General features: G+C 35.6%; 14 protein-coding genes, 2 long non-coding RNA genes and 1 pseudogene across 16 annotated transcripts; 11 read left to right on the top strand and 6 right to left on the bottom strand.

The window, feature by feature from the left end:
* Positions 1–400: 400 nt before the first annotated feature.
* Positions 401–3055, bottom strand: LOC9311807 (protein NRT1/ PTR FAMILY 2.6). Its single transcript, XM_021026087.1, is given in 8 exon segments — positions 401–964; positions 1049–1569; positions 1648–1793; positions 1796–2103; positions 2106–2166; positions 2223–2354; positions 2357–2466; positions 2765–3055. Coding segments are annotated over 8 exon segments (1698 nt in total). The 5' UTR covers positions 2862–3055; the 3' UTR covers positions 401–641.
* Positions 3056–3684: 629 nt separating this feature from the next.
* LOC9311806 (protein NRT1/ PTR FAMILY 2.7) lies at positions 3685–6322 on the bottom strand. The gene is made up of 5 exons (XM_002875692.2): positions 5787–6322; positions 5468–5685; positions 4865–5382; positions 4268–4788; positions 3685–4181 (listed from the first exon to the last, which is right to left on the bottom strand). Exons 1-5 carry the CDS (start codon positions 5884–5886, stop codon positions 3862–3864), a joined length of 1677 nt encoding a protein of 558 aa, XP_002875738.1. The 5' UTR covers positions 5887–6322; the 3' UTR covers positions 3685–3861.
* An 89-nt stretch (positions 6323–6411) lies between these two features.
* Positions 6412–8496, bottom strand: LOC9313494 (mitogen-activated protein kinase 3). Its single transcript, XM_002875691.2, has 6 exons — positions 8028–8496; positions 7813–7942; positions 7586–7723; positions 7163–7495; positions 6890–7073; positions 6412–6799 (listed from the first exon to the last, which is right to left on the bottom strand). Exons 1-6 carry the CDS (start codon positions 8183–8185, stop codon positions 6630–6632), a joined length of 1113 nt encoding a protein of 370 aa, XP_002875737.1. The 5' UTR covers positions 8186–8496; the 3' UTR covers positions 6412–6629.
* LOC110228473 lies at positions 8322–8837 on the top strand. Its single transcript, XM_021026086.1, is given in 3 exon segments — positions 8322–8373; positions 8376–8455; positions 8457–8837. Coding segments are annotated over 3 exon segments (174 nt in total). The 3' UTR covers positions 8499–8837.
* A 3130-nt stretch (positions 8838–11967) lies between these two features.
* Positions 11968–12891, top strand: LOC110228477. Its single transcript, XR_002332033.1, has 2 exons — positions 11968–12165; positions 12517–12891. It is a non-coding gene; the product is annotated as an uncharacterized LOC110228477 (long non-coding RNA).
* Positions 12892–14656: 1765 nt separating this feature from the next.
* Positions 14657–20171, top strand: LOC9311805 (serine-rich adhesin for platelets). Its single transcript, XM_002877379.2, has 14 exons — positions 14657–14764; positions 15219–15318; positions 15511–15638; positions 15724–15874; positions 15958–16067; positions 16187–16270; positions 16364–16412; positions 16537–16628; positions 16776–16902; positions 17195–17274; positions 17353–18707; positions 18833–18943; positions 19022–19799; positions 19894–20171. The coding sequence occupies exons 2-13, from the start codon at positions 15226–15228 to the stop codon at positions 19609–19611; spliced, it is 2970 nt and encodes a 989-aa protein (XP_002877425.1). The 5' UTR covers positions 14657–14764; positions 15219–15225; the 3' UTR covers positions 19612–19799; positions 19894–20171.
* Positions 20172–20205: 34 nt separating this feature from the next.
* On the bottom strand, positions 20206–22453 carry LOC9313493 (DDB1- and CUL4-associated factor 8). Its single transcript, XM_002875690.2, has 5 exons — positions 22296–22453; positions 21679–21930; positions 21448–21591; positions 20650–21354; positions 20206–20555 (listed from the first exon to the last, which is right to left on the bottom strand). Exons 1-5 carry the CDS (start codon positions 22410–22412, stop codon positions 20328–20330), a joined length of 1446 nt encoding a protein of 481 aa, XP_002875736.1. The 5' UTR covers positions 22413–22453; the 3' UTR covers positions 20206–20327.
* Positions 22454–27118: 4665 nt separating this feature from the next.
* LOC9313492 (dof zinc finger protein DOF3.2) lies at positions 27119–28209 on the top strand. The gene is made up of 2 exons (XM_021026082.1): positions 27119–27238; positions 27322–28209. The coding sequence occupies exons 1-2, from the start codon at positions 27215–27217 to the stop codon at positions 28033–28035; spliced, it is 738 nt and encodes a 245-aa protein (XP_020881741.1). The 5' UTR covers positions 27119–27214; the 3' UTR covers positions 28036–28209.
* A 2687-nt stretch (positions 28210–30896) lies between these two features.
* LOC9313491 lies at positions 30897–32408 on the top strand. Its single transcript, XR_002332031.1, has 4 exons — positions 30897–31308; positions 31727–31803; positions 31916–31999; positions 32089–32408. It is a non-coding gene; the product is annotated as an uncharacterized LOC9313491 (long non-coding RNA).
* A 2274-nt stretch (positions 32409–34682) lies between these two features.
* On the top strand, positions 34683–36906 carry LOC9311804 (tetraspanin-3). Its single transcript, XM_002877376.2, has 2 exons — positions 34683–35356; positions 36405–36906. The coding sequence occupies exons 1-2, from the start codon at positions 34844–34846 to the stop codon at positions 36747–36749; spliced, it is 858 nt and encodes a 285-aa protein (XP_002877422.1). The 5' UTR covers positions 34683–34843; the 3' UTR covers positions 36750–36906.
* LOC9313490 (tRNA-splicing endonuclease subunit Sen2-1) lies at positions 36875–38107 on the bottom strand. The gene is made up of 2 exons (XM_021026083.1): positions 38002–38107; positions 36875–37701 (listed from the first exon to the last, which is right to left on the bottom strand). Exon 2 carries the CDS (start codon positions 37687–37689, stop codon positions 36976–36978), a length of 714 nt encoding a protein of 237 aa, XP_020881742.1. The 5' UTR covers positions 37690–37701; positions 38002–38107; the 3' UTR covers positions 36875–36975.
* Positions 38108–38139: 32 nt separating this feature from the next.
* LOC9313489 (probable E3 ubiquitin-protein ligase RNF144A) lies at positions 38140–40010 on the top strand. The gene is given in 4 exon segments (XM_021026089.1): positions 38140–38509; positions 38511–38639; positions 38722–39470; positions 39617–40010. Coding segments are annotated over 4 exon segments (1239 nt in total). The 5' UTR covers positions 38140–38326; the 3' UTR covers positions 39795–40010.
* A 3398-nt stretch (positions 40011–43408) lies between these two features.
* On the top strand, positions 43409–44556 carry LOC9313488 (annotated as a pseudogene).
* Positions 44557–44613: 57 nt separating this feature from the next.
* Positions 44614–47580, bottom strand: LOC110228522. Its single transcript, XM_021026176.1, has 5 exons — positions 47482–47580; positions 47243–47368; positions 47035–47157; positions 46874–46927; positions 44614–44640 (listed from the first exon to the last, which is right to left on the bottom strand). The coding sequence occupies exons 1-5, from the start codon at positions 47521–47523 to the stop codon at positions 44614–44616; spliced, it is 372 nt and encodes a 123-aa protein (XP_020881835.1). The 5' UTR covers positions 47524–47580.
* A 3751-nt stretch (positions 47581–51331) lies between these two features.
* Positions 51332–52381, top strand: LOC9313487 (E3 ubiquitin-protein ligase dbl4). The gene is made up of 2 exons (XM_021026078.1): positions 51332–52069; positions 52178–52381. Exons 1-2 carry the CDS (start codon positions 51477–51479, stop codon positions 52344–52346), a joined length of 762 nt encoding a protein of 253 aa, XP_020881737.1. The 5' UTR covers positions 51332–51476; the 3' UTR covers positions 52347–52381.
* Positions 52382–53448: 1067 nt separating this feature from the next.
* On the top strand, positions 53449–54370 carry LOC9313486 (probable E3 ubiquitin-protein ligase RNF144A). Its single transcript, XM_021026079.1, has 2 exons — positions 53449–54112; positions 54194–54370. Exons 1-2 carry the CDS (start codon positions 53517–53519, stop codon positions 54348–54350), a joined length of 753 nt encoding a protein of 250 aa, XP_020881738.1. The 5' UTR covers positions 53449–53516; the 3' UTR covers positions 54351–54370.
* Positions 54371–65234: 10864 nt separating this feature from the next.
* LOC9313484 (probable E3 ubiquitin-protein ligase RNF217) lies at positions 65235–66827 on the top strand. Its single transcript, XM_021026065.1, has 3 exons — positions 65235–65635; positions 65763–66532; positions 66623–66827. Exons 1-3 carry the CDS (start codon positions 65312–65314, stop codon positions 66825–66827), a joined length of 1299 nt encoding a protein of 432 aa, XP_020881724.1. The 5' UTR covers positions 65235–65311.
* Positions 66828–68125: the final 1298 nt, after the last annotated feature.

Raw genomic sequence — 68125 nt, 5'->3', positions numbered from 1 at the left:
TCTCTTTAACGGAAATTTAACGACATGCCCGAAATGGCCAAGTCAACGAAAACTTAACTATTTTATCAAAAGTCAAACTAAACTTTATGATTTAAATGACATTTCGAAAGTTCATGCTTTTTTGTTCCAAATTTGAAAGTTCGCGCATTTTCCGACATTTTTCTCTATAAACTACTGTCGATAAGTCAACTCATAAAAGAGCTTAATGTGGTGCGCCACCCAAACTTATCCAGGGAATGACTGATGAAAACGATAAGACATGAGTTTAGCTCTATATCTAGGTTTTCATTTGAAGAAATTTTGTTAATAATACATCACTTTTTTTCTTTCAAAGTGATGTATATGCAACCTGAAGCTATCTATTTTTCATTAATTGGCTAAATCCTCTGTGGAAAAGAAAGAGAGAACTATGTTCCTTTTATAAGATAACAGAGAATATACTTGTTGATACATGTTATAATAGAGTACACACAATAGAGTCATCATTGACCTGATTTGTAAAAGTCTCCTGAGACTCAATGATCAAAGTTGAGGATGCTGCAAATACGTGAGACCAAAGTTTTGGAAGAGCAGAGAAAAGTAGCATAGTTTCAGACAAAGCTAAAACATCAGATGATAATAATGGACCTTTTCTTTTAAGATCATGACAGAAAGACAGAAGCATCTTGCTCATGATCATCATTCTTGAGGTTTCTGTATTTGTAAAACCAAGAACACACAAGAAAATAGACAAGATTCAAGACTCCTCCTATAACTAAAACCCAGTAAACATTGTCAACTCTTCCATGGTTTATGTCATCTGGTAACCACGCGGTTGTCCTCTGAATCAGATCGATCAAAGCAGTGCTTGTGTAGAAGCATATCCCAATCACCACCGAGGTGATCGATGTTGCGGGGCTTCTCATAGACTCTGGAAATTCTTGATAGCATAGAGCTACATTCCCTGGGAAATGGAAGGCCTCTCCTGCAACCAAAAGACAAAACCAAGAACATAAATAGATTGAACTCACTTTTGAGTCGAATAAATTATCTGGATCCAATTCCTTACCGATTCCTACTATGACTAGAGGAGGGAATAACCACAAGACTGACATGTCAGCAACGGATGATGATTCAAGAAGATTAACGTTCTGTACTATCTTTAATCTTTTTGCTTCAACTATGGCAGTCATGGCCATGCTTATAATGTTGAAAACATGGCCTATTCCCACCCTTTGTATCGGTGTGGGGAACTTTCCGGTTAGTTTTTGGTAAAATGGGTAGAGAAACCGATCGTTGACTATGAGAAACAGGCAAGTGGAGAGAAGTGTTATGACTTGGAGAGAGCCTGCAGGGATTTTGAAGTGAGGGCCAAGTCTCCGGTCCATCACCAGACCTTGAAGTACTGTTAAGCCTAGCTGCATCGCTATTGGAGTGCTCAAGAATATTATGGCTAACACAAGAGGGATTATTCTTATGACTGCTTTGAAATCTTCCACTTGTTTAACGCTGCATAGTCTCCATTGATTGCGAATTGTGCTGTCTGCATTAACCTCATCATCCTGTTTCAATGCTGCACGGTTAAAGAACCTACGTACACGAGGATTTGTTAGATGGCCTCAATGCTACTCTTTCTTGAAAAAAATCAGACCGAAACAGCAGTTTTACCTGAAACTCTTTGTTGGCGGCTTCTTTGATTCACTGTGGTAGTCTTTCTCGTTGGTGGAAACCACAGCTTTTCTTTTAAGTAATGCAGAAAAGATGACGCGAAGTAAACTTGTGAAGGGACTTCCCAAAGGCTTGTCATGCACTCATGCTTGTAGAATCTTTTCCCCGAGATGAAAACCATCAAGCCTAACAGATTAGCAGCTACACATAAACCAAACCCAAAACTCCAGCTGATGTTTTCTTCGGTGTAGACAATGGCTGTTACACTTATAGAGGCAGCTAGATACCATGTGAAGAAAAAACAGTTGAAAAAGCTGCCTTGGTCTTCAGTTTTTTCATACTGGTTCGCACCAGCGGTGGCCAAGGTGAACCGCAGCCCACCTGCTCCCACAGAGCCTAAAGTTATTGCCGTGTAAAGGACACCGAGCTGGATGTTCGTAGGGGCTTGGCATATTTTGTTACGCAGGCTTGGGGTCTTAAAGAGTCAAACAAAGTGGTTAAAGCCAGCAGAACTACGCCCTGATCAAGGAGTAGAAGAATTGGTGAGTTCTGAGAGTGAGTCAAATCAACTTTACCACTAGAGAAATAAATGCTGAAACCGAGATAACAGGAATTGTCCCGAAGAAAGAATCAGCTGCAATGGCTCCAATGGCTGGGAACATAAAGGTAAAACCACTAAAAATGTCGAGAATCTTCGCGGCTGGCCGGCTGCGATGCTCTTCATGTTGAACTCTTCGATCAGGAAGACAATCAAGTTCAGTAACCATCCCAACGTAGCTAATGTCAGGCCAAACAGAGTGAATGCACCAAAGAAAGTAGCTTTTCAATATACATATAGTCTCTTCTTTTTCTGTTGCTATATGAAGTTACTCGATAATGAAAACATAATTGGTAAAATCATCGACAAAAATATTCGTAACCGCATCACTCTACTTCGGACTTCTGGAAACAACAAGTGTGAAGACTTGTTCATATTTTGGCTTTCCACTCGGATTTAATTATAGATTGTAGTACTTTCAAAGTTTCAAAAACGATACACTCGATGTAACAACGGTTTTTTGATGAATAAATTTTACATTCACTCAAAAAGATAATGAAAACATAGAAACTACATTACCTATCATAAACGGAAAGGTGATCCTGCCGCCAGAGCGTCTGGTACTAGAATCTGCTGAAATCGGTGCTTCTGCATCATGGGAAACAAAACCAGCCATTTATGAAAAGCAAGAAGTGATGTTCACTAAGTTTCCAACAATTGTCAGAAATATTGAAGCATATATATAAGCAAATGAAACAAGAAGAAGAATGATTCAAACCAATGATCACAATATTTTTATTCTCCATGTGCATCAGCCTCTCGTCTCATAAGAAAAACTAAAAAAATCAAAGCGGTTGTTGCTGCGAGTTAAACTATCTCTCAAAGCGGTTGTTGCTGCGAGTTAAACTATCTCTGTCAGCTTCGAACAGCCTGTGTGAAAGAAAAACCTAGTAATTAACATGTCATCTTCAAGCTAATAACATTTAAGAAGTCAACTTAACATGTCATGTATAGAAATTACTAAAGAAAGACCAAGTTGTCTTTTATTACTAAGATTTTCATCATACATTAATAATGCAAGTAGCCCACAAAACAATCTGCAAGTTATTGAATGATAATAGACTACTCACTGCGACAAGCTTCGTTGCTACCAATATATTATTGTTCATCCAAGATTCACCATATCTCCATTCATCTTCAGAGGAATATTTATTGTCATCTGCACTATTGTCATCAACATTACCAATACCATTACCGTCTTCATCGTCTGATTCATTACCTAACCCCTTTCCTCTTTAATAATGGTTATATTCCGCATATTCAGATTCACCAGCTTCCTTAATCATAACTCCTGCAAAATCTCTACTAATGTCTTGAGTGTCCCTGTCAAAAACAGAAAACATCAAGAAGCAGCCCGAGAATCACGAGATTTTTTTCTTAAGCACTACAGAAGTATCACATGATCAACATCAATTGTGTTACTGGTTTCTACTCAGGAATCACATAAACAATACGATTATATTACCACAAATTTCCAAATCAATTCTACATACGAAAAATTGTTTTCAATGGCCACAAATTGAAGATACTTTCAGACAAAGCCCTCTGCTATACAGTAATGCAAATGATAACAACAAAGGACATGTTCTTTCTCTCTTTCTCTCCAGCTTAAAATATCAGTGAGAGACATTTGCAGATTGCTCATGATCATCATCCTTGAGGTTTCTGTATCTGTAAACCAAAGAACACGCAAGAAAATAGCCAAGATTCAAGACTCCTCCAATTACTAAAACCCAGTAAACATTGTCAACTCTTCCGTGGTTTATGTCATCTGGTAACCACGCGGTGGTCCTCTGAATCAGATCAATCAAAGCAGTGCTTGTGTAGAAACATATCCCAATCACCACCGAGGTAATCGATGTTGCGGTGCTTCTCATAGACTCTGGAAACTCTTGATAGCACAGAGCTACATTCCCTGGGAAATGGAAGGCCTCTCCTGCAACCAAAAGACAAAACCAAAAACATGATTGGATTGATCTCAACTCGAGTAGAATGAATTATTATCGGGAATCAAATCCTTACCAATTCCTACTATGACTAGAGGTGGGAAGAGCCACAAGACTGACATGTCAGCAACGGATGATGATCCGAGAAAATGACCCTTCTGTACTATCTTCAATCGCTTTGCTTCAACTATGGCAGTCACGGCCATGCTTAGAATGTTGAAAGCATGGCCTATACCGACTCGTTGGAGCGGTGTAAGGAACTTTCCCGTTAACTTTTGGTAAAATGGATAGAGAAACCGATCATTGACTATGATAAATAGGCAAGTGGAGAGAAGTGTTATGACTTGGAGAGAGCCTGCAGGGATTTTGAAGCTAGGGCCAAGCCTCCGGTCCATCACCAGACCTTGAAGAACTGTTAAGCTTAGCTGCATTGCGATTGGAGTGCTTAAGAATATTGTAGCTAACGCAAGAGGGATGATTCTTATGACTGCTTTGAAATCTTCTACTTGTTGAACGCTGCATAGTCTCCAGGGATTGCGAATTGAGCCGTCTGGTTTAACCTCGTCTTCTTGTTTCAACGCTGCACGGTTAAAGAACCTGCATATTTGAGAACTCATTAAAATGGCCTCTCAGTGCAACATTATTACTGTGGTTTTCGAGCGGGTTTTTCTACCTGAAACTCTTTGTGGGCATTGTGATAGATTCATTGTGGTAGTCTTTTTCGTTGGTGGAAACCACAGCTTTTCTTTTGCGTACCGCGGCGAAAATGACGCATAGTAGACTTGTGAAGGGACTTCCCAAAGGCTTGTCGTGCTTGTAGAATCTTTTCCCCGAGATGAAAACCAAAAAACTGAAGAGATTAGCGGCTACGGACAGACCAAACCCCAAGGTCCAGCTGATGTTGTCTTCAGTGTAGACAATGGCGGTTGCACTTATAGCTCCGGCAAGATACGTAGTGAAGAAAAACCAGTTGAAAAAGCTTCCTTGGTCTTTAGTTTTTTCATACTGGTTCGCACCAGCAGTTGCTAATGTGAACCGTGTCCCACCCGTTCCTATAGAGGCTAGAGTTATGGCCGTGTAAAGAACTCCGAGCTGGGTTTTCGAAGGAGACTGGCATAGGCTTGAAGCTGTTTCACAGGCTCTAGGTCTTAAAGAGTCAAGCGAAGCGGTTAGAGTCAGCAGAGCTACGCCCTGATCAATGAGTAAAATCAGTGAATTTCTGTTCCAGAGAGGAATTGATAAAAACAGATGTTGAGTGAGTCTTTATTAACGTTACCATAAGAGAAATGAAAGCTGAAACTGAGATAACAGGAATGGTTCCAAAGAAAGAGTCAGAAGCAATGGCTGCCATAGCTGGAACCATACAGATACAACCACTAACAATGTTAGCAATCTGAGCCGCTGCGATGCTCTTCACATTGAATTCCTCAATCAAGTAGACGATCAAGTTAAGTAACCAACCCCACGCAGCTATTGTCAAGCCTAACAACGTAACTGCGCCATAGAAAGATAAGATAGCTTAAATTTCTTCTTCTAAGTTTCTAATGGTTACCAAGTTATGAGAAAGATAAAAACATAGAAACAGAATCTCTCACCTATCATAAACGGAAAAGTGATCCAACCTCCACCGCTGCGTTTGGTGCTTGAATCTGCTGATATCACTGTTTCCGCATCGCCTGTAACTGAACTAGCCATGTCTCAAAATCAAGCAGAAAAATCTTTCACTATTTTTGTCAACAATGGCCTGAAGTTCTGAAACATATATACAGTGTAAGTAATAATACAGCAATGACGGGTCCACGATATTTTATTCTCCATGCGCAGCAGCTTCAAACAAGAAACATTAAGAAAGTAAACAAAACTCAAAGCTTTACGTTGATGCAAGTTGAGCCATCACTGTCAGCTTAGAACAGCCTGTGTAAAGACAACATTATTTCCAACCCAACGTTTAAGAAGTCAACTCTAAATTGTCAGGTAAAGGATATTACTAAAGAAAGACACATTTGTGCCTAATTATTGCTAAGGAATTGACCATTTATAGTTCAATAATGCAAGCTACCTAGAGCCAAGCCCACCAAAATATCTTTAACGTCATTAAAGGAGAAAGAGACTACTCACGGCAACAGTGTTGACTCTGGTTCTAGCTCTCTACAATAGCTCCCACTAAATTTGAGAGATCGGTACATTACAAAACTATATTTACTAGGGAAGACTCAAGTATGTGAGGTAAAAAAAGTCTATAGATATGGTTTCATATATGGAGTACTTTACATTGGAGCTACACTCAATCACTAGTAGTAAATAACATTAACAAACAAATAGAATTACAAGATTACATATGTGGAAGAAGTACATGAATAAAAGAACGGGCAAAGATACTAAGCAGCCATTCGGATGGTTATTGGGTAATACCGGGCAATCACGGGGCTGCTGCTCTTCTAGGCGTATGTTGGATTGAGTGCTATGGCTTCTTGGTAAATCATCTCTTTTATCTGTTCCTCGTCCAGTGGCTGTTGTTCGAACTCGAAAGAGAAGGGCTTTTGACAGATTGGCTCATCATTCGGGTCGTGTAATTTAGCAAGGTACTGGTGATTCAGAGCTTGTTCAACTGCACAAAGATGGTATTTTCAGTTTTGAATCAAACGATAGTGATGGTAAGAAACCAACAGAGAACATTTACTGCATATATGTAACTTACCAGTGATTCTTCTGTTGGGGTCAAACGTCAACATTCTGTCAACTAGATCAATGGCCAATGGGTTAACATGAGAGAAAAGTTTTGCTAACGGCTGGCGTGGGAAGTTGGGAAGTTGCCGGATGTATCTTTTCGCATCCTCATTGTGTGTAAACCCGAGATCAGCTTCTGTCGGTGTGCCAAGCAACTGCAAAATCCACACAAATTCATCACATATTCCGTGAAAAGCAGAATCTTTAAACCATACAAAAAGTAGATAACTTTCTAATCTTTTACCTCTGTCAATAATCGCATTTGATGAACATGGTCTTTACCAGGAAACAAAGGCTTTCTATTCATAAGCTCCATAAAGATACAACCAACAGACCAAACATCTATAGCAGCTGTGTAATCTGAAGAGTTCAACAGAAGCTCAGGTGCTCTATACCATCTCGTAACAACATACTCAGTCATGAAGTCATTCTCTGAAGTCGGTCTAGCAAGACCGAAATCACAAATCTTTAAATCGCAATTCGCGTTCAACAGAAGATTGCTCGGCTTTAAATCCCTATGTATAATGTTAGCTGAGTGGATATACTTAAGCCCTCGAAGTAGCTGGTACAAGAAGTACTGTTTCATATCAAGAAGATTCATATCAGTTTCATCATTCATGTTTCATCTACCTTGGAAACCAAATAAACCAAGAACAGTTTTAGTTACCTGACAGTGTTCTTCTGATAAACTCTGGTTAGATCTGATGATTTGATGAAGATCAGTATCCATTAATTCAGTAGAAATATAAACATCACTGAACTGTCTTCGTAGTGGTGGTGGAACAACATCTCTTATAGCTATAATCTGTTGACAAACCAAAACCCTAATCATGATTTCATTCACTAATTTTCTACAGATAATTTCACAAAAATCAAAGGAAAAAAAACACTAACGTTTTCATGATCTAGATGACGAAGAAGCTTAATCTCACGAAGCGTACGCTTAGCATCCATATGATTATCAAAAGCATTCGCTATCTTCTTCATAGCTACAAGTTCGTTGGTCTCCGTATCCAACACAGAGCTTCACAAAATTCAAAATCCAAAATATCAAAAACTCCGATCTCAAAGAAGAAACTTAAAGAAAAAGCTCAGAGAACGAAACATACCAAACGATTCCATAAGCTCCACGACCGATTGGTATAATCGGAGGACGATACTTAGATGTGATCTCGAATAAACTACCGAAGATATCGTAACTTATGAACTGTCCTCCGTGAGTTTCCACCGCCGGAAAATCCGTGTATTGGCCGCCACCGGTGTTCATTTCTCTCTCTCAATCGATCAAAGTCAAGCTTCAGTGGTTGGTTTGAGGTTTGAAGTAGTGAATCTGAAGGTATTGTATGGTTTTTATATAACAGTCAAGAGTCAATACAGAGACTGAAACTGAGGATTGAGCAGAGATGAGTTTTCGCGGTAATTGCGAGGAAGAAGAAGATGAAGAAGAAGAGAAAGATGGGAAGATCGTGTGGTTGAGATTAGAGCCGCCTCAAATCGACGATTGGTGTTTGTTGTTGACTTTGTCAACGGTCTTCCGTCTTCTCAACGTCCTTTACAGTTTTTTTATCTATCTGCCATAGTTATTTTCTAATACTATTTCGTGTTGCTTTAAAGTTTTTTTTGTTAAACATAAATAACGTGGGGATTTTAATAATTAAAATCTTGATTGGATCAAAATCGTTTCTATACGATTAATAAATAAATAATATACTCGTTTTATTCGTTCAGGAATTAATTTAGTATTTTTACGTTACATATTTGAAATTGTATTTATGCGGTTAAATTTAATATTAGTATTATATACCACATGTGGTTTATGAGTGTTAATGATATTATTATTATATGATTAAATTAGTGGAAAACTATAGATATGGTCATTTTTAGGATCTTAATGGTAACAGTGTCATTGGATATATGGAGAAAACAGTTTGAAAGTACAGTACACTTCAGTACATTCGAAAAAAATATATTTACGGAATAAATGCAGTTTTTATAGAATAAGCGGTATGAAATAATGTTTGATTGCTGAAAAATAATTTGCGGGATACATATATAAAAAGATATTTAATATTTACTCTTACAATCATAAATACATTACAAATATAATAATTCAAATTTTAATTAATATTTGAGTAACCAAAATAATTTATATTTATTACATAAAATAAAATTATTCAATAAAATTAATGCAAGCAAAAATTATTATATGAAATACCTATTTAAAGGCAAAGAAAAAAAAATAACATTAGCCATATATTTGAGAGGGTGTGAGATAATAATGTTAGTGAGAGAGAACTATTTTTCTTTGTATGTGTATAAGTCTAGGAATACATATTAGGTGTATATATAATCAGTTTTAATAGTACAAATTTGAAAAAGAAAAAAAAATGTATTATCCAATGTGTTTTGGTTAGACAGCTAGGTAAATACTGCTTTGATTTAAAAGGCGGTACATAACTAAATACTTTTGGTAATTCCTCAAAAAAAAAAAAAATTTTAGAAAAACGCCAATTTAGAAATATTTATATTGATTGGTAAAAATAATGCTGTGATCGAGCAACTGATGATCCAAAAGGTCCGAAACAAACACTCTGATTTTTTTAAAGATTTGAAAACATCATATAAAATTGGAAAATAGAAACTGGCAGAAGGCCATAATATAAACAGAAAAACTAAAAAACATAAGTCTCTGACTTTAATCGGAGAAAGCAAATGGAGATTTCACTCTCTGAATGATGCGAGAGAGATAAGAGGGAGAAAGGTCTCTCTTTATTTTTATTTTTTTATAGAATCTATTCGTTGCAACATACGATTAAGCTTCAATTCCCAAGACGATCTCTTATAATTATTACCAAACTTTATTATTTCATTAAAGATACCATTTATGTCGGCTCATGACTAGATTTCTTGACTTCCTGGTCCAAGAATGCCTTCAAAGCCTGATTCGGAAACTGATTGAGAGGAGATGAATAGGTTTTCATGTGTAAAACTGATCCAATATTGTACTTGAGCATAAGCATTCCTCACCACGGATACATCCTTCTGCACCTCACGAAGATTGCTTCATAAGACTTCGGCCACACCCACAAATCTATGGTTAACTCTTGATAGGAGAACTTGCCACTTCGTATCCCTCTTCTTCTCTTCATGCTCATTTATCTTGGTCCCAACATGACTTTGCAAATACGTCATAAGGAGAAACACAATAAACGCTCCCACTTACCTAGCCAAATCACTTACCTAACCGAATCACTTACCTAGCCGAATCACTTACACATTCAAAGAGAGGCGACTAAACCAAGTTATTTTTTAAGCATCAAATCAGAAATCAAATTTCATCGAGAAGACGAAACCCATAAATATCAAATCGTAACACGGCCAATTTCGTCCCCAAAACACAGATCAATGAAAATTTCTAAGAAAAAGTCAAACGAAGTCCAAAACAAAGATCTCTAGAAAAAACATACCTTCAGAGATCGGAGAAGTCTCTTCTTGTTCAAAGTCAAAAGTCAAACTGTTCTCTCTTTCTCGGGTCTCTCCCTCCAGAAAAGACTTCAAAAAAAAAAAACCTAACGGTCAGAATTCGCTTATTCCTCAACCATTGTCAATTCAGAAACGATGACAGACTCTGGTTCGTGGTCTGATCAAGTTCCGTCCTTTTTGTTGTTGTTGTTGTGTTCTCCATTTTAACTGGTTTTGGGAAATGGTTGTTGGGTTAAATTTAGGTTTTTTTCTCCAACACTCATATTCTCAATATTAGTTATAATTTGATCATTCCATACAAACTAAATCATTTCATCAATATTAGTTATAATATTGTAACCCTTGTACGCTACCATCAACTTCGTTCAAGTTTGACAAATAATATGTCAAATCGAAGCCCTCGCGATGAAGAGTTCATTTCTATTTTTAAAATTTTAAAAAACTAATTTATGTGACCGGAAAAAACATTTACAAGATACATATAAGGGTTACATCATGACTTCAAAGTTTTCAATTTAGAAAAATATTGTAAACTAGAATTTTAGAATAAAAACTCCTAAATCAAATTATTTATAGTTATTTATGTTTTGGTATAATGATTTGTTTGCATTTAAGTTAAGTTTATTTATAGGGGTTTGTGCAAAAAAAAAGCCCTCCAACTCGCCCATTTTTGTAATTTTACCCTCCATCTCCGAAAAATATAGATTAATCCTACGAAATCTTAAATAATACGCAATATAACCCTTGTACGTATATTGTAAACATTTTTCCGGTCACATACACTGGTTTTTAAAAATTCTAATAGTAGAGTTGAACTCTTCATTGCGAAGGCTTCGACATAATATTTGTCAAAATTTTACGAACTTGACGGTAGCGAATAAGGGATATACAACATTGTCAAAATTTTCGTATGATTACTCTATATTTTTCGGAGATTAAGGGTAAAGTTGAAAAAATAGACGAGCTAGATAAAAACCATTATTAATAGGGTTTATTTGACCATTTATGATAAGGTGAGAGTTTAAAAACCAACAAAACAAGTTAACAGTTTTTTATATGCTGTAAAGAAAGGTAAGAGTTTTTCTATCCATTTTTACTAAATTTTCTTTAAAATTTTAAATTTACTTCCATATAATTTTTTAAACTATCCGATATTTAAAGAACAACAAAATAAAATAACCACCAAAAAGATGAAAATTAAAAAGTATTTTCAGTGTATTTAACGAAATTTTGAGTGACAATGAAGAATTCACAAGTTTCTCTTTATCTTTAATTTTTGGGAAATTATTAATAATGCCCCCTTTCATATGCCCTTTTTTAATAATACCCCTTTCAGCTGGTGATTTTTAAAAATGCCCCTCAAAAATGTCTAAACTGACCAAAATACCCTTCCTCTTTTCTACCCTAGAATCAGATTTTTTTTGTCTTCCTCTCTCTTTCTCTTCCATCGAGCGGCTATCTCTCTCTCTCTCTCTCTCTCTCTCTCTCTCTCTCTCTCTCTCTCTCTCTCTCTCTCTCTCTCTCTCTCTCTCTCTCTCTCTCTCTCTATTCCTAGATCTAGATCTAGTTCCAATCGATCAACATAATCGCGCAACGATCTATTCCTAAATCTGTTTCTCTATTCTTAGATATGTTCTCTCCCTTGTGATGTGTTTGATTTTCAACCTCTAACGATTTTTTATCGTTCTAAGCGAGATCTGCTGGATTCGATTTTTTAAGCGAGATCTGTATCTCTCTCTCTGTGTCCGGCTCTGTCAATTTCAGGTAACTGATCTCTGTTTTTTAGAAGCGTTATTCAAGCAAAATCTGTATATCAATGATTATTTTCACTTCTGGATTTTACAACGTATTTTACATGCTTTTCAAAGGTTTTTTTTTTACTGTTAATGATTTTATTGCTTTAACTTTGTGTTTATCATCTCTGATTTATTCAAGTTCTGGATTTTACAACGTATTTTTTAAAGGTTTTACATGCTTTTTTAAAGGTTTGTTTTTTTACTGTTAATGATTTTATATAGTGCTTAAACTTTGTGTATATCATCTTTGATTTATTCCACTTCAAATGTTTGGTTCCATGATAAAAGGTTCACACGAAAACACTCCCAGCTAGTATAGATCCTTGCAGGTTGAAGCAAAACACCTCAAGACAAGCATCATGTGCATATATTTTCAAATAACCTGCAGATTGAACCAAATCACCTCACCTAGAGGTTCTGCAGTTTTGGGCATTGCTAAGAAGCTTGACAAGATGAATCAAACATGTCCAAACCCTCCTAACTCGTCTTCTGATACGATTGCATTCGTTGGAAAAGTAGAAATTTAATGATGATTTTGTTCCATGTTGTACGTACCACAAAGTACTTACTCAACTTGTATGCATATTTTATAAGTTTGTAACATAAGAAAATTCCATGTAACACTATTGATAGTTATATTTGGTGCTTTAATTGTTAAAGTGATTGCTATTATTATACAACAAGTGACTCAATACATGTGTTTGATGAAATAGTGATGTTAGTTTTATAAGGTATTTTAAAGGTTTTACAAGATATTTTAAAGGTTTTACAATGTATTTTAAAGGTTTTACAACATGTTTTAAAAGAGTTTACAAGGTATTTTAAAGATTTTACATGGTTTTTAATGGTTTTACAAAGTATTTATAAGGTATAAGATGATTTATAAAACTGAAAATATTTTATAAAGGGTTTTATAAGGTTTTTAAAATTTAAAGATTTTACAAGGTATTTTAAAGGTTTTACAATGTATTTTAAAGGTTTTACAACATGTTTTAAAAGAGTTTACAAGATATTTTAAAGATTTTACATGGTTTTTAATGGTTTTACAAAGTATTTATAAGGTATAAGATGATTTATAAAACTGAAAATATTTTATAAAGGGTTTTATAAGGTTTTTAAAATTTAAAGATTTTACAAGGTATTTTAAAGGTTTTACAAGGTTAAAGGTTTTACAAGGTATTTTAAAGGTTTTAAAATGTTTTACAAAGTATTTTAAAGTTATTTTAAAAATTTTAAAATGTTTTACAAGATATTTTAAAAGTTTTACAACGTGTATTTAAAAGGGTTTACAATATATTTTAGATCACATCCACAACACAAATCACAATCATTTCTCTGAAAATCTTATGAACACAAATCAGAAACACCAAAACCACATAACACTCAAACTAAACAATATAATATCAAATCTTAAGGTCTTTCCAGTCTTATAAATTAACACATGTACTCATTAGGCCATTATGCAAGAATCAAATTGTTTAATAATGGACAAAAGAAAGTGTTATTAATGTACTTTACTCGTGTGCTAGAAAGAAAAAGTGGTAAAGCAAAAGTAAGTTGACGAGCCTTTCTTCTCTAGGAAACAAAAGATGTAATCCACTGCACATAAACAACAATCTAGTCCCATGATTCATCACTCCACAAACAAAAACAACAATTGATTTTGAAATCGAAATTGAAACTGTGAAATCAAAATTACGCCGAAGAAGAAGAGATTAAAGAGGATTTTTGTGTGATTACAAAGAGTTGAGAATCCAGATCGGAGAGATTCATCATATTGATAGAAGAAGAAGGTCGATTTAACTCTCAATTTGACTCTCAACGGATGAATGATGAAGATTTGATCAGCAATTGAAATTTCGATTAAGAACCTGTGGGTGTGGATATGGGTGACGGCGTGCCCAGATTTTTTTTTTTAAATTAGGTTATAACCTGATTCAAAGCCTCATTAAGGGTAAAATGGTCAATTTCAGATAAGCTATTAGGGAGAGGGCATTTTTGAAAAGGGGTATTGAAAAAGGGGCATTTTTGTGAGTCTCCCTTAATTTTTTGCTGTGCAAATATTAAAACGGATTATTTGACACAAAAAAATTTGTACTGAAACGCATTAAAAGCTTTTGATTTTTTTCTCTTTTTCTTTTGGTGTTAAGTTTGGAATGTGTGCTCGATCACTCGAGCTCGTAGACACAAGCACTGACCCATGCTTAAATGCTACCCACGAGCCACTAGCGACAAGCACAAAAAACCACCAAAAACCAGAACTTAAAAATTTTGAACCGACACCAACCGAAAATAATCGAACCGGCGACAGTGGCAGAACCGTGATAAACAAAGAATCTATGGGTATAGTTGTTTCCATATTATCTCTTCTTGTTATGCAATCGTGGATCTGGAACTGGAAGAGATTAAAAGGGTTATATATATATATATATATATATATATATATATATTAAAAAAAAAGGCCAAAATCTCAGCCATCCAATCTCACTTGTCTCTTGCAATCTCCCACTTCTCTCAATCTTCTTCTTCTTCTTCCACAATCTCCGATCGAATCTCCCTACTCAGCCGTATGTTTTCACTTCATCGTCGTGATTGATTCTTTGATGTTGGGATTTGAATCGCCGATTCTCAAAACCCTAATTCTGGTTTTGAGATCAACTTGTTTACTGATTCGGATTGTAGAATCTCTATGGAGATTTTTGATTGTCGTCGATATGTCTTTTCGATTGTTTGTTCGTTGAACCGTCGCGTCACATGCACGGATTAATTATGGCTACCTCTTGACTTTGCCTTGTTAGATTTTCGATTTCGATCTGAAAGTTTGAATCTTTGGAATAATATTAGTTTCTTGATCGGGAAGATGTTCTATTTGTACTGTTATTAGTTAAATTGTCCATTTTTTTATTATCTAAGCAATGTAGCCAGTTGCTCAAGTACCAAAGTTTTATGTAGTTTTGTCAGTATGGTAGCTTTTGCTTGTTTTTCTTTTGATTCCAGTCTTTTTATCTCTGTCTTATTCAGGAAAAAAATGAGTGATTACGGTGAAAAGACTTGCCCTTTGTGTGCAGAGGAGATGGATTTGACTGACCAGCAATTGAAGCCCTGCAAATGTGGCTATCAGGTCCATACATCCTTTCTGATTTACATTTTTTTTTTGTGATCAGGATGGAAAATTAGGTTCAGTTATGCTTTTTATCTTTTACTTTGATGGCTGCATTGTGGTATATACTTATTGTGGTGGCCTCAGAGATCATTGACCGTTGTTCTGCTGATAATTTTCTGATCTGATATGTATTTACCTCCAATCTTACAGATTTGTGTTTGGTGCTGGCATCACATAATGGACATGGCAGAGAAAGATCAATCAGAAGGGCGCTGTCCAGCTTGCCGTACTCCATATGATAAAGAAAAGATTGTTGGGATGACTGTTGATCAAGAGAGGTTGAGATATGGCACCTGAGATGTGGACTTTTGTTCTGTGTTAGTTTTCGTTTGCTGATGTTTCTTATCTATTTCCTGTTCTCAGACTGACCTCTGAAGGCAACATGGATCGCAAAAAAACACAAAAGTCAAAATTGAAACCTTCTGAAGGGAGAAAGCCACTAACAAGTGTCCGAGTGGTTCGAAGAAATCTTGTTTACATTGTTGGGTTGCCCCTTAATCTAGCAGATGAAGATGTACGTGATTTATTCCTCGAAATCCTTGTAATTATATCATATGATCTACTTAGTGACGGGAAAGTTTATTTTTTTCTTCTTAGCTTCTCCAGCGTAATGAGTATTTTGGTCAGTATGGAAAGGTTCTGAAGGTTTCCATGTCCCGAACAGCAACAGGTCTCATCCAACAGTTCCCTAACAACACATGCAGTGTGTGAGTTTCGTTTTTTCTAGTGTTAATCAACCAAATTTCTCTTTTTAGCATGAATGGATTCCTTACATGTTTGTTTTGCATTATTATTATGTTCTGATTATAAACGGCTATTAATCCAGATATATCACTTATGGCAAAGAGGAAGAGGCTGTTCGATGTATTCAATCTGTCCATGGGTTTATCTTGGATGGTAAAGCACTGAAGTAAGTTATGCCGAGCACCCTGTTGTTTAAAAATGATTGTGTACAATGGTAACTATCTCCATTGACTTTATTTATTTCCTTTATATATTGCAGGGCATGTTTTGGGACAACAAAGTATTGTCATGCATGGTTAAGAAACGCGGTATGTCCTATATGCACTCTTGTTCTGCTCTCTGGCTCCCAGAATTTTCTTTCAGCTTTCTTCTTTTCAGTTGAAATTTGCAACTGATATTATTTGAATATGGATTGTTTTTTTCTGTTCCCAGGCATGCAACAATCCTGATTGCCTCTATTTGCATGAGGTTGGCTCTCAAGAGGATAGTTTTACAAAAGATGAGATCATATCAGCCTATACAAGGTAATCTTCATTGCCATATTGTTCTAAGTGTTTCTCTTGTACTCGTGATTATTCTTAGTGTGCTATATACGTGGAGAAAATGTAGTGTAATGGAGGTCAGGTATTTTAGACGATTAGTTAATTCTTTTTGTAATTTTGAATGAGCAGGGTTCAGCAAATCACTGGAGCAACAAATACTATGCAATACCGTTCAGGGAGTATGCTACCTCCACCATTGGATGCTTATAGCAGTGACAGTTCTACTGCAAATCCAATTGCAAAAGTTCCTTCTACTGTAAGCTCTATACTTTTCTACTTTACCGTGATATAAAGTGCTATTTGGCTTGGTCATTTGTATCAAAGAAACTTATTCTCATATCATGTGGCCTCAGTTATAGTCATATATGAGTAAATGCATATTGAATGTTGCTCACTATAAACTTTGATGGATATGCAGCATTTCCTAGAAATTTATCTCTGCTATAGCTACAAATTGTGTAAATGCGCTTTCTTACAATATGCCTTTCTGTATTAGGAAAATGCTGTATGAGATTAATATTTAGTTCATATTCATTTTATTGGTGCAGACTTCAGTTAGTGCTCCTAGGAGTTCTCCACCTAGTGGGAGCTCTGGTAAATCAACTGCTCTTCCTGCTGCAGCATCATGGTAATTTTTTTGCTGCAAGCTGTTGTCTGTGAACTTATTTATGGGGTCATTTAAAAAAAATTGAAAATGCTGTCACAGGGGGGCACGTTCAACAAATCAACACTCTTTAGCAACTTCAGCTTTGTCAAATGGATCTTTTGATAATCAAAGATCAACATCAGAGAATGGAACTTTGGCTATGTCTACAGTTGTTGCAAATGCAGCTCATGGGCCTGTAACCTCTAGTAACACTCTTCAGAAACCACCTCTTAAGGAAGAAATTCAACCATTGGCTGAAAAAAGCAATCCTAGCGTGTTGAAGCCTTGGCAGCAGAAGATTGTGTTGGATTCTGGGTCCAAGAGAACTACATCACCTAATAGAGATCCTTGTAGCAATCAGATATCCTGTTTAGAAGAATCTTCCTACAATAGCAGAGTCATTGACAAGCCTTCTGCTGTTGAGAATTCTTTTGAACACACAAATGAAATTGCTGAAGATTTCCCCGATGTTAGTAACTTGTCGGCTGATGTTGCATGGATGGGGATAACTTCAAATTCTAGGGACGAAGCTCCTGGTGTTCCAGTGGCTATTGGTACTCATTGTGATCAAGGTTCTATTAGACAACCTGATAACGATGTACAAAATCTCGAGCGATGTAGAAAAGATTCTCCTACAACCACTTATGCAGAAGCTGGCATATCACAGAATGGGATTCATGGTTCAAGGCCAGAGTGGGATTGGAGATCAGGTTCGCGATCCCAGATAGATGTTAAGGCACAGGTGGATGTCAATGATTCCTCATCATTCAATAACAATAGGCGGGATGTTGCAGAGGCTGTTAGCCACTCAACTTATATGTTTAGTTCATCAAGCTCAATTCTGGATTCAAATCATCTAGCTTCTCGTTCGTTCCAGACCCGGGAAACTTCTGGTCGGATGGATTCAAATACTGAATCCACCTTTGAAATAGGTAGCGATAGTTTGCATCTTCCAAATGGATTTTCTGAGAAAGCCATATCCAATATGGAGCATTCATTATTTGCTAATGAAGGCAGGAGCAACATTCAGAATGCAGAGGATGATATAATTTCAAACATTTTAGACTTTGATCCCTGGGATGAATCCTTGACTTCACCACACAATTTTGCAAAATTACTTGGCCAGAGTGATCATAGTGCTAGTACTCTGGAATCTTCTAATCTCCTAAAGCAACATAATGACCAGTCCAGATTCTCTTTTGCTCGGCATGAAGAATCAAATAATCAAGCGTATTACAATAAAAGTTACAGCATATATGGGCAGTTGTCAAGAGATCAGCCTCTTCAGGAGTTTGGAGTGAACCGTGATATGTATCAGGATAAGCTCGGCAGTCAAAATGGTTTTGCCTCAAATTATTCTGGCGGATATGAACAATTTGCTGCTAGTCCTGGATTATCTTCTTACAAGAGTCCTGGTTAGTATATATCATGGCTTCCTATAATTGTTTTTTGAAATTAAAATTGGTTTAGCTAACAGGTATTTCATCAAGACTGTCGTTTCCTCGGCTTTTCTTAACTTTTCACCATTGTCCTCTTGTAGTGGCGAGGACTCAAGTTTCTGCTCCTCCTGGATTTTCTGCTCCCAACAGGTTACCTCCTCCCGGTTTCTCTTCCCATGAAAGAGCCGACCTGTCTTCTGATATTGCATCAGGTATTATATGTTACATTCCTAAAAGTGGATAGTTTTCATAAGCAGAGACTATTGTAACACATATTTTGCAACTTGCAGGAACTCGTTTACTTGACTCAGCCAATTTGTTGAGGAACGCATATCATGTACCACCTCCAAGTGGAAATTTGAATGCTGCTGGAGATATTGAGTTTATTGATCCTGCAATTTTAGCTGTTGGAAGGGGAAGACTTCACAATGGGATGGAAACAGCCGATTTTGATATGAGATCAGGGTTCTCTTCTCAACTGAATTCATTTGAGAACGATGCAAGACTTCAATTGTTGGCGCAGAGGTCTCTGGCTGCACAGCAAGTTAATGGATTTCACGATCCCAGGAACGTTAACAACTTCTCTTCTTTAGTCTCTGACCCATATGGGATTATTAGTTCGAGGCTAATGGATCAAACACAAGGAGCTGGCTTATCTCCTTTCACACAGTTGCCTAGACAAGCTTCACCAAATCCATTGTTGTCAAATGGACACTGGGATAAGTGGAATGAACCCCAAAGTGGTAACAATCTTGGGATTACCCAGCTTCTAAGGAATGAACGGATGGGATTTAGTGACAACGTCTACAGCCGTTTTGAAGAGCCTAAATTCCGGAGGCCCAGTCCTGGAGATCCATACAACAGAACATACGGGATGTGACTCTCAGAATTCTGATTTGGTTGGATTTTCTCTTAAGACCGTCTCAAAAGAAGGATTGTTGTTTGACTGATTCCAGTGTTGGAAGAATCATAGTTGAAACTGCTCTGCCTATTAGCCCATATCATACCAGACCTTCGAATCAGCAATCGCAATACTGGCTCCCCCAAAGCAGTTTTAACTCTCAATTGGTACAGAAATCTTGTTCCTCACTACCTCATCAATATAGGCAATGATTTACTGATATCGTAATGTGCTTACCAAAGTAGTTTTTCTCATGCGCAGGAGGATAACCTTACCATGTTGGCTTTGTATCAGCAAAAATTTGATGCTTCAGAAGGTAATTTTGATCTACATTTGAATACTGTATAAGGCTGAACTACTGGAAAAATCTGGCGCGTTACCATTTGTATAGATGAGCCTACAAGAACAATATCAGTCTATGCTTTGTAATACTTTTGTAATCTGCACAAAGAAGAGAGTGTATCTTTCCTTGTGCAACCTCTTCATTTCATTACTCTTATCCAATACCAAATTGAATGAAAGAAATTAACAGCATCCAACCGTGAATTGGTTTGGACGTTTTGGTTCCTTTTGTTTTTACAGCTTAATTTCTCGTCCTTATTTTCCTTTCCTTATTAAAAATTACAACACAATCAAAATCCACAAGTATTTGGAACACATGAAGGGACCTGTAATTTATTACACTAGTTTAAGACTCAGCTTACAGTACATTCTCTTTCTGAAGACTCATCGTCGTTGTCTACTAAGCTTGCAATGAAGTGAGCGTCATTTCCGTCATCACTGCCAATGTCAGTTGAAACGTATCTTCTCTCTGTAAAAGCCGACGTCTGACGTCTCTGTAGCCGGAGAACATGCATAATTACATCAGGAGTCAGTGTGACCCTTGATTGGTCTTCTCTCCCCACCCTGTTCAATTCCATCACCTGCATTTCCCACAAAATACAAATTCAGTGCTTGTGACAGTGTTTCAGCATTAAACATTGGTTGAGAGGGAGACTTGATCAACTAGTAGTTTACCTTTTCGATCTTTTCAGGCAGGGAAAAAACATCGTTTGACATTGGCGTCCAGAGCTTAACGCTCTTTTCAATCCCGCAAGATGCAAGTAACGGTATGTGTGGGTGAGACTCTAGCTGATTCACCACTCGTCTATCACCCACCATAGCCCGAACAAGCTTACCCCCTTTCTTCTTCCATATAAAGATGTGACCGCAGTCTGAACCACTCGTCACATATTCATCATTTGGACCGAAAAATTTCACTCCCTTCACTGTTTGTGCATTGCGGTGACCTGTATACACCTGTGGTTCTTCCATTTCTTGCAGTTTCTCAGGAGAGATAGAAACCGGCGACGGACCATAACCCATGTTCTTCTCAAACAGATAAATGAGCTCGTCGTTGTAAGAGACCAGCAGTTCTCCAGCTTTGGAATATGCCAATCCTGTGACGTGAACACTGTTGGTTTCCCGGAGATGACGAGGGCAGAAAGTGTTCACAGGCGCGTCAGGTAAGACGTGGCGGCATACTGGCGCTAATTGTCCTCTTCTAGTGTCATAGACTCGTGCATATTCATCAGAACCCCCAACCGCAAGATAATATGAATTCCTCGGATCTATCGCAATAGAATTCAATCTTATCCTACTGCTGGAGTGATGTCTCCTGCAGCCTTGTGTGAACGGAGAGGAATACAAAACCATAGTGGCACTGTTGCTTCGTATATCAAACTGCCCAAAAATAACAAAGACAAGTTTAGAATTTGTGTTTGACAAAGGAAAAGACATCCCAAAGCCAACCATGAGAGAGATATAGAGACCAACATGTTGAACAAACCCATCTTCACCACAGCTGTAGAATACATTAGGATCTCCAGGCAAAACAGCAAGTTTGTACACGCGACCGTGATGCCTCCCTAGTCTTTTTGTCTCCACTTTACCATTTTCTAGGATCTGACCAAGTCTTACCTGCAAAATCGACACCAAATGATTAAACTAGGTACAAAAAGCAACAACGGTGAAGAGTCTTAAGGATTTTTGAGATTACAAGCATACTTGTCCATCAGCACCAGACGTTATGATTGTCCGGTCATCCGTAAAAGGTATGAACTTAGTCTGAAACACATTTTCACAATGTCCAGAGGGATACGACAATGTCCTGCTTCCACTCAACCAGTTCCAGAGCATGATTTGTCGATCATCGGAACCCGAAACAAGAACATCGCCAGTCGAATTGAACTCCACGGCATTCACACACCCCTCGTGACCATTTAACTTCCCGTATAGATCGAGTTTCTTCACTATCCCCTGAAGTAACAAAAGAAAAACAATACAGTTCACAATCCAAAGAACTTAAAATTTGAATCTTTAACTGATAAATCCGTTCGACTTCAACACAAGACCTCTCACCTGGAGATAACATTAACATCACTAAATTAGTCTTTTGGGATCCATGATTCGAAACACAAATCCAGAAAAGGAGAAGACTTTCTGATAACTATGACATAACTATCCAAAACCCACAATTTCTATACGAATTTTGAGCAAGAAATTGGAAACTTTTTACTCTTCCCGAGTTGCAAAAGTCTCATACGAAAACGGAAACAAGTAAAGAGAGGGTTCAAGATCGGAGGATATAGAGAAATAGAAGAGTATTTGATAAAAATGAGAACCTCAGAAGCGGAGATTCGACGAGAGATGGTGATTGGATGAGAGAAACCAATCTCTCTGTTGAATATCTCTGTGAAGCCATCACCGATCTCTGTGTTTCTTCGTCTCGGTCTCGCCATTGTTTAAGTTCAAAGTCTTTACGCTTTTTGCTGTTTTGTATAAGTCGTGATTCGTTAGTCGGGTATGAAACTTCGTGTCGTCTATGGTAATCTAAATTTAACAGTCTGTAGTTTTTGTAACTCTAGAACGGCATACAGTGCCAACGTTTACGTTTCGTTAGAGCTGCTAAAGTTCAATTATAAAACTATACGAAATCATTATGACGTTAATATCTTCTTCTTCCAAAGGTAAGCCAACATTTTACAAGATGGACGAAAGAAAAAAAGCCAATATTTTACAAGATGTAGAATTTTTTATGTTGGGCCTTCTCTATGTAACAAGCCCAAATTTAGATGTAATGAAATACCCATTGAGTTAGACAATACACCCGGTCGGAGTTGGTAATTCAAAATTTTGTAGTAAGCCTGAAAATTATTTGGCAATATATTTTTACCTTTAATAACAAACTTTTTTTCAGTGATGAAAAAAAATCAACTGGATTCTGGATGATTTAAATGAACTAAGAAAAAAAAAAATCGATTTTACAATGTCCAAACAATGTTTCTGTTTCATGATTATTCTTCTTTTAAAATAAGTATGTAGTTAAAGAAAGAGATATCTCCTATGTATTAAGCTAGTGGTTAAAAAAACATCACAGGTTCTCTTTAAAATTAGCTAAATAAGAAAACTCTAAGTAGAGAGACCTATATACATAAAACTTTAATTTACAAAAGAATATAAGTATTTTATATATATAAGTATTTCATACAAAACAAATTTAAATTTCGTAAAGATAAGGGCGAGACCTTATAAGTTATAATCTGCCTAGCTAGTGATTATGGTAGTTGGTAAAATTGCCAATTTGATCTTCCTAAGTTCGAAAACAGAGACTTATAACGGATCCGATCATATAAGGAATTCATAAATTCTTTTTTTTTTTTGTCAACTGGAATTATATTAAGGATTGAACAATTTACAACAGGCTTGAGGAATTCATAAATTCTATGAAGAGAAAATAAGAATAAACAAAAACAATGTCAGGAAAGTGAAAAGAATAAAAAGCAACAGAAATATTCAATACTATATGTTATAAAGAAATATAGCGTTGCATGGGAATCTATAGGCGTTGATGCTTTGCTTGAAGATGGAGGTAAGAATAGATGCATGTCGCTTTGGAAATTGCGCCTGGTCCGATCCACTACTTGTTTTATTATCCTTATTTTAAAATGTTACAAAATTTTCAAATTGCAAATGAAAATGGATCATATAAATTATGGAGCAGCCATAAAATGTTTTAAATTTTTCTCTTAACATGTATTGTAAAATTATCAGGTATAAAACATGCAAAAACAATAGTTAACTATATTATACAAAAAAAAAAATATAAGAGAAACTATATGACAGAAAAAGAAAATTTAAAATTTCCTCATCATCCATAAAAGATATCCATAAATAATGTATTATTCTTATAATATCTATAATAGAGAGAAAGAGGAAAATTGAGAAGTGGGTTGGTCTGAGTTTTGAACCTTACCTAGACTGAGACCACATGCTCAAATCTCTCAGAGCTTCTTCTGGGATCCCCACTTTTGTTTCTTTGTCTCACTTCTCGATTTCTTCAAAGATTCTTCTTCTTTCGTCACGTGTCTAATTTTTAGCCACCATGCGGATCCTCAATCACTTTGTTTCTTTTTCATCTATCGAAAATTCAAAATTACGGTTTTTATAATTTGTTACAATCATTATAGCAAAGAAAAAAAAAATATTGATTGTTGTAATGAAAAAAATAAAAGTGTTACATTTTCTATTACAATAACTTAAAAGACATATGAAATGGTCATTATGGTTTAAACTTGAGCCACAAGGAGGGTCCAACTGGAGTGTAATCATCACTATTCCTTATTCGGATGTCAATCATTTTTATGAATCACTAATTTTAGTCGTAGAATATGACAGCCTTGATGCAACAAGTTTATTCACCTCAGTCTCCAAAGTGTCTTCGAAATATAAATTCAAGGTGTGAAAGAAAACAAAAAAATATTGTGTCAAAATTAGTTGGTATCTATATTATTATTATTAATTTTTCTTTTGAACAAAACCAATTCTGTTGTATACTCAAGTTTTGATCTCTACTTATCTGAAGCCAGTATAGCTTCAGTACTAAATCAAAACCTTTACGACGAGAAGTTCAAATCTAATTTTACAATTTTAAAGCTCTAATGTATGTGACTATAACAACTACTCAAAAATATATAAAAATTTACATTGCGTATTACTTTTAACTTCGCAAGATTAATCTGCATTTTTTAAAATAGACGGTAATTTTTGTAAAAAAACATCGACTTCAAATGTTATTTTGCAGAAACGTCTAAAGAAAACACATATATACGTACATGCATATAATATATGTATTTGGCTGTGGATATGGGTGATACATACCCATATACATGTCTTTTAGACCAAATCTTGGTCTTCAATCTTCATATTAGTCCCTTTTACGAAAATCGATGTTTTGTGTCTCTACTTACTTTACCTGATAGGGATATCATGGGCTACACATTGTCCGGCCAAATCTCTGCTTTTACATGGTCATTTTGGAGAGTTGTGTTATTTTTCAATTATAATTTAAAATAAAAAGTTGTGCATGTATTTTTTCTACGATCATGTTATTATATGTTCGAGGTTGAACTAGATTTGTTTACATAAAGAATACTCAATAATACCAAGTGATTGATACCTCGAGTAATGGTTTTAGGCTTTTAGCCTTGATTAACACAAAGTTTTTTTGAAATATTCAATATAATTTTTACCAAAAAATGGTGTACAAGGGGATTTACCAAAATATATCTTGGAATATGCGCAATAGAAGATCAGGATATGACGAAAAACGATAATTTAACTAACTAGAAGCTGCCCATGGGAAGCAAGCTAAGTACAATGCTTAAATCTACAATTAAATATTTATAATATTATCAATGCTATGTGCATGTAGCTTGTATCACTCTTGGTAGACGTTCCACTCACCTCTAAATCTCTAATGCAAGTTTATGTTAAACCTTTAATAAACGATTGGTTCATTATTGTGGATGTTGATGTAGTACAACTAAAGAAACTCGCAGTAACAATTCTATGATAGATCCATGGACTATTTTATGCCGTATATACCCACAACGTATATATTGTGACAAATTTATTCTAGACTATAAAATGTGTAAACACAGTCATTAAAAAATACATAGACAAGGCTTGATGGAAAATCCTAGAAACATAGGTGTAACAAATATTTATAATCCGCATAGAATATATACATGCACCAACATAATCATAATTTAAAATGTGTCTTTTATCTTACATTTTGCTCATTAATCAAGAGTGTGTGAACCGTGATGAAAGCAAAACTATATAACCCATGAATTCGACATTCATAATTTAGAAGTTACAAAACCTAAACTTGTACATGCAAGATTTTTTTCAAATAATGGAAGCGAAAGTCATGAACCATGTGCCAGAGACACAGATATTTGTGGACCTCGAGTCCTCACATAAACAATGTGGTCCAAGAAATGATTAATCACAACTAACTGAGTATTATTCTACCTTGTTTCACCCAACATTTTGGAGAGTAATATTAAATTTAACTGCGACAAAACAAAAATAACAAATAGGGAGAAGAAAATACACATACCACATAGGACCAGCTAGAGAGAGAGAGTGGTGGGATTCACGCGAGAGTAGAACTTTTGACTAAATTTAGAAGAAGAAGGTGGGTTCCATGTGGTGGGGTGACGACAACTCAACGGAAGAATTTTGACAGAAAGAGGTTGAGGACACACATGGAGATGGGTGCCTGAGAATGGACATCGTACAAACAACCAATTCTGATACATCATAGTACGGTCATAGCTAGGTCACACTTCTCATCATTTCTATACAAATAATTAGACGACAAAAAAAAAGGTTCCCCAAAAAACACATTTATATATAATAATTAATGACAATTCTTTTGGTTAATTAATAGTGTTAATATTCGCAAAAATATATGATTTGCTTAGAAACCTAAGGATTTTGATAGTTTATTTTTGTATTTAGAAAGTTTCGAACAAAATCCAAGATAGATGCAAAAACATATATGACTATTTCTCATGTACACCACGACCACATTCGAATGCCAATATGATGAATCCGATCAGAGAGTACTAACTATATGTTTGGTAGTTTTAAACAATCTTTCCCAATTCCCACATCATCACATGTAATGTACTCAACATATAATTTTTTGTACATGGTAGAACTATATCTATATCAACAAGTTTTGTAAGTTTACGGAACACATAGTAATTTGTAAAGTGAAAGCATTAAGGTGAATGGAAAAATTTTCGCACACAAGATCTCGATATAATATACATTTTCGATTAATATGATACCAATGAAGAGCTGATGAATTAACAAGCATAAATTAGACACAAATAGTCTCGTGTCTCCAATCTAAATGAAAAAAGAATCTTTAGTTGTAAAAATCAGAAGTAGGATAAATCTTTATTTAATAAAACGGCTTCATGGTTCACATCTCATGCTCCGAGAGTTGGAACACGTTATTCACTCATATGGTAACAACATTGATTAGTAACGTTAAAAATGAAATAATATAATATTGAGGAAGCCAACAAATTCTCTAGCTACTTCCACATTCTTTTCTATAAATAGAGAGATAAGATGCTTGGCTTTTCCTTTATCTCCACTCTTTATCTCTCTTTTCTTTCTCCTCACTTTATCACAATCTCACTCTTTTCTACATTTCAAAGAAGTTTCTCAATTAGTGGAGATGGATTATTCTTCGATGCATCAGGTACTAATCAACCTCACATTTTTAATAATTATTTCGTTAGAGAATTTGGTTTTAATGTTCATTTAAATTTGTTTTTTTTATAGAATGTGGTGGGAGTATCTTCATGTTCATCACAAGATTATCAGAACCAGAAGAAACAACCGTCGGCGACTAGGCCAGCTCCACCGGAGCAATCACTAAGATGCCCTCGTTGTGACTCCACCAACACAAAGTTCTGCTACTACAACAACTACAGTCTCTCTCAGCCTCGCTACTTCTGCAAATCTTGTCGGAGATATTGGACTAAAGGTGGAATCTTAAGAAACATCCCAATTGGTGGTGCTTACCGGAAACACAAACGCTCCTCTTCCGCAAGTAAAAGCCTCAGGACAACCCCTGAACCGACGGCAAGCCATGACGCCAGAACATTCTCGACGGGGAGTTTAGGCGGTTATAATAATAACATTAGCAATGAACAGATGGAGCTTGGGTTAGCATTTGCCTTGTTGAACAAGCAACCTCTAGGGGTTTCTTCACATCTAGGGTTCGGAAGCTCTCAGTCTCCGATGATCATGGATGGCGTGTATGGGACCACGAGCCAGCAGATGGAGAACGTGGGGTATGCGTTTGGGAATGGTGGAGGCGGTTTGGAGCAGATGGCGACAAGTGATCCAAACAAGGTCTTGTGGGGATACCCCTGGCAGATGAACATTGGAGGAGGAAGTGGTCATGGTCATGGTCATGTTGATCAGATTGATTCAGGGAGAGAGATTTGGAGCAGTACCGTCAACTACATTAATACTGGTGCTTTATTGTAGTCTATTTATTTAAAATAAATTATTTTCAGTAATTTTGGGTTTGATTAGGGTTTGGATTCTGGTCTTCTTAAAGGGATTAAATGAGTTGGGGTTTATGGTGAAAGAAAATAGATATGTTGTGCTTTCTTTAAAGATTTTCACTTACTTAGAATATGAATTGTGTTTTTTTTTTTCTTTGGTTCTGACCTTTTTTGAGCTCCTTCTTTTTTAGTATTTCTTCTCTATGGCCCAAATGAATAATTTCCCTAAGTTTTCAAATTTAATAATTTATGTTTATTATATAAGACATTGTGAAAAAAAAGAAACTCGCTTATTAATCACTTACAAAAGTATGATTGGTGATGGATGGATTAATCTATATTTCTGATTGTAGGAATATAACGTTTGTTATTTCTAGCTATAATAATAAGGATAAGAGAATATCAACAATTCACTATACACCTTTTTTAGAAGAATAGAGCCAACGCTACCAAATTTCTTGGTTAAATTAAGTTTCATTGTAAGAACATTTATATAAGGCAAATACATGCAGTAGTAGATGAATAAATAAACCATAACATACAAGAGTAAAATATATAATATATCGCTTAAATTTTTGGGTTGTGTGTACAAAAAAAAAGTCTCCGATTCAAACTTCGGATTCTTTCGTATAAAACCCTTTTTTATCTTTACCATAACAAATGGACCAAAACAAAACAAAAATTGGACGAAAGTGAAAGCAATATTCTCTCGAAAGAAAACAAAAAAATGTTTGATTAACTTTTTATTTTTTTGGCAAATCAAATATATTGATATCAAAAAATGTTTACAAGATACATAATCATTTCTAAACAAATGTTTGATTAACTTGAATAAACGTTTTGGGTTTGTGAATTTCCTGAAGTTTCTTTTTTTTTTTAGTTAAATATTTACCGAAATTGCATTTGATGAATTTTTTTAAAAAAAAATTCAGTAGATGTAAGCCTTAAATTATAGGAAATCACAATGAAAAGTATATAGTATTATTTTATTTATTATATCAGCATGACGTACGTAACCAAATCCAATTCGAAGATTCTGGCGTGGCAAAATCCTCGTTAGAATTGAACAAACTGCCAAACTCTTTATTAAAATATGATTTGTTTTGAATCCCCAAAAAACGGTTTGATTTGATATGTTTTGGATTTTGTTGCTCTACTGTCTTTAGAGGCGATGGCTTTTCAAGAATAAAAATATTTAGAATGATTTGTGGTGGAAAATTCAGGAAATCTATTTGGACATTGAACAAATTTTTAGTTCAAGTTACTATACACATATTTTATTTTTTAGTTTCTAACGATCATAAAACGAAAAAACGAAATCTTTATTCAAATTAAAAGAGAAATACTTGTTTAAATCCGAATCATTACCAGAAAGTCCAAAAGACACTAAAAGTGAGTAAATAATAGTATTATTATCAATTTAACAAAAGAATCATGCATAAGATCATCAATTTAGTTTTTTAGGTTTGTTGTCGAGCTTAAGATCGATCAGTTTTATAATTATAAAGTCTTAAGCTTTATGTGAAGAACTTACGCAAATATACGAATTCAGATTCATGTATGGAAAACATCCCAGAAATCCATTATATGAAACATTCTAAAACCATTTTTCAAAAAAAAAAAATTCTCAAACTCGAGCATTAAACCCTTTTATAACTGTCTTTTTAGAAACTAGAAACAAAAAAAATATTTTTGCCGATGACAGAATAATCTAGACGTATCAATAAACCATATATGAAAGTTGACCAACTTCCTCCATCATTCTGCCACAGTGGCGATAGTGCCACATGTCACATCAATATATTATATTTATAATTTTATTTAATTTAATTAAGAATTTCAAAATCATATATAATAAATTATTTAAACTTAGTTGTATAAATTGTATAAACTTACACATACACATAAAATCAATGGAAGTTTAATTAAAATTTTTAATTTTAATAAAGTATATATATATTAAATAAGATGAGATTAGAATTTATTTCATGTTTTCATATACTATAGGATTAATGACAATGAATATTAGTTGAATTTACGGTTTATTTTAAGACAAATATATGATACTAAATCAACACTACTTTTTCGTTTATTTATAAATACTGTAAAGATATTTTTGTAGGGTAAATAATTGTAAATAAGTGTTAAATAATTTAATTAAAATAATAAACAAAAAATAGAATGAATTATTTACTCAAGAGTTAGAGAAATACATCAAATGATTATTATCAAATTAATTCAGTCGATGAAAATTATTATAATTAATAAATTATGGATGAAAAAACCGCACGTTGTGCGGGTATTGGCCTAGTACTAAAAAAACATCTAACACGCTTTATTGATATAAGTATATTTTAAGTAACATGCTATGATTATTTTCTTGACGTTCTATCATTTTAATTTCCCTTTTAATTGAAAGAAAATTCATTTCATTTGTATTCAATAACTATTAAATTTATTTTCACATAATAAAACTAAAATTCAGTTAATATTTATGAAACAAATCTATAAGAAGGTCATATGTAAGCTGTAAAAAAAAGGTCATATAACTTAACCTTTTACCAAAAAAAAAAGAAAGAAGTTCATATGTAGATGATTATAAAATCCATGTTAATTTGTGAGCTACATGTTGGATAGTTTGTTAAAGCCTCAAACCTTAAAATTCAAGATAATTTGGACTGTTTAGCGCGTTCTCCTAGACTTTTGTGTTATGAAATTGCTTTTGTAAACACTTTTCTTTCTAATTGGGCAATCAATCATGAAGTTATTTTCTAATTAATGTGTGGTTGACAAAAAAAAAAAAAAAAAAAAAAAAAAAATTCAAGATAAGACTCTAAGAGCATCTTTATCGGAAGTATCTTAGCAAAAATCTTAGGTTAGAATTAATTAAAATTAAATGATAAATCAGAGTTAAAGCTAAGAAACGTTGAAACGTTGCTTAGCTAAGGAACGTTACTTAAGCTAAGAGGGGAGACACGTGTAAAACAAAAGAAGAGAAATTTTTTTTTGCCCGTGTTTCTTTTTCTCTCTCTCTCTCCGACGGCAAAAAAACGAAGAGAAAATGCTTTCAAATCTTCGTCTCCGCCGTTAATTGTTACAGCCGGTGAATCGGAGGATGGCATCTTCATCATCTCAACCGACGGCGGCTCTCCACGGCGCCTCTGGTTCATCTAATCGGCGAAGGAAGGTTTTTAAATCGGAGAGTCATTTATGAAGTTCTCCGAGTTTTTTTTCAAGAAATCTGACAAAATCCGTAAGATTTCTCTTTCTCATAGTAGGAACCCCATTCTATAAATACTAATTGATGTAATTTGATTGGTATTTGAGTGATTTGAAATTAGGGTTCATAGATTTGGGAAATTTAAGATTTTTCGTAGTTAGTGAAATTAGGGTTATTTGAAGCATCTATCAGTGTGTTTTGAGTTTTTTGATTGCTATTTCGTAATATTTGAAGCAAAATCCGAAAGATTTGATTGCTATTTCAGTTTTTTAAAAATTGGATATATTGATTTACCCCAAGAGTTTGCTTGAAGAGATTGCACGGATCACTGCTAAGCATCCAAGACTTCTAGTATATAGCAATAAAACGTTCTTTGGTCTTTTTCAGTTTGTTTGTTTTTGCTGAACTGTTTAAGCTGAAAATAACTCTGTTTCTTTCATTTATTTTATAGGTGCTTTCGGGTGAAATATGTGAACACATTATTTATGCACCGGCAACACACACAAGCTTTGCTTCTTTGCCAGACATGTATGAAAGAACTTTGACAGTAAACGGTTTCTCAAAGATAAAGTTTTTATTATTGAGCTGGCTTCTAATGTCGACCGATCGAATTCTTTTCTGATTGTATATCATGTAAAAGGCTTTTGCAATGACGGGTTGGAGGCTTGGTTATCTTGCTGGTCCTAAACATATTGTGGCAGCTTGCAGTAAATTACAAGGCCAGGTATCTACGTATAAACATATTTCTCTCCAAATCTTTATCGAAAAATGCAGTGATCATTATATGAAATCGGTTCTGGTTTTTGTTTAAAGGTTACTTCAGGAGCTAGTAGCATTGCTCAGAAAGCGCATGTGTTGCTGCACTTGGGTTAGGCAAAGCTGGAGGAGATACAATTGCAGAGATGGTTAAAGCATATAGGGAAAGACGAGATTTCTTGATTAAAACTTCTATATGTTGTAACTTCTATATCAGCTTTGTCTCCATTCCAATAAAAAGCTCTCTCTTTATACTTTGTTTTTTTTCCTTCAAGTTCGTGTAACCAAACCAACAAAAAACCATTCTCTTCATTGTAAATAATTTATTAGAATTTAAGGTTGCGTATAAGATCACGACAAAAGAAACATTTTCCCTATTTTTGCCCTCTCATTTTCTCTAAAATCACTAGCTTTTTACCTACAAAATTAAAATTTTAAACATAATTTTTTATAATACATTTGACGATTATTAAAAATCATCATACCGGATTCTGACATCCACCATGATCACATTCGTTTTCTTGAATCAAATTTGTAGTATGTGAATTATAAACTAATTAAACACTTATCCAATCAAATTTGTAAAGATGTCGAGCGTGTTTTTGGAGTTTTCCAGAAATTAAGTTTAAAACATTTGTGTTTTATGTTATTTATGTTATAAATTGTATTTCATGTATGTTTTAATTTTTTTAATTTGCAACAATTATTAAATTTTCTATAATTATAAATTTTATTTTTATATTAATATTTTTTTTCTAAGAACCATATGTTAAGAGTCTACCATTAATCACACAAAAATCTTAACTCAAAAATACTATCTCTTAACAATCATTTTTACAAATAAATTACTTAAATATTGCTAAGATTAATTTCTAAGAGAGCACCTATAATCATGCTCTAAGAATATGTTTTAGACTGTTGGTTATCAAAACTCATACAACTTCAATGATCAGTTTTTCTTTGGCCCACTGGGCCTTAACCCAAGGAAACAAGAGACGCAATAATCTTTCTGAACCGCTTAACCGGAACAGAAGTAATGACCCCATGATTGCAAGAAGTGATTTCGATTGCCTCACGGTTTGGTCCTATCAAATGACCAAAATTCAAAATGTTCAAACTACTAGTTTCTATACAGAACAAACTACGAACTTTTAAAGAAGTTTCCGAATCAACAGTACCGCTGAAGCAGAATCTAAGATGGACAGAAAAAAAAAAAAAAAACCGTTGTTCCAAAATTTGAGGGATCATTGATTAACTGAAAAGTTTAGATGATATTATGTCAAGAAGCGTAAGAATTTTCAGTCTGTTCTATTTATGAAGAGAAATCAAATTCTGTCTCCGTTTTGGTCATATCTAAATAAAACTCTTAATTAGATATCTCATTACCTATTTAATAAAGCTATGTTGTGTATGAATTAGTAAAATAGAAATTTTATATCGTATTAGTATATGGAAATGTGTGTATATTATTAATAGTATAATATAATCAGTTGGGTCGGTGTAGGGATTTATTCAATTGATTTCTTTAAGAGGTATGGACGTTATGACATCCAGCTTTTGTATGTGTTCCATGCAAATTGATTTGAAACGAATAATTTACAAAGACTGGAAAAAAGGGAATCGATTCCTTGTATTGTCCCATTATTCCCCTACACGTAGCATTATAAATTGTATTGTAGTACATTTATTTTCTTTGAATAAGCCAGGTAGTTATGGCTTATGATTTATGAAGCACCTCTCATCTGTATTAATAATCTAATTAGACGACATAATATAGTATAACATATCGTCTTAGAGATTGGATATGAAGTAACTCAATCCGTTGGAGCATTTAATATTTAATTAAAAGTCCCTTGGAGTATCTTACAAAATTATGACTTTTCATAACAAAATTGGTTGTGCGATACAATGAACTGATGCATGTCATGGTCAAAAAAGACATCTGCGCCATCTTGATGATATTTAGTTGTTCTAGCTCAAAATATGTAGAAAATATTAGCACACCAACCCAAGTGTGAATATGACTTCATCAGCATACGTAAACTTTTCAAAAACATGAATATGTCGATTAATTCAGTAATTACAAATATAAAATCTTCAAAAATATCACTGAGCTACCGACAGTGGTCACTAAAAATATGTGGATCTAAAACGTTCAAAACCTAATCCTATCTTACGTAACTTTCAAAACCTAATTATTACGTAAAAACTTATCACTTCTAACTTTATATATATATGTAGCTTAGATATCAATATCATAAAGATCGTTTATTTTTGTCATAATGGCCTTTAAAATTATAAAGGGTTAAAATGGTAACCACTTATCAAAGCTTTACACCCTGTACAGCTTTGACAGTTACTAATCACAAAATTTTTATCAAAAACGTTATTAAAAATTTTACTCTCAGTTTTTTGTATAGCTTTCTCATACAGCTCTTTCTTACAGCTTTGCACTATTCCGATAAAACTAACAGCTCCAGCTAATAACTAAAAATTTTGTACAGCTTTTGGTTACCAATCGGACCCAAAATCAAATATCTGCGTCACGACAAAAGAAGAAACAAAATTTTCTTATTTTTCTTGGTAAACATCAATAATATTAGTATATCAAATGACAATTACGCACTACCCAATAGCAAAAATAAACTCTACTGACACGTGTCCAAGCATGTGCAGAGATATGTAAACCCATTTATGTCTTCATCATCTTCAACATCACCTCTTCTTTAACTTCTCTGCATTTCAGTCTTTTTGCACAAGAAACAAAGCTCAAGAAAACCTCAAAACCCTAAATCTAAGAATCATCAAAGCTATGAGAACAAGCAACCATCTAATAGGTTTAGTCAACTTCCTCACTTTCCTCCTCTCAATCCCAATCCTCGGCGGTGGAATATGGTTAAGCAGCCGAGCTAACTCCACCGACTGTTTAAGATTCCTCCAGTGGCCTCTCATCGTCATCGGAATCTCAATCATGGTCGTATCTTTAGCCGGATTCGCTGGAGCTTGTTACCGTAACAAGTTCCTTATGTGGCTATACCTAGTTGCCATGCTTCTTATCATCGCCGCTCTCATCGGTTTCATCATCTTCGCTTACGCGGTTACCGATAAAGGATCCGGTCGAACCGTTCTTAACCGGGGTTATCTTGACTACTATCTTCAAGATTACTCTGGTTGGTTGAAAGATCGAGTCTCTGATGATAGTTATTGGGGTAAAATAAGTTCTTGTCTTAGAGATTCTGGTGCTTGTAGGAAGATTGGAAGGAATTTTAATGGTGTCCCTGAAACTGCTGATATGTTCTTCCTTAGAAGACTTAGCCCTGTTGAGGTAACTTTCTATAATTGTTTTTTCTCTTTGTTGTTACCTTTTTTCTTCTGGTTGATTTAGAATCAAATCTAGTGATGTTCTTTGTTTAATCTTAGATTCTAGGATATTCAGATTCATAAATTTTTAGAAAAGTTTCTTGATATTAGTTTTTTTTTTTTTTTTTTTTTTTTGGGACATGCTTTAAATTTTATTTTCTTGAAATAACAATTTAGGTCCTCCATGTGTTTATGACCCATATGATGATGAGAATCTCAATTATTGAAAAGATAATTATTATCTTTTTTTTCCAAGTGAAGAAACTTTGTGTTCAACTTTTTTTATAATTAACTTAGTTGACTATGAGTATTGAGTATAGATCTGATTCAGCTTTGCCTTAAGCTTACTCCAGCAAAAAAATAAAATAATAAAATGTATGAAATTTTATTTTATTAGTTTATTCGACTTGATTGATTGTTGTGAAGAAGCCATAAATGAAACAATTTTGACCATGTAAATAAGGTATGATTCCTTGAACAATGATTGTCTAGGCTTTGAATCTTATTTGCCAGAAATATTTCTGTAGTTTTTCTGGCCTCTGCAGTTTTGTTCTCATATGTTAAAATCTATTATTAGCTTTTGGAGCGACCCAAAAAGTTGTATACTTTTTGGAAAAATAATTAGTGCTTTGTTTTATATTTTTGAATTTTTCTATTAAAGTAGACATATTCATGCTCAAATTCCTAGCTTTACACGTGAGTAACCAAAAATATGATGAAGATGCATGTAACGTTCGAAAGTGTAGTTGTTCAAGTCCTTGTTTTGTAACAAAATCTTGAAAATCTAGAATGCTCTGTTTTGTTTGTTTTTCTCGTGAAAGATTCTTTGGCTATTTATATTTTGGATTTGAATATTAGATGTATGAGCCTAATATTGCGGTTTATGATATATAATAATTGTTAAAGTGTTTAGTGTCTCTTTGCTTCACATGCTTATGAAATGTGATGAGTTAAAGAAAAAGAGTGATTAATATTGCGGTTTATGATATGTAATTGTTGTTTTTACTTTGCAGTCCGGATGTTGCAAGCCACCAACAGATTGTGGTTTTTCATATGTGAATGAAACCGGATGGGACACGAGAGGAGGGATGATAGGACCGAACCAGGACTGTATGGTGTGGAGCAATGACCAGAGCATGCTCTGTTATCAGTGTAGTTCTTGTAAAGCTGGTGTTCTTGGGAGCTTGAAGAAGAGCTGGAGAAAAGTATCGGTGATTAACATCGTGGTACTTATCATTCTCGTTATCTTCTATGTTATCGCTTATGCGGCTTATAGGAATGTCAAGAGGATTGATAACGATGAGCCTGTTGGTGAAGCTAGGATGACAAAATCACATCCTAGTCATTTCCATCTTTGATCAAAATTTGGTATAGTTCATTATGGAAGCTTTGATTTATGTTTTCACTGGCTTGTGATAAAGTTTTTAGTACTTTTGCGTTTGTTTTTGGTATGTAACACATTTTTTTGTGTGTATATTATATATGTTGGAATCAGAACCTAGTTCATTTTATCTTCCTCTAGAAATCAGCATTACAACACAACTTTATAAATTCGAAAATACAATTGTTAAAACGTAAGCTTAATCATGTTCTGGTTTTATCTTCACGGCTAAGTTCTGGACTCCATCTACGTATTGTTTGCTCTTCCACTATGTAGTCCTCTAAACACAAAGGCAGATTCATATTCTCTGTTTTGACTATTCCATTGACGTAAAGAACCAACAATGTTTTCGCTACGCTTCCGGTTAGCCGAACACTGCAATGAATATCCGACCATACCTTTAACCGATCAATCCCGCTAATGGACTGAACCAGGACGGCGTATTCAGAGTGGACAAGAGATGGATGATGTCTATACACCACGAAATCAACTCCATATTGTAACCCTGATCTCACAATCCAGTTCTTCGATCGTAGATGGGAATAAGCCTTGTAAGATATAGCAAAATTTGGCTTAAAGGAGCTCATGGATCTCCATAAATCTACCTCGTTTTCCAGGGAACAACCGTGAAGGGAGATCTTGACGCATTTCAGCTTGTAGAACAAAAAGAAAGCCTCTTCAAAGGATAATTGAATCCATCTCTTATCTTTCTCGACACTAACAACGGGTCTACCGAAACAACAACGGTCCAAAAGATCAGCTTGCTCTGGCTCAACCGATAGAAGTACGTTACAACTTGAGAGGAAACCGGAAGCCACAGTTTGAGCAAAAGAAGATTGGAGCTCTAAGACTGTTTCCGAAACAGGTTCCGCAAGCGCCTTTGCCTCAGCACCTTTCCATTTCCACCTTGGAGCCATATAGATGATTCTCTACACACACAGAACAAAAGATCAAACTTTCATAAATTTTCCAAACAAAAATAAGAATATTTGTTACGTTGAATTCATCATCAAAAGCTCAAGGTGTCCACAAAAATAGATTGTACTATGCTCAACACAAACATACAAAATCATACAAAACAACAACTCTCTCAGGCATTTTGTCAAACACCTTCCATTCACTATATAATATTTCACTCAAACTACAATTCAAATCAAATTTCCTTCGAAATATTTAACCAAACAAGTTTCCAGATCAATTTCAAGAAATTTCCATGGAAGAAGAAATACCTTTGATTCTCTCGTTGATTGCCAATTTGGTTACTTAATATCTGAAAAAAAATTATATGATTTCACCCGAGTTTATATATATACACACTGAGGACAATAGTGTCTTTTTCTATCATTTAAATTGTTTTTTTTTTTTTTTTTTTGTTGGAAGAGATAATCTGCGTCTTTGTCTCTATCGTTTTACACATAAACATGGCCAATGTTTTGAAGACGTACAAAAGCAAGAGAACTCTTTTTGGTTATCAAAAGCTTAAAAAACTCAGCACTGAAAAGTGCATATTAAGTGTTCGATAAATTGTCTAAGAGAACTTTTAAAGTACAGTATATGGAGGAGGAAAGTACTCTAGTACGAGCAGATGATCCAAAACCCCCAGGTGAAATCAAACTTGAATCGTATAGTCTTTACTTCAAGGGTTTGGTTAACGAGGAAACCGCGGAGTTATTGACGGGATTTGGAGTTGCGATTTGCGACAAAGATGATAATCTCTTGTTTCAGATGAAAGAACAATTTTCATGACTCTAGGGTTACACTTCTGGAGGTTGAGCTTATGGCATTAAAGCGTGGACTAACCGAAGCTGTGGGTTTGGGGATTGATCATATCTTAATTTACTGCGATCATTATCGGATTTTTGAATTGGTAAGTTTGTTACTTGATTGTTAAGGTACACATGTCCCTTTGCTTTAATCTTGTTATTGATGTTTTACCGTGAATGTTTTAGGTCATGGAGAGATCTGCGTCTGAGCAAGAGAACATCGCTTTGCTAATGGATGATGTGCAACGCATTAGACAACGATTGACGTTTAGCTTTCCTGTTCTGGTGACTAGGAATCAAATGAAATTTGTGTATGAACTTGCAATGGAAACAATAGTTTCTGAAATCAGCATACATATACCTGATCAGAAGAAGACTTGCAGTATTTGTTCCGATGATAACTTCGAACCTGAGCAGATGTTTTCTATTGATTTATGCGGTCATGAATTCTGTGTGGAGTGCATGAAACGACATATAGAAGTGAGGCTACTCGCGGGAGGTGTACCGAGATGTCCTCATTATCAATGCAGGTCTAAACTTACTCTTGGAAGCTGTGTCAATCTTTTGACATCTAAACTAAAAGCAATGTGGGAACGAATAATCGACGAGGAATCGATTCATGTGGCGGACAGAGTTTATTGTCCAAACCCGAGGTGCTCAGCCTTAATGTCGGTAACCAAGCTCTCAAACTCAAACTCTACTAAAGAAGATGTAACTATGAGAAGCTGTTTCAAATGCAGTGAACCCTTTTGTATCACCTGCAAAGTTCCGTGGCATAGCAACTTGTCGTGCAACGATTACAAGAGATTGGGTCCAAATCCTACAGCAGATGATATAAAGATGAAAGCTCTAGCAAATAAGAAAATGTGGCGTCAATGTGAAAATTGCCAACACATAATCGAACTTTCGGAAGGATGCATCCATGTAACTTGCAGGTATAACCTCTAATTACATTCCCTATAAACCAATATAGGAACCATAACATAGAGAGTACGGTTGCATTTCAATTTTACAATCCATTTTATTATTTTTGTGTGAACTTGATTATAACACTATGTTGCATTTCATGGTTGCTTGGTAGATGTGGGTACGAGTTTTGCTACAGATGTGGAGCCAAATGGATTAGGGGAAGAGTTTGCACTCATTCGCCACATACTCCTCCAACGACTAAGTCGACATGTCTTTGCATCTTCAGTTTTTTTGCCCTTTTGGTAGGTTTAGTTCTTTGGGAGGTTTATTGCTTTCGACGTATCCATTGAGCATGAAGAAGAGTTGGAGAAAAGTATCGGTGATCAACATCGTGGTACTTATCGTTCTTTTTATCTTCTACGTAATCGCTTCTGAGCCGGCAAGTGAAGCTAGGATGACAAAATCATATCTTAGTCATTTCCACATTTGATTAAAGTTAAGGTACGGTTCATTATATGAAAATATGATGAGATAAAAAAGATAAAAACTTTGATTTATGATAAAATTTGAACTTTTATTTTGCTTTTAGTGTTTTGTTTTTGATAGTCACTACATTTTTTTTTGTCGATTATTTAAGTGGCAAATAGAACCGAAAGCGTTACAACTCAAAACTTCATCTAAATTATTTATCAAAACTGGAAGCTGAGAATCCTAATACCAACAAATCATGTTCTGGTTTCATTTTCGCGATCAAGTTCTTGACTCCATCTACGTATTGTTTGCTCCTCCACAAGTCCTCAAAACACAAAGGCAGATTCATATCATCTCTTTTCACTTGACCATTGATGTAAAGAACCAAGAATGTTTGTGCGACGCTTCCAGTTAGCCGAACACCGCAATGGGACCATGTAACACCCGCGTCCCGCGATCCTAAAGGGGGCCGGTTTGTTTTAGGGAAAACTAGATCATAGTCGAGAAAGACTTATGAACTAGTTAACCCAAGGAACGAAAGAAACGTTTAAGTCAGGAAATGGTAGATGACTTAGACGGTTTCGGGATAATCTAGTGATCATGGAGAAATGATCATGGAAAGATGCGTAGTCAAGGCCGAGAAAACGGACCGAAAGACTTAGCCGGAAAGAACGTGAAAGAACGTTCTAGCTAAACCAGCTAGGTGAGCTGAACATGCTGGATGAACTAGCTAGCTCAGCTAGGTGAGCTAAACCAGCTGGAGGACTAGCTAGCTCAGCTAGGTGAGCTGGCCGGCAGCTCAACCGAGCTCGGTGAACTGATCGAGTATTGACCCAGCTAGGTGGTCCGGTCAGCTAACACTCGAGCTGGTGGACTGGTAGCTCGGGATAAAGAGGTGTAAAGGGTGGATAAGGCCGAATGGTTACGATCGGAAAGATGCAACCTTTCGAAAGGGTGCAACGAACGGATGTGTTGTTTTGGAAGGACCCATTCGTCCCCTATATAAGGGAGAACGTCCAAGGGCCTCACAATCATCCTCACACACTTCACAATCACAAACACAATCCGAAAATAGTCCTAAACACGCCACGAAGTTGTTGGTCGGAAAGGGGGTGCGGCTCGGCGAGTATCTCCAGAATCGGAACGGATTCTCGGAGCATCGACCGAACTAATGCGCATGCTACCTCCCAATCCAACGGTTCGATGGAATGTTTGGATGGATTGATCGGACCGATCGTCGGAGAGATGGATCGGAACGGATGGATCGTTCGTCATAGAGATGGGACGGATCGGGTAAGATGGTCGGATCGACTGAATGATCGGATCATGGTATCGATCGATGGATCGGATCGATGGAATGACAATTCTATCAAGGAATGGGATGGACGGAGAGATCGATGACTTGATTGATGGTTCGGATCGATAGCTCGATTATGGGATCGATGGATCGTTCGTTCTATAAATCATATTGTCGAAAGAAGGACACGAAAAAGAAATAGATCGAAATCTCATATTGTCAATATGGAAGTATTGACGAATCCAAAGATAGACCGATAGAATGATATGGTTAACGGGAAGTTAATCGGGAAGGCGTATAAGGGAAAGGTGTTGAGGAAGCACGAGGATAAGTGCAACCGAACACACCCAAGGGTCGCCCATGGATATAATCTCCCGAGAAAGGGAGAAAGCACCGAGAATGGGTAAGGCACATGGTTCTCCATGTAAGGATCAAATATCGCGTCCGCCTTTATGAATCAAACGCCGCAGCCTTGGTGAAACCGATCGGGAATCGGTAAGACCAATGGTGACTCGACGGATAACCAACGGGAAAGTCAACGGTGAGAATCGTTGGATAAAATGGATGTTGGACCCGCGAGCAAACCAATGGCCGACAGACGAATGATTTCATGGGCTAGCCTACGATGATCCGATAAATGAATCCACGGACCCTTGGGTGTGATAATGATATTGTTCGGATCGCATGGATGGATCGATAAGCAGAAGGCTTTACCGACCACCATGGACCGGATGGGTAAACGGTTATTAAACCGTAGGCGGTCGTAGTGATAAACGACCGGATCGGAAACATGGATGGTTTGATAAGCCGAGGGCTTGATCGTCCACCATGAAACCGAAGGGGCGTATATTTGGAGGACGGATGGACCAATGAGCCGAGAGCTTGATTCGGCCACCGTGAACCAAGGGAAATGTACGATCCCCAATCTCTATCGTAGGGGCTTAGACCAGTGGGTTTGGTTGGATGTATGGCTAAGTAACGATAGAAATTGGTCCATCAATACACGATTGGTTAAGAATCGTTGTACGAATGGAATATGGAAACAAGAAGGCTAAGGGAAGGATCAATGGACGGATCGAGGAGGAATCGAATCCACATGTTGGCCAAGGTATGTAAACGAATCTAACTTATTCGTTAAGCTAGACGTTTAGGAATTGGCCGTTGATATTAGGATAACGGAATATGCAATCGTTAGACTTAGAATGGTTAGCGAACAAATTGCATGTCTTGACCGAATAAAGGTTCGATCTAAGTCTTAAGGACAAAGACGATAAAATCGGTATAAGGGTTGGTTGGAATTAAACCAAGGATAGAAAGACTTCCGCTGGGTAATAAGAAAGCGATTATAGAATTAAGCCTCGTAAAGGCAATTCTATTTAAATCGCGAAAAATATGGAGGTTCGTCCGGACGGAGGCACAAACGTGCGTCAATGGTCGCCGGACGCCAAGACGTCCAGGACGGGACGCTACAGACCACACCCTAAAATGGTCATTCCCGCAGATGGACTGAACAAGAACGGCGTATTGGGAGTGGACAAGATATGGAAGATGTCTATACACCAAGATATCAACTCCATATTGTAGAAATTCAACCATTCGTAAAATTTTCTGAACAAAATAGGAATATTTGTTGCTTCTGCTTAGTCTTATGAGCAACGCCACAATTAAATGAACATGGTGCACGAACACATGTGAGTGGCATCATGATCATTTGTAAACTAAACAAAATTTCAAGGCTAATGTGTCCACAAACATACAGATTTATACAAAGACATTCAGGCATTTCATCGAACAACTTGTGCTCACTATATAATTAATATCCAAACCAAATCCATGGATGCAAAATTTGAAATCAGAAAAGTGTGTCAAACAGATCCTAACTTCATACATGTAGTCAGATACCATGTTTCTTTCTTCATAGTGAATTTTAGACCAATCCTTTCAACAACCAAGAGTGAATGTGCTTGAACCTGACTTTAGCACAACTCCTTATGAGTTGCTTATTTCCTTATACCTGAAATCCAGTTTTGGCCCACGCTTAATTTCTTCGACACGAAGACAATTATTAACCCACAATAGATTTGATTCTCTCCTTGATTTAGGCTAGGTCACGATTATAAAACAATGAGAGAAAAACATTTAGGTCTAGAAATTTCCGTAGTTCCATCCAAGTTATAAGAATCTCTAAAGATAGAGATGATGAAGAGGACCGAGAGGAGAAGCATAATATATCTTCCGGAAGATTTGCTAGTCGAGATTCTTTCTAGAGTTCCGGCGAAATCTCTAGTACGATTACGATCAACATCGAAAAGATGGAACGCTCTTGTAAAAGATGGGAGATTTGCTAAGAAGCACTATGCTAATACTCCAAAGCACTCCTCTCTAGTTCTCATGGTAACTAATTTTAGGGTTTACTTAGTGAGCGTTGATTATCTCCATGGTAAAGTTACTGCCTCTGCAAAGATAACAAGTCAATTCAACTTACAAGATCATCTTTCGAAACAAATCGATGTATGTAACGCCTATCATTCCGACGGTTTACTTGTATGCATTACCAAAGACAATAGCCTTGTTGTTTGGAATCCGTGTTTAGGGCAAACCAGGTGGATCCAAGCCAGAAACAGCTACAATAAAAATGACTACTATGCTCTCGGTTACGATGACAAATCCTCCTGTTACAAAATATTGAGGATGCATCGAGTTGTCGATGATATCACCGTGGAAACTGAGTCCGAAGTCTATGACTTTGCTTCTAATTCGTGGAGGGATATTGGTTCGACTACCGAGTGGTTTATACAACAACATAGGAGTCGTGGCATGTATGTCAAGGGAACTACTTACTGGCTTGCGTTGATGAGTGAAGAGCCGCCATTTGATCATTTCTTACTAAGTTTTGATTTTTCAACAGAGAGATTTCAAAGTCTGTCTCTTCCATTGGATATTAATCATCAAACTCTTTTAGGTGCGGTTTTATCAGTGACTAAAGAAGAGCAAAAACTTTGTATGTTAGCTACCTATGGCTCTGATGAGAGATTCAAATCAGATGTATGGATAGCAACTAAGATGGAGAGTACCGGAGCCATGTCATGGAGCAAGTTCCGTTGTTTTCACTCTAGGATTTTTTATGAGTGTCTCGGTCGACCATGAGAACAAAGTTTTACTGTGTTGCAATAATCTACGGGTTTCCAACTACAACAACATCTTACATATTGCAGGAGAGGATAAATACGTACATTTGGATCATGATGAAGAGTCTAAACGCCCACTTCTCCTCACTTATGTCCCAAGTTTGGTTCAAATCCAACAAGGTATCTAGTCTTCTTGAAAGAGGATAGCTAGTGATTTATAATTGTCTCTCTACTTTATGTATTTTCTATCCAACTCTTGTTATTTTATCTATTTTATAAGATATCTCTATGTATTGCTAACTAATAATATATAGGGTAAATTGCATGTTATGGCAGTTGACCAAGTTTTAATTTCAAGTTTTGGCAAAGTGAGAATGGGCTTTCAAGTTTTGATATTTTGGCCAAAATCTGACCATTTTACCCCTACCAACGGACCGATGTACTGTTCACTGTACGGTTCAGTTAAGCGGTTCAGTTACGTACACTGTTCCGGTTAAGCAATATATTTCGTTCTTAATTGATTTGTGCGGGAGTACAGTGACAAGTTGGGATTAATAACATTAAAACACAATGAGACATCAGTATTTAATGCCCAAAAAGTTTAGACATGACTCATGTCACAATTAATGCAAAAGTCATCATTACTTTTTCTAATATTAGTTTATATGTGTGAATAGTTGTAAGAGACAAACATGATCCATCAAACAAACAAATTTTTCTGAACGAATGTGATTCTGCATCGGTTTGATCTTCTTGATTTACAAAGTTTGGAGCCAAGACAAGCATTGAACGTGTAAGTAATGAAATTGGTTAAGAACTTTTTTGTTTTAACACACTAGGGTCTTGATTGTGTGCTAAGATCAACATTGTTTTTATATAAAAACCCAGAATATTTTTATTTCCACTTTTTTTAGTTGAAATTGCTAAATGAGGATAGATTTATGTTTATAAGTGTGTAGTTGGGAATTCTTTTTGTTTTTTGTAGATATATTCATGCTTTCATTTGCATTTAATGGGGTTCTGCTGAATTTATGATGCATGTTGGTAATGGATATTCCCGTATTTACTATGGTGGGTGAGTGGAAATGCAAAGAAGAAGAATGGAAATTTGAACCATGGGAAGGCTGGTTTGGTCGTTGTGTACGTGTTAGGCAAAACATGACGTACACGGCATTTGTACGTACATTATGCGAGGTTTTCAGTTCGAAGTGCACAGAATGCAATCCAATAATTAGTTACTGGATGCCGGGAAAGATGTCAGTGATGATAGAAAGTAAACGCCCTCCTGTATACATTGACAATCAAATGAACCTGGATACATTCTTTTTGATTCGTGGTGGGGATCCTAGTGTCACCTTGTTTGTCTCTTTCATTACAACCGTCAAGGCACTCGAGAATACTGTCCCTAGGACCGATGGTGAGAGTTACCGTGTGTGTGGGAGTGCAACGACACCAAATCCCATCGTAGCGGCTTCAAATGTAGATGGAAATAATGAGGCCGTAGATGAGCAAGACGACGTTGAAGACGATAAAACAGATGAGGATGAAGAAGAGGAGGAGGACAACGAAGATGGTGCTGGGTATGATGATTATCAGGGTGATGATGGATCTATGGGGGGAAGTACCCTCGATCCTACTATAGACGGTAGTGAAGGCAGTGGCGAAGATTACGATTACAACAAGTGGAACGATTTAATTATTGAAGAATATGGAATAGGGAATGTTGAGGAGGACGTCATTCTCACTCAACAAACGGTTCAACATCCAGGGGAATTCAGTCGTCTATTGGCAGAGTGTACGTACACAAGTCATCGTGTACGTGGGGGAGATAACTCGGTTGACCGTACACCAACGGTGACTCCAAGACGTACGTGTCAACATGGTTTGTACCAATGTACGTACACAACAGAATGTGTACAAGATACAGGCTGCGAAGGTAACACCGATACCAATATTAATGGTATAGACGATGTCTCTAGGGATGATGTTATCGACCGTGGTATTGGAGATTCCCCAAGTGGGACACTGAATGATAATCGGCTAGTTACTGCACCTGGCGGAGATAACATTTCTCATTCGGGTGACCGTACACCAACGGTGACTCCAAGACGTACGTGTCAACATGGTTTGTACCAATGTACGTACACAACAGAATGTGTACAAGATACAGGCTGCGAAGGTAACACCGATACCAATATTAATGGTATAGACGATGTCTCTGGGGATGATGTTATCGACCGTGGTATTGGAGATTCCCCAAGTGGGACACTGAATGATAATCGGCTAGTTACTGCACCTGGCGGAGATAACATTTCTCATTCGGGTGACCGTACACCAACGGTGACTCCAAGACGTACGTGTCAACATGGTTTGTACCAATGTACGTATACTATAGAGTGTGTACAAGATACAGGCTGCGAAGGTAACACGGATACCAATATTAATGGTATATCCGAAGTCACTATCGACCGTGGTATTGGAGCTTCCGCAAGTGGGACACTGAATGATAATCCCCTAGGGTGCCCTCAATTACTAAGTCATCCACTTTACTCTCTGCAACTACATTGGGTACATCTCCCGCATCAACCTGTGGCAGTAGTTATCAACTTCATCGGCTATATACTCTATTTTGTGATGTCTGAAACAATCATTACTTATACGTACACGGGAAATAAGAAAGACAAATGTACGTACACTTACACCGGGTTCCTCGGTGTGTTCAGCCTGAGAAGATGTATCTCTATCATTATCCTCATAAATTTCTGGTTGCTCCCCAACATTTGCTTCACTCTCAAGACCGGCACCATGTTCTTCTCCCTGAAACAAATATACCATACACGTCTTAAGCTTTATGTGAGTACACATATGGAAAACTACATTTGACTATTAGCAGACCATATACCTGTCCAGATGTTGCAGGTAAACCTGATGGATTTTCTACCATCTCTGTGTCAGCAGTTGGTTTTTCATCTGTCCCTCGCTGTGTACCAACTACGACAGGCTCACCACCATCAATTGGTCCTTTATCCTAAAACATAGTATACCATACACTTCTTAAGCTATATGTACGTGGAGAACTGAAAATAATTGATAATGGTACACTTATGGAAAACAGTATGTGACTATTAGCACAAGACATACCTGTACAGAGGTTGAAGGTACAGGAGATGGAATTTCTTCCATCTCTGTGTCAGCACTAGCTTTTTCCTCGGTCCTTGACTGTGTACCAACAAGGACAGACTCACCACCATCACATGCTCTTTCATCCTGAAACATAGTATACCATACACTTCTGAAGCCTATGTGTACGTACACAACTGGAAATAATTGAAAAAAATATTTGTACACGACATACCTGATGGGAAGGTGTAGGTCCACCAACTGAAATGTTAGCTACTCCAGTGTCAACCATACCTTCGTCTCTGTTCGAAAAATCTCCTCCATCATTTACAGAAAAACCACCTTCATTGTTGGCTTCATCCTGTACCATAGCAGACAAGTTACAGTTATTAATCTTCATGTACGTACATTTAAAATACTATATATAAATGTACGTACATGCCATACCTGGTCATCTTCCTCAGAGGAAGAGTTACCATCAGAAAGCTGAGTAATCTCCGCAACTGACGTCATTATATTCTTCAGCCTTGAAGACTTTCTTGTTCCAGACTTGAAGACTTTCTTTGTAGACATCTTTTTAGATGCCTTCTTCACACTCATCGGTGCCTTAACCACCGATTTATTTGGGCCCTGTGAAGCATGGGAAGTTTTGGTTGGTTCTGTCTTTTTGACCTTTGGATCTAAGGCAGCACGAATCTCCTTACGGACAAATTTCTTCAAGTCTTCTTGCATTTGTTTATTTTGTGCTTCCTGCCTCTTGAAACACCTCCTAAGTTCAACTACAAACTTCTCAAACTGGGGATCTTCAGAACAATCCTCAGCAGTGTCCTCATTTTCTTCTTCCACAACAGATTTCTGTTTCTTCAAAGCAGGTGCATTCGGGGCTGGTACATTTCTTTTCCTCTTCTTCACACCTACGATAGACCAGTTTAATCATTGATTGGTCTTCAAGGGACAATAATCAGAAAGTATAAAAACAACATTTACACTCACGTATCTCTCCAAGTTGTGGTGGGCGCTCCTGCTTTGGAAATGCAGCATTACCTCCAACCCATTCTTCCTCCTTCCACTCATGACCAGCTAACAACAGTCGCTCAATGTAAGCAACTCTTGGATCCTCAACTTCATCATCCCATGACAGGGATGGAGGACAAATATTGTCCTCTGGTTTCACAAGATAGGTTACCTCAACCTACACCAATAAGTTTGTTAACCACTTAGAGAATGTACACTTACTTTTTAAATAATGTACGTACATAAACAATTGTACATACCTCTTCAGCAGCCTCACATTCCAAGATGCTGGATGTCCTGATTGCCCGCAGTGAGGCAAGATGATGGATAGACCTCTGAGTAAATGTCCTGTTAGCTTCATCATCAGGTACTAGCTTAGCAAGGGATGGGATTGTTTCGAACGCAAACAGCTGGAGTGCTAATGGGAATCCATGTAGTGCATAAGACCCATCCTTTACACACCTTATCAGTTTTTGAGCATCTGAAGGGGTTTGGAATTTTGCTATCCTCTCCAAAGTACGGGTAAAAGACACCCTTCCCCAAGGGTATTTGCAGAAGAATTGCACGTCCTTCGTCATCTCAACAGTGAACTTAGAAGGCCTTATGGGGTTATTATGGCACCCTATCACACCATCTACCAAGATTATAAGAGATAAGGCCAGCTGCTTCCACCCATCCATGGTTTCATCCTCCTTCAGCCAGACCACCAAATCATGCACTGTTGGATTCGGCTTCTCCCCAAACTTCTCCTCAAACAGAGTTTTCCAGACACTTTGACTCCCAGCTTTGACCTTTAGCACATCCGTCACGTCTTTCTTGTTGGGATATGTCCCACATTCTAGACCAGTTACCAGACTAAATTCTCTTAATCCGAATTTTATTGGATGACCGCCGAAGACCATCCACATCTCATTCACTTTACTCGTCACTAACTGACGACATATTAGTCCAAGAACAAGTTTACCTGAGAAGGAAGACTTGTTAGCAGGTTTCCTAAAAAGGTCCCCAAATGGAGACTCGAGAAGAAACTTCATCTCCTCTTTTCCCTTAAGAACTTGTGCTATGTCAGAAAGGTATTCCGGTTTGGAGTACGCGTTCATCTTCGTCTTGACAGGGTACCGGTCTAGGGCAAAGAGTCTAGGTGGTAACTCTTCAACTATAAGATCTTCAGTCGGAGCCACGCTTGTACTGCCTGCAATTACAAGTGATATACAATTAAGTACGGATGTATGAATTCGTGTACGTACACAGTAATTATCATCATTATATACTCAACATCTGAATTTTGGCGGAAACAGAGATTTCCAATTCAACTTCTCAAATTTTCAAACTACAGATATAGCAAAATCCGGCAACTTCTATCCCTTTAATCAAACAAGCTTTAAGATTCCGATACACCCAAAGAAACTACAAACGGAATAATATCGGAACTTACCCAATTCCTCCGGCGGATTTCTCGGAGGGAGTTTCCTCCTCGGGGATACTCTGAGTTCCACCTTGTCCTTCTCGGGGCCTTCCTGCGTATGCTTCTTCCTAGAGACTACGTCGTTTGGTTTATTCCCAGCCATCTCGAAGGTTGGTATCTCGCCGGATGTTTCTCAGGTCGCCTTCGCCGGAAAAACTGGAACTTTCTCTTCGCCGGTTTTTCGAGTTCAATGCAATGCCTCAAATCAAGTAGCAGACAATTCGAACGGAGATGTCGAAAACGAAGATGGATGAATGAATTCCGAACTGATTTCTACTTCTCTCTCGAATCTCTCGGAGATGTCGAACGAAGATGATGAATGTTCTTCTTCGTTTTCTTGAATTTTTTTTTTTTTTTTTTTTTTCAAGACAAAAAGTAACTAAACCGCTAATAGAAACTAAACCGTAACGTAACTGTGCCGTTTGGTTTTTCGTCAAGGGCATTTTCGTCATAAAACGGAATAATTGCCAAAACATGAGAAATGAATCTCACTTTGCCAAAAGGTGAGATCAAATTTTTTTTTTATGTCAAACGTGAAATTTTTTTTAATATATATTCCCAAACGATTCCAATTTTCGCAAGTGATTTGTTTATTTGAAATTGGATGAGGAGATAATGTGTTTATATCTCACTTGTTAAACGAGCATATTGATCATAAAATTCCTCTGGTCTCTTTTATAGCACTAAGACCCGATCCCATATTAAGTTTTCTTGGTGGGTGGTTAACAACTCCATTTTAACCGTTGGTAGGCCTCACATAGAAGTATCTTGAAACCGGTAAGATGGTTCTAGTTGACGAAACCGATCCAATTCAACCTGAATACAATGGTGAAACCCCGAGGGCGGCCTGAATGTTCAAACCTCTCAAATTGGTTATTGAGTGAAAGCTGGTTCATATTTTATGCTACTTTTCGAAAGTTCATATTCTGCATTCTATCTATCTTCTTTCTTGATGGGGATTTTGTTTATTTGTAAACTAAAAACACAAGCTATATAGAAAGTTTAAGTTTCAACACATCATTGGTCATATTTGAATCCATTTAATATCCATTGACCATTGGTCATATAGTTGAATCCATATATGGTGTTTTTAATTATATTTTTTAAGCGTAAAGATAAACTGCTATTTTACATAGAAGAAAGGACAAATTTACAAGTTCTGCATCATTAAAACCATAGATCAGATGTTTCAGTGCAACATAGATCAAATCAAGTCTATTGATTAGGAAATTTTCTAGGTCCCTGTAGGCCAAAACAGACTCCACCATGAAAAGATCTTTCCTCAAAATTGCAACATGATCATGAAGATATTCTCATAAGAACACATGGGAGTGGGTGCGAACGGATAATGATAAATTTTGGGGATATTGTAAAATATACATAATATATAAATCATTTGGAAACTCACAAAGGGCCTAAAACCCTAAAGCCCTAAAATTTTGGCTTCTATATATATAGGAAGAATCTTCATAGTCAATTCGCAACAAAATCTATTCTGGAGACTAGAACTCAAATTAGTATTGCTTATAAACTTGCAATGGAAACGATAATACTTCATGAAGTTAGCAAAGATATGCCTGCGACTTGTTGTATCTGTTTCGACCATGACTTGGAAGCTGAGCAGATGTTTTCTGTTTATTTATGCCGTCATCAATTCTGTGTGGAGTGCGTGAAACGATATATAGAAGTAAAGCTACTCGAGGGAGGTGTACTAAGATGTCCTCATTATCAATGCGAGTCTAAGCTAACTCTTAGAAGTTGTGACAATATTTTGACACATAAACAAAGAGACATGTGGGAACGAAGGAATAGAGAAGAATCAGTTCCTGTGACGGACAGAGTTTACTGCCCAAATCCAAGGTGCTCGGCTTTAATGTCGAAAGCCGAACTCTCCAAATCAATTAAAGAAGCTGGAGTTAAGAGACGTTGCGTCAAATGCTCTCAACCTTTCTGCATGAACTGCAAAGTGTTGTGGCATAATAACTTGTTGTGCGACGATTATATGAGATGGCATCTTACGGAAGATGATATGATGCTAAAAAATCTAGCAAATCATAATATGTGGCGTCAATGTGTAAATTGCCAACAGATGATCGAACGTTCAGAAGGATGCATCCATGTAACTTGCTGGTATCATCTATAATCACATTCTCTAGCTATTATAATTCTTTTGGAATATTTTTGATTATATTATTTGCGCAATTAACATTGTAATGGCCATGGTTGATGTATATATAGGTGCGGCTATTCGTTTTGCTACACATGTGGAGAAGAGTGGAAGCATGGAGGTTGCACTCATCGAAGAAATATGATTGCGGAAGATTGTGCAGTGTGTACATGTTGTAGTCTAGCCGGCTTAGGCTTTTTTGCCACTTTAATGACCCTTTGTACATGTCTTTTTCCCTAGAATAATAAAACAATGTTGATTACTCATGTTGCTTAAAGAAAAAAAATAAAAAGTGATCTCATTTTTTTTTTGTCATCATTTGGGTCGACGATAGTCTAAAATTTATGAAAACTTGTGTAGATTTCTTTGGAGGATATATGTCCGGCACTGAAACATGTTACAATTGATTCCAAAACCTAGTTCAGTTCCTTAGGAGCTTTGTCTTCAACCTGGGAAAGAAGAGTACAACACAAACATACATACTTTAGCTTACACAAACAATCAGTTAATTTGTGCGTCTGACAAAGAAGTGGAGAAAAAAATGTAAAGGATGGGAGTTTCGGTAGAGCAAAGTTCTTTGTGGATTTTCCGGAGATCTTCTCCGGCCAGACGTCGGATTCCTCCCAAGGATCTGAACTCGTTTATTCTTGCGTGTTTTTACATTTCAAGTTTGTTTTTTTTGACATTTTTTCCTTCTAATTTTATCATTTTATATTTCCATTTTACAGTACTTTATATGATTGATTTATTATAGGAATATCTTTTTGTTTACGGATTTGAACTAATTTATATTGCAATTTCTTTTAGTTTAAAATCTATCTACTTAATCCACATATTATTTAAATAATAATTTTTTGCTATTTTATTTAGAGAATCTAGAATAAGTTTTGAAATTTAATATTTGAAATGGTTAATTATTTTATATAAAGAAGAAAATTTGTAATTTTTATATCTTTAACTATAATAACTATTAACACTATACAAGGAATACTTTTATGACAATTTAATTTAGAGATTATACTTTTACAAATGTATATTTAAATACATTAACAATTAACGAAAAATAAGAATATAAAATTAAATCTTTAATATATCATTTCAATATAAAGTGATTTATCTAGTTTGAGTATTGCTTTTCCTTTTCATCATGATTCATGTACGAAAAAATCAGTATGGTCTTAAACTTCTCTGATTAATGTATAGGATGTCTTACGTACACAGACAATGCATATATATATATGGTACAGTATTCACATATTCTCTAATAAAAAAATTATACAATTACTTTCAAACTAATTACACTCACGCGCAACCGGATTTTATACGTTTATATATTCGACCTATTTAATCTTCTAATCATGTGTTTGGCTCGGTTCATCATCTAAACTCATAAATAAAGTTAAATTTGCAATGGAAACAAAAGATTGTGAAATCAGCTTACTTGTGGACCCTGAGACTTGTAGGATATGTTTCGATGATAATTTCAAAGCTGAGCAGATGTATTATGTTGCTTTATGCAATCATAAATTTTGTTTGGAATGCATGAAACGATTTATAGAAGACAAGCTTCTCGAGGGAACTGTACCGATATGTCCTTATTATCAATGTGAGTCTAAGCTGACTCTTAGAAGTTGTGTTCATTTTTTGACATCTAAACTAAAAGCGATGTGGGAACAACGGATTGAAGAGGAATCGGTTCCAGTAACGGAGAGATTTTATTGCCCGAACCCGAGGTGCTCGGCTTTAATGTCGAAAACCAAGCTCTCTAAATTTATTGAAGAAGATGGATCTATGAGATGCTTCCAATGCGGGGAGCGCTTTTGCATGAACTGCAAAGTTTTGTGGCATAGTAGTTTGTCGTGTGACGATTACAAGGTTTTGGGTAATAATCCTACATCAGATGATAAGATGCTAAAAGTTCTTGCAAATGAGAATCTGTGGCGTCAATGTGAAAAGTGCCAACACATGATCGAACTTTCGGAAGGATGCATCCATGTAACTTGCAGGTATCCTCTACTATATAATCCATTCAAATTTAATTTCAATTTTGCCTAATTAACATTATATTATGCATGGTTGATGGATAGATGTGGATATTCGTTTTGCTACACATGTGGAGCTGAATGGAAGCATGGAGGTTGCCCTCATCGACAAAGGATGCTTGTAGATTGTGGTATTTGTACTCTTTTCTTAGGTTGTCTTGTCTATTTAATAATTTTTTGTGTTAAATTTTTCATAAAATAATAAAACAATCGTTTTCTAGATTGTTTCATGATGATAATGAACAAAACAGCTATCTATATATACATACATTTTTGGAGTATCTTTAGCAAATAAATCCTGAAGTTCCACCTTATTTACGAGTCAATGCCATTGACATTTATTATTTAGTTTTACAAAATTTAAATAAAAGATATTAACCAAACGATATCTTGCCTAATTTGTTTCTACAAATCTCTACACAATCTTGTCATATATCTTCAAAAATTTTTTTTGTGAATTTTACTCCACAAAATATGCATAAAACCGATTCAGCAAATATTTATATCAACATTTTGCATAACAATAAAATTACTAATTTATAATAATCAAAATATTCACATAGAAAAATTATATAATTTATATGATAAATTTAAAATATATATTAGTAGTATAAATTTAAAATCATTCAAGGAATGGTATACCACGGGTGAGATCATAAAATTGTTAGATTATATAATAATAATAATTTATTATCTTGGATTTTATAACACTAATAATTTAGCTAACGGAATAATATAGACGGGTTTATATAGGATGACGGGTTTGGGTCGATATTAATAAAAAACGGTATATCACAGATAAAATCCTAAAATTAACAATCAAAATACAATTATACAACCTTAAACACAAAACAAAACATACAATATTAACAAAACAAATACAACTTAAAATTTTAAAAAATTAGTTATACAAGTATCGACCAACGGTATACTGCGGAGTAAAATATTCAAAATTTTAAAATTGACCATACATCGTTACTTAAAAAATGTATGTTTTCGTATCTATACTTCAAAAATTGAAACCTAAACAATAGTAATCATACACTAAATAATACATAAATAGATATTTACATTTGAAAATACAAACTATTATGATATATCTTCAGTTAATCTTTTAAAAAATAATATTACATTTTTTTAAAAAAATATACCCCACGGTGTACCGCGGGTTAAATTCTAGTCTATATATACATTTTTGGAGACATTTATGAAATAAATCCTGGAGTTCCAACTTATTTACGATCAAATGTCATTAACATTAATTATTTACATTTTAAAAATTAAATCAAAGATATTAACATAAAAATCATTTCCAAAAATCTTAACCTAATATATTAAGCATAACTAATCCTTGCTACAATTACAGTTCGATTTCCTTAAAAGATCTCAACAATCCCTTTATTTAATCGTTTCCATTCAAATCTTAATCCGGTTTTTAATCTTCAATCTTGACTGTCGGTTATACGCAATTAATTCAGAAATCGTTATATAGAATTCATTATTATTAACTAAAATTTAAAAAAATATATAAAAAATCAAACTTTTAAATTTATTCGAATTATATGTCTATTAAATAAAATATTATTAAAAATAACAAAATGATGTTTAATTTCACGGGATGCGGTTATATAGTGGGACGGGTTTAGATCGATATTAATACGGGACGGTATTAATATCACGGATGAAATCTTAAAATTAACAATCAAAATACAATTATACAATCTTAAACACTTAACAAAATAAACAATATTAAAAAATACAATTTAAAATTTAATTTTTTAGTTAAAAAATCGACTCGCGGTGTACCGTGGAATAAAATCTAGTATAAATATATAACCATAACAAAAAAGAGAAAAAAAATCGTAGGAAGTGTAGTTAGATGAAACTTAACTATCTTTGTTTCATAACTTAATCATCGTTGGTTCTATTATTTGTTGTCTGATTGGTAACTAGCTCCAATATGTTATTTTAGAAGTACCAAATTGTGTTCATAACAAAAAAGATATTACACAAAACAACAAGTGAGGCACTCCTATAGAATTAAAAACTGAACTCAGTACCAAATTATCATTAATATCATCACTCCTATATATCGGAACTTGATGGACAAGAAGACTGAACTATGAATTACAATTCAAGTTATAAATCCTAAACATATTTTCATGAAATTAAAGGACTCTTACATAATTCACAACACCGTTTTATGCAACGAACTCAAAATTTCGAATGTCACGCAATTCTAAAATGATTTTTTAAAAAAATGGGAAAATTGGAACTAAGGGATAAATATTTAAGTATTTGTCCATATATGAATTCTATGAACAAATATCAACTATTCCTAAACTACCCCTTGCATAAGATTGAACCAATTGTTTCAAAAATAATTAAGAAAAATATGTATTAAAATGATAAAAAAGACATGAAGATATATAAAATTTCAAAAATATATTGTTTTGTTTTCGTTTTAGATGGATAAAATTTGATCTATAAAGTTTAGAATATGTCTTCTGAAATTAGAATGTATATTCTATACACTCTACATGTTCTACAAAATTTAGATTATGTATTCTACACACTCTACATGTTCTACAAAATTTAGAAGTCATTTCTGTTCTACGGTATTTAGAATACTAGTTTCTACAGCTTTTAGAATACATATTCTATACTTTGTTCTTTGTTCTACAAAAATTAGAATATGTTTTCTAATATTTACTCATGTTCTAAGAATGTTAGAAAACATATTCTTAAGATTTTTTTTATTCTATAAAAATTAGAAAGTACATTCTATCTAATTTAGATTTTAAAAAACAATATCTTAAAATATGGAAATTGAATATAGTGAATTTGATTACATCTGCAAATTACAGAAGTTGAATTCTGAATACTTTAAAATTCTTTATACCTAAGTGAATAAATTATAACACTAATTAGAATTTTTCTTTATACTTCACACTTTTTCCTATAGATTACGCTTAATTTCTTGTCTCAAAACCCGGAAAATTAGTTGAATTTTGAATACTTTAAAATTCTTTATACCTAAGTGAATAAATTATAACACAAATTAGAATTTTTCTTTATACTTAACACTTTTTCCTATAGATTACGCTTAATTTCTTGTTTCAAAACCCGAAAAATTATAGTTGCGCTCCATAAAGAAATTGAAATCAAGGGAGTGAGATAGAGAGAGAGATTGAAGAAGAAGAAGAAAAAAAAATTATTTAATATGGCGTTATTAGAGAGGAGAGAACAATTACGAAAGCTTAACTTTGATGAGCAAGAGAATCAAAGAAGAAGAAGATATGAAATTATCTACGGCAAAACAAATAATGGAATGTAAATATATGTTGATTTTGTCCTATATTTTTTCCAAATTGTTTTTAGAAAGAAATCAATTTAATTTTGAATTTTTTTAATAGTTTAGTAAGATTTTAAAAGACTGGGGGCATATTGGGATTTTAATTATATGAAATCATATATGACCAATATTAAAGTATATATGACCAATCATGAATATAGAATGCATAGATGAACAATAGTTTAATTATTTGTCTTTTATTTCCAATTTTCCCAAAAAAAATACCCTATATTTTCGGGATATTATTAACTAGAATCATTATACAAACTAGGTTATGAACCCCGCGATATCGCGGGGGAACTCATTTTCAACAAATATATTTTATTACGTTTATGTATTAAATTATTATTATAATATATTAAAATAATTGAATTATTATATAAAATTAACTATGTCATAAAGTTATATCGTAAATATTTTCTAAAGATATTAAAAAAATTTATGAATAAAAATGTAAAAAAACAAATTATGATTAAAAAACACTTTTGAAACATTTTTTGTGAATATAAAATTATTTATAAGTGACAAAATAACTAACGAAGAGTTATAATATAGAGAGGAAAAATTCTAGCGGGTCAAAACCAAAAAGATATAAAAACACAACCAGAAAAATAACCGTCAATATTTTAACGAAGAGTTGCGATAAAAAGACATAACCGAAAAAAAATAACCGTCGATATTTTAACGGAAAGTTGCGATAAAAAATACAACCGAGAAAAAATAACCATCAATATTTTAACGAAAAGTTGCGATAAAAAGACACAACAAAAAAAGTAAATGTCAACATTTTTACGAAAACTTATGATAAAAAGAAACATCAGAAAAAATAACTGTCAACGAAAAATATAACCGTAAATATTTTAACGAAGAGTTGCGATAAAAAGACACAACCGAGAAAAAATAACAGTCAATATTTAAACGAAAAATTACGATAAAAAGACACAAAAGGAAAAAAATAACCGTCAATATTTTAATGAAGAGTTGCGATAAAAAGACACAACCGAGAAAAATACCCGTCAATATTTTAACAGAAAGTTGCGATAGAAAGACACAACCGAGAAAAAGAAACCGTCGATATTTTAACGGAAAGATACGATAAAAAGACAAAAACAAAAAAAGAAACCGACAATATTTTAACTGAAAGTTACGATAAAAAGACACAACCGAAAAAATAACCATCAATGAAAAATTGTAACCGTAAATATTTGAACAAGAGCTAGGACAAAAAGATACAACCGAAAAAATATAACCGTTAATATTTTAACGAAAAGTTGCGATAAAAAGACACAAACGAGAAAAGTTATGTTAATATTTTAACGGAAAATTGCGATAAAAAGACACAACCAAAAAAATAATCGTCAACAAAAAAAAGAACCGTCAATATTATAACGAAGAGTTGCGATAAAAAGACACAACCGAGAAAAAATAACCGTCAAACTTTTAACGGAAAGTTGCGATAGAAAGACACAAAAAAAAAATGACCGTCAATATTTTAACGTAAAGCTACGATAAAAAGACACAACCGAAAAAATAACTGTCAACGAAAAAAGTAACCGTCAATATTTTAACGAAGAGTTGCGATAAAAAGATACAACCGAGTAAAAAATAACTGTTTTAGCAAAAAAATGCGATAAAAAGACACAACCGAGAAAAAAATAACCGTCAATATTTTAAAAGACAAAAAAAGACACAATCGAGAAAAAAATATCGTCAATATTTTAACAAAAAGTTATGATAAAAAACAGAAACGAAAAAAGTAACCGTCAATATTTTAACGGAAAGTTGCGAGAAAAAAACACAACAAAAAAAATAACCGTCAACGAAAAAAGTAACCGTTAATATTTTAACAAAAAGTTGCGAGAAAAAAAACACAACCGAAAAATAACCGTAAACTAAAAAATTAACCGTCAATATTTAACGAAGAGTTGCGATAAAAAGTCACAACCGAGAAAAAATAACCGTCAACATTTTAACGGAAAGTTGCGATAAAAAGACACAACCGATAAAAAATAACCGTCAATATTTTTAACGGAAAGCTGCGATAAAAAGACATAAACGAATAAAGTAACAACCAATATTTTAACGGAAAGTTGCAATAAAAAGACACAACCGAAAAATAACCGTCAATATTTTAATGAAGAGTTGCGATAAAAAACACACCCAAAAAAAAAACCATTAATATTTTAACGGAAAGTTACGATAATGAGACACAACCGTTCGGAAGTGCAAAATGTATTTATGGAGGTTGTTATTTTGGTTAATAAAACCAATTTGATATGTAGTCTAATGGTTGATGTAAAAAAAACTTCGTAGTATTACTAACTATACAAAAAATGCAATGAAATTATATAATGGAAAAACGTAACTTTAAATGAATGAATGCAACTATAAAGATATAACTGTAAACTGAAAAGATACGACTGTAGTTAAACAAATATAACCGTAAATAATTCAACAAAAATTCAAAGAGAAAATTCAATAAAAAGACATAACCGATTTAAACGAAAGGTTGCGATAAAAAGACGCAACCGTTCAGATGTGCAAATGGTATTTATTAGATTGCTATTATATATAGATTTATCCAAAGATATTTTCCCTTTTAGTTTTGGATTCTTGTTGAATCGCACCATGTATATATACAAGAATCGTTTAAAGCCTAAGACTCTAGAATCTCCTCAAGGGTATGTAGCATAGAAAAATGTTAAAGGGACTCTCTAGAATAGATGACACCGTAAAACCCTATTAGATGAGAATATATGTTAATATTGAGTTGTCCTTTTTGGTCTTTTATGTGTATATCGTAGATACATGTTCTAGGTTAAATCCTTGTGTATAAATACAGCTCTAGGAGCTTAAGAAGTAATCAGAGAAAACTTTTCCAAACTTGTGTGTTTCTCTACATGGTATCAGAGCCAAACAAGGCTAAACTTTTCTAAATAATTCTCGACCATGGCAGAAGATGATGCGGCGAGGAACCCGGTGGCTGCGGTGGTGGCTGAAGCCGTAGTTTCGAAGCGGCGCACGATTCATCCTTACGATCTGTCGGCGAGTGATAATCCAGGGACCTTGATATCGCAGGTTCTTCTTAATGGGGATAACTTTGAAGATTGGGCTCGTGAACTACGAACAGCGTTGCGTGCTCGCAAGAAGTTCGGGTTTGTCGATGGATCAATCCATAGACCCGCTGAAGATGCTGCAGAGATTGAGGATTGGTGGACAATTAATTCATTGTTAGTCTCTTGGATCCGGAACACAATTGATCCGTCTCTACGTCGTGACATCTCACACTTTGAAGTTGCTAAAGACTTGTGGGATGATATAGCGGAGCAATATGGGGTGGTTTCTGGACCAAGGATTCAACAATTAAAACATGAGTTAGTGACTTGTAAGCAGAAGGGTTTGAGCATCAAGTCATATTATGGGAAATTGAAAAAGCTATGGGAAGATCTTTCAGATTATGATAAGGAGGATCAATGTGTCTGCAGTACTTGTTCATGTGATGCTAAGGGACGTGGAAATCGGAAGAGAGAGAAGGATAAAGTGCACCAATTTTTAATGGGGCTTGATGAGTCTACTTTTGGGGCACTTAAATCAAGTCTTTTGACTCGTGATCCGCTGCCCACCTTAAACCAAGCGTTCTCGATTGTTCAAAGAGATGAGACTATGAGGATCGGGAATAAGGAGGTGGAGGTGCGACCTGACGTGGTTGGATTTGCTGTTCAGACGGTTTCACGTGGACGTGGAGATTACAGAGATAAAATCTGTAGCTTCTGTGGCAAGAAAGGACATGGTGAAGAGAGATGCTATGCGCGAAACGGATATCCTGTATGGTGGAAGGGTGCTCGGGTTGAAGGAACAACACCATCAAGACAAGAGAGTACTTCCGCTTTGATTCTACCTCATGGAAAGCCGGTGGCTCATGCTGTTGGACCCATTTCAACGCCTACCACAAGTCAGGGTGTTACGATTTCTCCGGTCTCTACTCCTGGTGGCTTCACGGAGGATCAATGGAAACTCCTTTGCAGCACCTTTTACACCGGAAAAACAACGGCCTCTGAAACTCTCACGGGTAAGACTCTTAAACTTCCATGGATATTAGATACGGGCGCGTCAAATCATATGACAGGTTGCTTAGATATTATGACAGAGGTTGTTGATATCTCACCATGTCTTGTGGGTCTTCCGGATGGGAGATATTCTATAGCAACAAAGAGAGGAACAGTGACTCTTGGTCAATTTCTCTGTTTGCTACATGTGTTGTTTGTTGAAGGGTTGAATTGCCACTTAGTATCAGTTTCTCAGATGATTCGTCAAAACAAGTGCTTTGCTCACTTTGGTCCTGGTTTTTGTGCTATTCAGGACCGTTCGCGGATGCTGATTTGAAGCGGTGAAGAAAGAGATGGTCTCTACTATTTTCGGGAAGTGAATGCAATTCGGGCTGTTGGCTTACACGTGAATGTTACGGTGGATGTGTGGCATCGGCGTTTGGGGCATCCATCTTCCAAAATTATTTCTTTAATTCCTGGTGTTAGTAGTACTAGAGAAGTTTCTGATTCGGTGTGTGAAGTCTGTTTCCGCGCCAAACAAACAAGAGATTGTTTTCCTTCGAGTAATAATAAAACAATAGAGATTTTTCAGCTTATTCATTGTGATGTTTGGGGTCCATATCGAACTCCTGCGTCTTCTGGAGCTCGTTATTTTCTCACTATTGTGGATGATTTTTCTCGTGGTGTTTGGTTATTTTTGATGACGGAGAAAAGTGAGACTTCAACACATATCAAACGGTTTCTAGCAATGGCTTCACGACAGTTTAATAAAGAAGTAAAAACGGTGCGTAGTGACAACGGTACCGAATTCTTATGTATGAAAGATTATTTTCTTGAACATGGAATTGTTCATGAGACTTCTTGTGTGGGAACTCCACAACAGAATGGGAGAGTAGAGAGGAAGCATCGCCACATTTTGAATATTGCTCGCGCACTCCGTTTTCAAGCTAGCCTTCCGATTGATTATTGGGGGGAGTGTATCCTTGCTGCTGGATATCTCATTAATAGGACACCCTCGATGGTACTTCATGGAAAAACACCATATGAGATTCTTAATGGTCATTCACCAAGCTTTGAACACTTAAGAGTCTTTGGGTGCCTTTGTTTTGTTCATAATCAACACCGCGACGGTGAAAAGTTTGCAAGTCGTTCTCGTAAGTGTGTGTTTATGGGATATCCCTATGCAAAGAAAGGATGGCTCGTCTATGATCTTGAGGCTGCGAAGTTCATTATTTTCCGGGATGTAGTTTTTTGTGAGAACTCATTCCCGTTTGCAGAACTCCCATCTCCACCAATTTTGGAGATCTCACCTGACGTACCGTCTTTATACCCGGATACCGACGATGAGGAAGAGGTGGAGGTTGTGACGACGAATGGTGTACCGGCGACGGTGATAACAGAACATGAGGAGCCGAGTGGAGATGACACTCTTGCGTCTTCTAGTGAAACCTTATCTTCTACTACGGACACTATTGAACCTTCTCCGGTGGTGGAGGAACTTGGTAAGGGCTGTAGAAAGAAGCTTCCTTCCGTTTTATTAAAGGAGTATGTTGTTGAAAAACCAAAGAAGCCGGGTCCTTCTTCAGCTCTTGTCGTCTACCCTATTGCTAAATATGTGGATTCTCATAGATTTTCAGCTCCTTATCAAGCTTTTCTCGCGATGATTGAGGCTAATGTTGAACCAAAATCATTCGCTGAAGCAATGAAGGATGAGAGGTGGCGTATGGCTGCACAACATGAGATTGTTGCTTTGCAAGATAATGATACATGGGATCTTGTTGATTTGCCGAGGGATAAGAAGGCACTTGGATGTAAGTGAGTTTTTACGATTAAGTATCGTTCCGATGGTTCTATTGAACGATTTAAAGCTCGTCCTGTGGTCTTTGGAAATCGTCAAACAGAAGGTTTGGATTACAAAGAGACATTTGCTCCGGTTGCAAAGATGGGGACGGTTCGTATTTTTTTGCAAGTAGCAGCTGCCCGGTCATGGGAAGTACATCAAATGGATGTTCACAATGCCTTTCTCCATGGGGATCTTGATGAAGAGGTATATATGAAACTTCCTCCTGGTTTTACTGCGTCCTCATCTTCGCGTGTGTGTAAACTCAAAAAGTCTCTTTACGGGCTGAAACAAGCACCACGTTGTTGGTTTGCAAAGCTTGGTGATGCCTTGACATCGTATGGTTTATGCCAATCAAAGACGGATTATTCTCTATTTACATATATCCGCGATGGGATTCAGTTATACATACTTGTGTATGTTGATGACTTGGCGATTATGGGAAATGATAGTATGGCCATAGTTCAATTTAAAGACTATTTGAGCTCACGATTTCATATGAAGGATCTTGGTGCTTTGAAATATTTTCTTGGGATTGAAGTTGCTAGGAACTCCGAAGGCATATATCTTTGTCAACGCAAGTACGCGTTGGATATTATCCAAGAGGTGGGATTACTCGGGGCTAAACCAGCACGTTTTCCATTGGAGCAAAACCATACTTTAGCTCTCTCGACTAGTGAACCACTTCCGGATCCGGAACGATATCGTCGTTTAGTTGGCCGATTGATATATCTCGCTGTCACTCGTCCGGATCTTGCTTATAGTGTTCATATTTTGACGCAGTTCATGCAAGTTCCACGCCATGACCATTGGGAAGCAGCATTGCGTGTGGTTCGCTATCTCAAAGGTACCCCTGGCCAAGGTATTCTTCTACGCTCGGATTGCGATCTGCAGGTCCGTGGTTGGTGTGATTCCGATCTGCAGGGCTGTCCACTAACTAGGAGATCATTATCGGGTTGGTTTATTCAGTTAGGAACTTCTCCTATATCATGGCGGACAAAGAAGCAACAGACTGTATCTCTTTCATCGGCTGAGGCCGAGTATAGGTCTATGGCTGACATTACTAAGGAGCTTCTTTGGATAAAGGCTTGTTTACTTGACTTCCGAGTTCCTCATTTAGCTCCAATGTCGTTATTTTGTGATAATCAAGCTGCTCTTTATATCGCCGCTAATCCGGTTTTTCATGAACGGACAAAGCATATTGAGGCTCAATGTCATTTCATTCGCGATGAGATCCAACGTGGGGTCATCACTACGCAGCATGTGTCTACAACGATTCAACTTGCAGACATATTTACCAAGGCGCTTGGTGCGAAAGAATTCTCATATTTTCTTGGCAAGTTGGGCATTTTGGATCTTCATGCTCCAACTTGAGGGGGGGTATTAGATGAGAATATATGTTAATATTGAGTTGTCCTTTTTGGTCTTTTATGTGTATATCGTAGATACATGTTCTAGGTTAAATCCTTGTGTATAAATACAGCTCTAGGAGCTTAAGAAGTAATCAGAGAAAACTTTTCCAAAAAAAACTTCGTAGTATTACTAACTATACAAAAAATGCAATGAAATTATATAATGGAAAAACGTAACTTTAAATGAATGAATGCAACTATAAAGATATAACTGTAAACTGAAAAGATACGACTGTAGTTGAACAAATATAACCGTAAATAATTCAACAAAAATTCAAAGAGAAAATTCAATAAAAAGACATAACCGATTTAAACGAAAGGTTGCGATAAAAAGACGCAACCGTTCAGATGTGCAAATGGTATTTATTAGATTGCTATTATATATAGATTTATCCAAAGATATTTTCCCTTTTAGTTTTGGATTCTTGTTGAATCGCACCATGTATATATACAAGAATCGTTTAAAGCCTAAGACTCTAGAATCTCCTCAAGGGTATGTAGCATAGAAAAATGTTAAAGGGACTCTCTAGAATAGATGACACCGTAAAACCCTCACGGGTAAATTCCTCCGGCGATGTCAGCACTAGTCCTCAGTTGTGTAGCCTTTACTTCAAAGGTTTGGTAAGCGAGGACTCATTAGCCGGATTTGGGGTTGCAATTTTTGGGAAGAAAGATGATCTCTTGCTTCAGATGAAAGGACCAATTCATCATGATTCCACCATTACACCTTTGGAGGCTGAGCTTACCGCATTGAAGCGAGGACTAACCGAAGCTGCGAGTTTGGGGATAACTCATATCTCAATCTACTGTGATTCTTATCCAATTTACGAATTAGTAAGTTTTCTTTTCATAAAAACGACCATTGATTTTTTAGGGTTTATGTCATTAGTATTGGTTGCTTTCTTGTCTACCAAGTGTTAAAATCTGAATATTGATCATGTCATAATTGCCTTGAGTGTAGGTCATGGGAAGATGCATACCAGAGGAGAATAAAACTGCCTTGCTAATGATTGATGTGCAACGTATAAGAGAAGGATTTAAGTCGAGCTTTCCGATTTTCGTGGAGGGAAATAGTGTAAGTTATGCTTATAAACTAGCAAGGGAAACAAAAGTTTCTGAAATTTCAATCAGCATACCTGTGAATCCTCCTCATCCAGCTAGGGCTACTCGCAAAAAAACTTGCAAAATCTGTTTAGGCGATGATATTAATGAGAATCAAATGTTTTGTGTTGATAAATGTCGTCATCGATTTTGTTCCGAGTGTATGAAACGACATATAGAGGTGAGGTTACTCGAGGGAAGTGTAATGAGATGTCCTCATTATCGCTGCAAGTCTAAGCTGACTTTTGAAAGATGTGAAAATCTTTTGACACCTAAAGTAAGAGAGATGTGGCAACAAAGGATCAAAGAGGACTTAATTCCTGTAACAAAGAGAATTTACTGCCCAAACCCGAGGTGCCCGGCTTTAATGTCGGAAACCGACCTCTCTATATCACCTAAAGAAGATGAAGTTAGGAGATGCTGCTTCAAATGCGGTCAAATCTTTTGCATCAAATGCAAAGTTTCATGGCATAGTAACTTGTCGTGCGACGAATACAAGAGGTTGCATCCATATCCTACAGAGAATGATGGAAAGATTAAAGCTCTGGCAAATCAGAAAATGTGGCGTCAATGCAAAAAGTGTCAACACATGATTGAACTTTCTCAAGGATGCGTACAAGTAAAGTGCAGGTATCATCTTTATTAAGTTTATTAATAACGTTTTCCTTTCGAATTTGGTTATATGTTTTAATCTGATATAGCATTGTATTTTCTTGATAGATGTGGACATAAGTTTTGCTACCGATGTGGAGTCCAGGCTGGACGTTGCCAACATGGTCATGGTCTTCCTCCTAGGCCTCCACGGCCGCCACAGCAGCCACCACCGCCGCCAACCATGCCAGTACTGTGTTTTCAGATATGCTGTTTTCCACTTTTGTTTGGTTTTATTATGTTCATAATTTTCTTAATTATTCGTAAACATTAAATTTTAGTAATTTAAGAAATTTTATAATGGTTGTTTTTTTTCTTCTAAATTTTTTAGATAAATCAGAACGCAAAATAATAATTTATTGTGTTAATATTAGATTTTTGAGATCAAATATTTTACAGATTTCTATTTCAATATTTCACCTTTTATCAATGTTATATAGATATTATCAAATTAAAATAGTTTTCTTTGTTATTTAAAATTTTCCAAGGTTAAAATTTACTTTTAAAAATAATTGGAAATCAAAAAGAGGAATGACAATATCTCATGTTTATGAATGTGAGTATAACATATATTTTGAGTGTGCCAGAAATTAAAATCATTTGTCAACAAAAGCACAAATAATGAGTATCATGAAAAGAAACGAAAAAATACAAAAATATTGTCAACCAATTCTTTTATGAGAAATACCCTAAAATACCAACTAATGTTTTTGTTCTAAACGCACCAAAACTAGTTTTTTATAATTGTTTTCTAATAACACCACAACTGGGGATGTGCCTTTAGTCAAGTGGTTAAGTCTACTTGACTTCGTTTTTCCCACCGGAGTTCGACTCCACTAAATCGCGTTACCCCGCGTAGTAGGGATTGACTATGGATCGGGCTTTGTCAATCCAAAGATGTAAAAAAAAAAACACACCACAACTTATTGTGTGATTACTTGTTTACCGTACCCTAAATAAATTACCAACCTTAATTAAAAAATTATGTTTGAGTTCCTCTTTTTCAAATGAGGAGCTAGATTTCCTCAATTAATATGTAAGATTTTTGAACCATTTTAAGATTGAATTTGTGGTATTATTATTGGAAAACAAACTAATTGTGGTATGTTTGAACCAAAAACTTAAAAATGCGATAATGTAGAGAATTGTTCATCTATTTTAGATTAGTAAAAAACCACAGAAGTTCTAGCATGAGTGAAGTAGCTAGACAGTCCTCAAAGAAACAAAAGTGAAGATATCAGAATAACAAACACATGTCTGATAGTTCTTATACTTGATTGGCCATTATTATTGTTACAATCGATTTTAAATAATATAAGAACGAACATCATTTTTAGATATGAAACAAAAGAAAAGTGTAGAGATGTAAAACTTAACTTTCATTTTATTGGGGTACCAACGTTTTTGTTCGTTGCAATATTAAGACTTTTTTTTTTTAATACGTGGGAAGTTTGGTATGGGCTCTAATACTTATCCTCCCAAATGGACTGAAACTAGGGACCTCCTTGTTAATGTTTTTGTTCTCGATCAAAAGCCATTTGGTAACGCGACATTGTTACGTACCTAACTTTG

This window comes from Arabidopsis lyrata, assembly GCF_000004255.2.
Source record: "Arabidopsis lyrata subsp. lyrata unplaced genomic scaffold ARALYscaffold_5, whole genome shotgun sequence".
Classification (NCBI taxonomy): Eukaryota; Viridiplantae; Streptophyta; class Magnoliopsida; order Brassicales; family Brassicaceae; genus Arabidopsis; species Arabidopsis lyrata.
Note: the sequence above shows the minus strand (reverse complement) of the source record. Positions and strands in the feature narration are given on the sequence as shown.

Coding starts and splice junctions, on each gene's coding strand:
- LOC9313494 (XM_002875691.2), bottom strand. CDS start 8,185: ATGAACACCGGTGGCGGCCAATACACGGATTTTCCGGCGGTGGAAACT. Junction 7,724..7,812: donor GTCATCTAGATCATGAAAAC/GTTAGTGTTTTT, acceptor GTTTGTCAACAG/ATTATAGCTATAAGAGATGT. Junction 7,496..7,585: donor TATCAGAAGAACACTGTCAG/GTAACTAAAACT, acceptor GATATGAAACAG/TACTTCTTGTACCAGCTACT.
- LOC9311805 (XM_002877379.2), top strand. CDS start 15,226: ATGAGTGATTACGGTGAAAAGACTTGCCCTTTGTGTGCAGAGGAGATG. Junction 16,903..17,194: donor TTGCAAAAGTTCCTTCTACT/GTAAGCTCTATA, acceptor TTATTGGTGCAG/ACTTCAGTTAGTGCTCCTAG. Junction 18,708..18,832: donor ATCTTCTTACAAGAGTCCTG/GTTAGTATATAT, acceptor GTCCTCTTGTAG/TGGCGAGGACTCAAGTTTCT.
- LOC9313486 (XM_021026079.1), top strand. CDS start 53,517: ATGGAAACAAAAGATTGTGAAATCAGCTTACTTGTGGACCCTGAGACT. Junction 54,113..54,193: donor TGCATCCATGTAACTTGCAG/GTATCCTCTACT, acceptor GTTGATGGATAG/ATGTGGATATTCGTTTTGCT.
- LOC9313484 (XM_021026065.1), top strand. CDS start 65,312: ATGTTAAAGGGACTCTCTAGAATAGATGACACCGTAAAACCCTCACGG. Junction 65,636..65,762: donor CTTATCCAATTTACGAATTA/GTAAGTTTTCTT, acceptor CCTTGAGTGTAG/GTCATGGGAAGATGCATACC. Junction 66,533..66,622: donor TGCGTACAAGTAAAGTGCAG/GTATCATCTTTA, acceptor TTTTCTTGATAG/ATGTGGACATAAGTTTTGCT.
- LOC9313493 (XM_002875690.2), bottom strand. CDS start 22,412: ATGGCGAGACCGAGACGAAGAAACACAGAGATCGGTGATGGCTTCACA. Junction 21,592..21,678: donor CGTCTGGTGCTGATGGACAA/GTATGCTTGTAA, acceptor TCGATTTTGCAG/GTAAGACTTGGTCAGATCCT. Junction 20,556..20,649: donor TGCCTGAAAAGATCGAAAAG/GTAAACTACTAG, acceptor TGGGAAATGCAG/GTGATGGAATTGAACAGGGT.
- LOC9313492 (XM_021026082.1), top strand. CDS start 27,215: ATGGATTATTCTTCGATGCATCAG. Junction 27,239..27,321: donor ATTATTCTTCGATGCATCAG/GTACTAATCAAC, acceptor TTTTTTTTATAG/AATGTGGTGGGAGTATCTTC.
- LOC110228522 (XM_021026176.1), bottom strand. CDS start 47,523: ATGGAAGAAATTCCATCTCCTGTACCTTCAACCTCTGTACAG. Junction 47,369..47,481: donor TACCTTCAACCTCTGTACAG/GTATGTCTTGTG, acceptor ACTATGTTTTAG/GATAAAGGACCAATTGATGG. Junction 46,928..47,034: donor CCGAGGAACCCGGTGTAAGT/GTACGTACATTT, acceptor CTACTGCCACAG/GTTGATGCGGGAGATGTACC.
- LOC9313490 (XM_021026083.1), bottom strand. CDS start 37,689: ATGGCTCCAAGGTGGAAATGGAAAGGTGCTGAGGCAAAGGCGCTTGCG.
- LOC9311804 (XM_002877376.2), top strand. CDS start 34,844: ATGAGAACAAGCAACCATCTAATAGGTTTAGTCAACTTCCTCACTTTC. Junction 35,357..36,404: donor GAAGACTTAGCCCTGTTGAG/GTAACTTTCTAT, acceptor TTTACTTTGCAG/TCCGGATGTTGCAAGCCACC.
- LOC9313487 (XM_021026078.1), top strand. CDS start 51,477: ATGGAAACGATAATACTTCATGAAGTTAGCAAAGATATGCCTGCGACT. Junction 52,070..52,177: donor TGCATCCATGTAACTTGCTG/GTATCATCTATA, acceptor ATGTATATATAG/GTGCGGCTATTCGTTTTGCT.
- LOC9311806 (XM_002875692.2), bottom strand. CDS start 5,886: ATGGCTAGTTCAGTTACAGGCGATGCGGAAACAGTGATATCAGCAGAT. Junction 5,686..5,786: donor CACTTTTCCGTTTATGATAG/GTGAGAGATTCT, acceptor TCTATGGCGCAG/TTACGTTGTTAGGCTTGACA. Junction 4,182..4,267: donor TCTAGTCATAGTAGGAATTG/GTAAGGATTTGA, acceptor TTTTGGTTGCAG/GAGAGGCCTTCCATTTCCCA.